A 64,780-nucleotide genomic window follows, 5' to 3' on the forward strand; every position below is an offset into this window, starting at 1 on the left:
AAGTGGATTTAAAGCAGTTTAGCATAAGGCTGTAACAACAAAATGTGAAAGATTAAAGGTTCTGAATACTTTTGCAGGGCACAGGGCCATTTTGTTATCTGTGTATATCTTACACAGTGCTGCTCAAAAGTTTACACACCACTTGAAGAATCTGTGAAAATGTGAATAATTTTAACAAAAAAGGATCATACAAAATGCATGTTATTTTTTATTTAGTACCGTTCTGAATTATCTAATTTTGTCCCTTTTTTGTCCTGAGCAGTTAAACTGCCCAAAGTTCTTCAGAAAAATCCCATGAAGACAATTGAGGGACTCAAACACAACTATTAAAAAAAAGAATCAAACATTCACTGATGCTCCAAATGGAAACATGTTGCATTAAGAGCTGGGGGGTGAAAACTTTTGAACAGGATGAAGAGGTCTAAATATTTCTTGTGAATGTTTTTAGAATCAGTCAATCTCTTTTAAATAGTTGTGTTTGAGTCCCTCAATTGTCCTCACTGTGAAAAGATGGATCTCAAAATCATACAGTCACTGCTGGAAAGGGTTCAAATATGCAAAAGATGCTGGAAAAATTAACCCTAATTTCCTGAAGGAGGGAACGGGAGACGTAGTGTCGACGTGATGATATAATTAGGATCACTTCAGAGAGCCTTATAATCTTCGATTATAGACCTTCTGTCTACAGAAGGAGCCAATGAACGTTGGTGTGCGTGAATCACGTCAAGCGCCCCGCAGCGCTGGTATAAACAGGAAGCGGGTGCACGCACAGGGGAGCCGAGATCGTGACTGCCGTAACAGCGATGGTCAGCAACGGGACATTACGTCTCCCATTCCCTCCGAGGGAACGAGGGTTATATTAATAACCCAGACGTTTTCCAGCATCTTTTGCATGTTTGAACCCTTTCCAGCAGTGACTGTATGAATTTTAGTAAACCGAGACGTTCCCTATCAGTTGCTCGCGTTCGATTTAACGTCGACGTGACAACGTAATTGGGATCCCTATGGAAAACGCCATGGTTGCTGCCACATCCAGCGCCCTATGCAAGACTCTCAGACCCCCAACTGGCTGGGGCGGAAGGCCTGGCTAGAGGGAGTTCAACTGCTGTTCCGTTATACCCCACACAGTGGAACTCTTTGGATAACACTGGGAAAGTGTGCCTTTCCAGGGGAGAGGGACGCTGCGGAAGCGATATCCTGCCCGAAAGGAGGTAACATGTGGAGAAAGACATATGGACTGGCCGGTTAGGGGCAGTGCAACATATGGAATGTCACTGGGGTGGCTCCAGCCTGAGAAGGGTGAGGCTACACTGGACAGTGACGACAGAGCGGACTCTGCCAAGGGAAAGACACAGGCTCACCACAGGGAGCTGGTCGTGGAAGAATACGCATATGGGATCGCCACAGGGATCACCACATATGGAACCCAGCCTAGCACAAGTTACACAAGCATACGAGCAGTAGGCCTGGCGTCAGACAAACAGGGTTGACTGGAGCAAAAAGTGCACGTATCCCCTCCGTGTGGAGGGGAGTGGCGCAGCAAGCCGACACTAGAAAGGGAACTTCGGTGTTACCGGCTGGTTAAAGCGAGCACACAGGAAGAAACCGGCTCGACACGTAGGCTATAAAACCTAGCGAACGTGTTTGCTGTCGCCCAGCCCGCAGCTCTACAGATGTCTGTCAGCAAGGAGCCATGTGCCAGCACCCAAGAAGAAGCGACACTTCTATTGGAGTGGGCTCTCAACCCGAGCAGGCAGGGCACGGCTTGGGCTTTGTAAGCCAAGGCGATGGCATCCACTATCCAGTGGGCCATCCTCTGCTTGGAGACAGCATTTCCCTTCTGCTGACCTCCGTAAAAGAGCTAATCTGAGGTCCTGAGGCTTAGCGTTCTGTCCACGTATAGGCGCAGAGCGCGAACGGGACAGAGAAAATCCAGGGCTGGGTCTGCCTCCTCCGAAGGCAACGCTTGCAGGTTCACCACCTGGTCCCGGAAGGGGGTGGTAGGAACCTTGGGTACGTATCCGGGCAGGGGTCTCACGATCAGAGTTAGCCGGGCCGAATTCTAGGCACGAAATGCATGCAGGTCCCCTACCCTCTTGATAAAGGCCAATGCGACCAGGAGTATTGTTTAACAGGACATCATTTTTAACTCCGCTGACTGCAAAGACTCAAAGGGTGGTCTCTGAAATGCCGAAAGGACCAGAAACAAATCCCAAGAGGGTATAGAGAGCGGGCGAGGCGGATTTATTCTCCTCGCCCCCCTCAGGAACCTGACGATCAGGTTGTGTTTTCCCAGCGACTTACCTTCAACTGTATCGTGCCTTGGACGAGAGGCGTGGATTACCCCACCAGGAGGAAGTGGACGCTGGACACAGTTGCATCGCAACGGCACGGTCCACCGGCGGGACATCCACATACCCCTTAGCCGCTCCGCCATCGAGGGTGGTGAGGGAGGAGCAACTAGGACGGCCTCTGGCACTATACGGTGTCATCCACGTCCTAGTGAGCTCCTCATGCACCTCCAGAAAGAATTGCATCGGGCGGTGCGCTGAGAACTAGCACGCCCCCCTGAGAAACCAATCATCCAACCGAGAAGGTTCGGGACGTGGTGGAGGAATTCCACACAAGCTCGACCTTCTCGGCGGCAGGGGAAAGCACAGTCGCCCATTCTGGATCGGACTCGGGCAACGCTACACTCCCTGAAGGAGGTAACGCAGCCGAATCCTCATCTCTAGAGGACTGAAGCTCCCCCTCCAATGCTGCAACCGACATATGGTCGTCAGGAGGAGCTCCAAAAGACACGACTGGTCGTCCATGAGAAGGAAGCTCTTTTGGAGGCTCCATCGGCGGCCGCGTTTGTGAGGCGCCCACGGAGATTGCCTCGGTGGGGAAGCCCGTACGTTAACCCTCAGATTACCCTGGCTATGCACCGAAGTAGGCCTATTCTGAGGTCCAGAATAAGCACCAGATCGGAGCATAGGCGAGAGGACTGCACTTCCCTTGAGGTAAGTGAGTCTCGATCTCAACACTGCCACAGTCATATTCCCGCAATGGGAACATGAACTATTTACAAAAGCTGCCTAAGTGTGCTGAATGCCCAAACACAAGAGGCAACTATTGTGGCCTTCTGCTGGTGCCAGGTTACGACCGCATCCAGAAACGCACAAGTGGAATGACATCCTGAAAAGGACGCAGGGTCACGCTTGTGTTGGTCTTTTTTGTGAAAAAACAAAAAATGCTCTCTTAGTGCCCTCTCACAGTGTTGAGGCACCCAGGGAATGGTCGCTGTGTAATAGTACACTTTAGGGAAACGCCCACCGAACCAACACAACACTTTCAGTGCTGTTATAACAGCAGTTTGTTTGAGCTTTGAGTTTGCGGCCACTCGCTGTTCGCGCCGTCACACCAACACTGGAACAGAAGAGGAGAAGAGAGATTTCTTCAATGCAAATGGAGTCTATATCTCAGAAGACCAACCGGAAACTCGGCTCCGAAGTAAAAGACAATGTGTTTGTGCGCTCGCTTACTGTTTATACCCACACTGCAGGGCGGGGCACGTGACGTGATTCACGCACGTCAACGTTCATTGGCTCATTCTGTAGACACTCGAAGATGATAAGGCTCCCTGAAGTGATCCCAATTACGTCTTCACGTCGACGTTACATTGAACGTGAGCGATGAACTGAACTGAAGAATTTTTGGGACCTGGAGAATTTTTTCTGAAGAACATTGGCCAGTTTAACTGCTCGGGACAAACAAGGGACTCAAGAACAAACATCGTGGATCATCCAGGTAAGGACACACAGTACTAAGAAACAAGGGTACAGACACTTTTGAACGGGGTCAATTGTATAAAATCAGCTATTTTTTTGTCTTGTGGACTAGATGTAAATATCTTTTATGTAAAATATCTTATCCAGGACAGTACTCAATAAATCCCTCTTTTTTTATTATTATTAACATTTTCAGATTCTGCAAGGGGTGTGGATCTATTTTGTGGGTAAATATTATATTATTTTATTATATTTAATTATTGCATGTTCTTCCCAAAATATCACAGGCAATATTAGATTTATAAAGTCGGCAAGTTTGGTAAGCTAGCTAGTAGGCTAAAAACCCAGAGGGTAAGACCATTTTTAAAACGCCAGAAAATTACTTTTGTTAGAAATGGTAGCTTGAAAGTATTTATCTCTATACACAAGATTTTAAAAAAAAATGTATTTACCAAAAATACAACAATTTTGTGCAGTTTGCTGGTTTAAATTCAGCAAAAAAAAAGTGATAAATGTGCAAGTATCCAAATACATCCATGCGCATTTGATCCTAGACACATACCATACCCATGTAGAAAAGACATTTATTTTAAGTGTAGTATATTATGTACAGACATAATGACATTGTAAAGCACCATTCAAGCCCAGTTCACTCCACCAGTGTCACACAATAAAGTGTGATTGGATTCATTTTCAATGGAGAGCTGCCAACTTCCAGCGACACGAGCAACAGTGACCATTAGCGACAGGATGTAGGCCTGCCCAGCAAAGCAAAGCTGACAAAAGTTTAACTTTATGCAAACAAGCAGAAATTTTCATGTGTCAGCAATGCGTTTCATGTGTTTCTATATCTTATATATGTAAAGATTCCATTTAAATTAGCGGGTAAAAAAATGTCAACAACATGGAACGACATCCATATGACAGTGGCTAATAGGCGTTTCCACTATTAGTTGCCCAATCACATTTAAGCCATTAACAGATTTCCATGTTGTTGAAATCTGGTTTCTTTCTCCTAGAAGACTTTCTGGAGAAAAAGAGTATTTAAATGGAATCAGTGCATAAAACGTATAATACAAGAAGAAACTATGTGTACTCTTTGCCACATGGTGCATGTATATCATCTATATGCAGCCAAAGAGCAAGTCGAGGGCTATCTGGATCCAAGACACCATTCAGGCTGGAAGACTGTCTGATGTACTCTGGAAAGAACTCAGTTTGATTACAAAAGTGAAAACAAGAGGAAAGCCATTTCTTCAACAAAAAACAGCTGGCAATTTTGTATGTGGCGAGTATCCTTGATTTAACATTAAAACAACTACATACACCAACTGATATATGATTAACTTCGAGATGTACCACGTGTCTTTACTGCCATTTGTAGTTGCTCTTGAGAATCGCTGCTTATTTACAAAGTTTCTTTTAACTTTATCACATAGCTGGGAAAAACCTACATCCTGTCAACAATGGTTTCTGTCGCTTATCACGGAAGTCAATGAAAATAAACAAGGTCATGCCACTTTACAGAGCACTGATAATTATGTGTATAATACTGTTGTTGTTGGTCAGAGTAATAAAACATGGCACAGACCATAAATATAGGTATCTAAGAGGATCTATTGAATACAATTTTCCATTCTCACATACAGACAAATAACAGACTAACATGAATTTCACAGAATATAAAAAAAGTGTAAAAGAGTCACATAACATGCAGATGTGGACAGTGGAATCTTTAAAAATATTAAACTATTTTTGTCTTCTTGTACAGATAGATTTTCAGTTCAAGTCTGTTTGTGGAACAGCTACAGTCTCTTGAACTGAATTCCTCTGTGAGCGGGATGTGATGTTAGCTAGGTGCTAGCAGTCCTCCTACAGTCTTTACCACTTGCCCCTTTTACTCCAGTCTTTAGGAGTGAAATGCAAACATTTGGAGTCAATACGGAGGTGACGCTTCTGCATGGCCCGCTCATGACCTTCCACTATGTCCTCTGATAGGGTGAGGATGTACTGACCCTGCAAGGAGATCAATCAAGCTCAACAAACCACAAAACTTAAGCAAAAATTAGAAATCCACCAATTGTAATGATATATTTACATACTACATCAAATTAGGGTTGATGGGAAATCTGAAGCACACATCCCAAGCCATCGCTTACCTTATAATAATTGATGAGGTTGAGGTATTGAAGAGTTGAGATCACATCCTCTTTCTTGACACTGGTAATCTCACTGATTTCACTGAGAGAATCACAAATAAATGTTAAAAACAAACCAACCAGCCCTACAAATTTCATTACAAGCTTTTTTAAAACTCAGAGCCATCATAATGGATGTGGTAAATCTCTGGAAGAAGTTTCTGGGTTGTATCTGACCTCCAGATCAAAGGAAAAGTAAATTATTTTGCATAAAGTTGTATTGCGCGTTGTAATACACTTTGAGAATTAAACATTAAACAAGTTTATCATTAGATTCTTATTATTGTAAGAACAATCATAGGAATCATCAGGTCAAGACTATTATTAAAATCTGCATAAACTAAAGGCAGTACAATTAATATTATCATGTACGTACACTTACAATTTAATATATCTCTGTTAAAATTAAAAATATTTTTTTTCCCCTTTCAGTAATGATAATTAGGTGGGGTGGGGTGTCCATACTGAACTTTGGTACAATATCTTGAAAAATATTAATATTTAATACCATTTTCTATCAACCGAAACTGCTGTCTGAGATTCCTCACAACATTATTATTATATTAAGACAGGAATACTGTATATTACTGTTGTAATACAACTGCACTGTAAAATTTAGTATAATATCATTACTACTTTAATTAGTAAAATTACAATACTTACAACTGCATTTCTTTACTTGCAAGAGTTAAACCCGTATTTCGACGGAAAACTGCAGGAAGTTCACAAGCTAAGTTTACATCCATTTCTCAATACAAATCTTTGCTATAAAAAAAGTTGGAAATTATGCGAAAGGTGAAAAAGCCATAACTGCAGTAAATTATGCTCCCAAATGCATGTTAAACTCAGCACTTGCAGAGTTGGAATGCGATACATTAATGTAAACCGCTCTAGGTTATTAAAACGCCATATCATAAGCTACTCGCATTTAAGAATATAGTGATTCCCTGAAACACGCAGCACAACAGACTATATATATTTCTTTAATTAAAATACACACTGCAGTGAATCTCAAATAGATGTCTGAGAGAACACTAGGGAGTACGTTAATTGCCAATAAATGATTGTCATAATGCAAAAAATATTAATATAAATTTCTTTACGGAGAAAAAGGAAAGGGTGAGATTAGGGCTGGGCGATATGGCCAAAAAATCATATCTCGGTAATTTTTGGTTAAATGGCGATATACGATATATATCTCGGTACTTTCTACGTTTTTCTATTTGGATAAAGAAAATGTATTTATTTAAAAATATATATATATTTGCCATCCTGCTCAATGATATCCAAACAATGATATTAAGGATATGGAAACAAATATTAAGGATATTAAGGATATGGAAACAGACGATACTGTTTTCGTCTGTTTGGCGCGCGTGCGCGCGGCGGACGCTCATTCACAGAAGCTTGAATTTTAGCGGAGATTCATTTGCAGAAGCTCGTCCTCTCCTGACAGTGAAATGGACATATTTGATTGATTTGTTTGAACATTTACAGATGGAGAATATACCTGTGAAATGTAAGTTAAGCACTGAGGAAAGCACCACGTCTCAAACGCATTAAACAGCGCCAGTATTTATCTTTCAGTCACTAACAGTAGGCTATCTGTCCGAGCATCTGACAGGGCAAGCTGCTTTAAACTTGTTAACTATCTTACAAGTTATTTTGAAGCGCTTAATAAGCTTGTGTCATGTTTAGGACAAATTGTACTGTTCTTTCACTGCAGGAGCTCACACTGCGTACTCCACTATTTTTCAGATGTGCTCGTATCAAACTACTGTATCGATATAAACGGTATTGCCTCATTCCATATCGTGGGGGAAAAAAATATCAATATATTGTACAAACTCGATATACCGCCCAGCCCTAGGTGAGATAAAGTAAAATTCACCCACATTCACTTTATGGTTGTGATTTTTCATAGTGAGGTTAAAGAGGAAGATCCTTACTTGATGGTGATCTGTGGCCGTTCTCCATTCTCTGATTTGAGGTTCATGAGGATCTCCAGAATTGTTTGAGACCAGTAAGAGCGATAAGAGAGCAGACCCAGATCAGACAGAGGCTTCTCTGGAGTACCCGTCCTTCCTTCCACTTTTGAGAGCTCATAACCTGATAGATGTGAACAAAAACTAAATATTATTTTTCTTTTTTTAAGGTTTGCTTATACGACCTACACATTATTCTGAGATGGCAAGCAATAACTTTCAACGCATAGTAAAAATAAAATAATAATAATCAAAAAAATCCTTTTACTATGTTCCTAAGTAAAAGGACATAACTGTAGGATTACTCACTAAACTCGATTAGTAGTTTGCCATAGCCTCTTCTCTGGTAAGGTGGTAAAGTCAAAATGCAGGCTACATTGTAGTCTTCAGTTGATTCCTTTTCCTTTAATGGGGGGGGAAAACACAGCCAATGAAAACACAATGCAAGCCTATCATACAAAAAAGGGGACTAGCCAAAATTGTAAAACACTTAGAATATCAGTGCATTGATGGAAGCAAAGCTGTATTATACCTTGGAGAAGTAGCCGACTATGTGGAAACCCTTCGAGTCATACTCTGTCATTACATAGAAGAGGAAAGGATCCGTGTCATAGTACAGGGTCTTGTGGTCCAGGAAGCATTTGGCCAATAAACACAAATTTTGGGAATATGTCTGTGCAATAGAAGAAAAAACAAACTGATTTTAACAGGGCATCAAGAAATATATTTCCATAAACATGTTCATCACAACCCTAACCCTCTAAAACAACATGTTAGTTTAACCATACTAGCTCTTTCGAAAGCATAAAGAAATAGAACAGTGAAGGAAATTCTAGGTCTAATTCAAGTTGGGAAATTAATAATTATGGGCAATTTGACTATTTCTAATTACTGGTTACGGCCCTGCAATAAAGTGCTAAATGCAATAATTTGCAGAAATTGGCCATTTCAGATTACCTAGATTTTAGCCAAAATGGCAATTGTCTCATATTCATGAATATTTTTCTATTCCCTGACATTTATGTGTTCAGTTAAAATGGTGATCTTTCCACCCATTCAAAATTGAAATACACTAAAAATCTTTCTCTCTCTCTCTCACACACACACACAGACACACACACACACACACACACACACACACACACACACACACACACACACACACACACACACACACACACACACACACAGTCACACATCTGTCACTTCTGCCTGTTAAGTCAGTTCAAAGCAAATTATAACAAATTAGAGGTTACCCACCTTGTTTTTCCTCCCATCTATTTCAAAAAATGATATAGTTCCTTTGCGATAGATCTCATTTCCTGGAGGGTGTCGAAGGTTGCATTTTGTCTGTAATATATATAGACAGGTGACAGTTATCTGTAGGCATGCTGCTTAAGCCAAGAGCACACTAAAGCTTGTTTTTTTTTTTATTGTGTCTGTGCTCAGGTGCTTTTCAACCCAAAAAAAGAAATGTAAGTGGCAAATAAAGTAAATTTTCAAAAAATTAAACTGATTATGGTAAACTGATTATATATATATATATATATATGAAATATTGGGTTTTGATTAACTGTGATTGAAATCTCATTAGACTGAATTTAATTATAATACCTGTAATGTAATCAGCTAAATATTGTAAGAACATCACCAGATGCAAGTACAGCTTGACAAATTGAACTGTAAGAATAGTTTGACCTGCACAAATAAAGTACATAAGAAATTCAAATATAGAACAGTCTATAAAACATCTGCTGTTACTGTTATATCAACATTACCTTAGAACCATTTAGTTAGACTATGCCTTGTTTTTTCCCCACGTAATGACACTCATGTGCAATATTCCTTGCATTAAACCACCAAAACAAAAATATGATGATTTTCTTTTACAAAATATATACTTCACTTCAAAAGATTTTTTAAACATTTTAATAAGTCTCTTCTCACCAAGACTGCATTTATCAAAAATATAGTTAAAAAAAATAACATTGTAAAATATTACAATTTAAAATAGCAGTTTTCTTTTTGAATACATTTTAAAATGTAATTTATTCCTGTTTTGTGAAGCTGAATTTTCAGCATCATTACTCCAGTGTCACATGATCCTACAGAAATCATTCTAATATGCTGATTTGGTGCTCAAGAAACATGTATTATTATAAATGTTGAAAACAGTGTTGCTGCTTCACTTTTTTGTGTTATTTATTCAGGATTATTTGATGAAAATAGTTTAAAATCATTTATTTGAAATAGAAATTTTTTGTAACATAAATTAATTCTTTTGATTAATTTAATTGATTAACAGTGTTCTTGCTGGATATTTTTATTTTTTTTCAAAAACCTTTGAACAGTAGTGTATGTTTTTTTGGTGCAGTTTTACTGAGAAGGAAACTGACTCCCATATGATGCTGTAAGAGGGTTTGAAATGTTATCTAAAGCAGTTTTACTACAGTCCTTAAGCTCTTACCAGATGCCTCTGGAGACACTTGAGACTCTTGAGGTACTTAAGACAAAATTCACAAAGGTAGAGGATGGGGAGGGTGGTGAGCTCCTGTGGGTATGGAGAAAAGTACCACGGCTTTAGCCTGTGGCGGCCCAGCTCAATACAGTCTATGTTCTTCATTCGCGTGACGATGTCATCGTGACTGCGGTCCGACACCAAACTACCAGTCATGCGAGGGGCAGAGGGGATACCATCAGAACTGTCCTGCGAATCCTGAGAGCAGAGAGTAGAGTTAGAGAAATGGTGGGATGGCATCTAACAGCAGTCAATGACAAAAGCAGATGTCCTGTGCATTAAAAAAAAATAACAACTCTGAACTTTATCATATCTCTAGGCAAATTTGCTATCACTGTAAATATCAGGAATTACTTATTTATAATTACCCAATTAACTAAAAAAGGAAAAGTAATACTATTATCTTCCATAGCCTAAGTACAACTGACTCTTGCATTTATGAGATCCAATGGCTTTTTAGCTAAATTTCTATAGTTTGAGTTTCATACTTTTCTCTAAAAAGCCTCTCCTAAATGCCTCCACTTTAACAGACACACAATCAAGGCAATGGGAAGTAAAGGAGCCGGACCTCTCCTGGTGGCAAATAGCCGGAAGAGCAGCGAGGGTTGTTATTCTGGAACACCTTTACCATCTAAAAGAAAAACACAAGTGGAGGCAAAGCTTTGGGACATTTTACTTGAGAGTGGAGGAAAACAGGTGATAGCAAAAAAGTTAACCAGACAATTATGAGAAGGTTAGACAAAACATTTTTTATATTTGATGCTTAGGAGACGATGGGACTTGCGGCCTCATGTTTTCATTTTCTTTTAACAGTCCAGAAATGTAGCGTTTTAAATCCCAAGTAGAAAGAAAGACATAAAAATGAACCAAAACCTCACATTCAATGTTTTTTTAGATCACTTTATATTTACTTGTAAACCTTCTTTTGAATATACACCCACCTAAATTCATGCTAACCAACAAGATATGATAACTTTATGCTAGCAACTTCTAGACAAATAACAATAAAATGTGTGATATTAGTAAGAATGTATTAAAAGTGAGTGATAATCAAAACTGGGATTCAGCCATTTTAAGATTGGATAGGGATTAAAAATAAAACATCTGTAAATCGAGTTGCCGGTACACTACCTCATCCGTTCCTCCACAACTTTTCCTTTTTCTCCCTGGCTGAGAAGGAATAAGACGACGTGCTGATCCATTCTTCAAGAAGAAAAAAGCAAAGTCAAAATGAATAAGCTCTGAACACGTTCTTTGTATTCTGATAATTAAATAGCAGCTATTTAACTCTTGTGACAGACTACCAGGGGTAGGCAAGTTCGGTCCTAGAGAGCCGCTGTCCTGCAGAGTTTAGCTCCAACCCTAATCAAACACACCTGAACAAGCTAATCAATGTTTTCATGATTACTAAGGATACAGGCAGGTAAGGTTTTTTTTTCAGGATTGGAGCTAAACTCTGCAGGACAGCGGCTCTCTAGGACCGAACTTGCCTACCCCTGGACTAAACTAACAGACACCATGATTCATTTCAACGCAAAAAAAGGTGTTACCGTGGTGAGAGAGGTGAGAGGCTCATGTTCTTCTCTGGATTTAATGCTGAAGGAGGAGTCCCTCATTGCTGGATAGACCGAGGCCTGACTCGCCTCTGCAGAGCTAGGAAGTGAAGGCACTGGAATCGCTGCTGTAACTTGTGTTGCCAAAGACACAGATTCTGCTTTTCTCTTCTGAAAGAGCAATCAGAAAGACAAATCACTTTTTCTCTGCTAAGAAAATTCTTAAAATAACATTATAATAATTAAAAAACGAAGAAGAAGGTCATTTCTATATGTTAGCTAAGAATTTCTAGATTAGTAGTTTTCAACTCTGTTCCTGGAAACCCACCACTCTGCACATTAGTAGCTCTCTCTTATCTGACACATTTATGCAGCCCTCATATCATAAATACGAGTTTCCTAGTCAGAATTTGAACATAAATGCCCTCTCAATTTAGAGTTTCCAAGTTGGCCATACATTTTAAACATAGTCGAGGTGAGAACGATTTCTGCTGTGACTGGTATTTATTCTTTATTTGTTTTTTTCCACAACAGCTACATCGCCTTGTCTTGCCGTATGCAATAATTCATATTTATATATGAATAACCATTTGAAGCATATTGTCTGTTTAATACACAGCAAAAAAAGCATGTACTTGACCGAAAATCCGGAATTGTCAGCAAGCTAAATCTCTAGATAGCACAGTCAATGTTTGGTTATGGTTATAATATGGTTGTCGTAGAATGGGATACTACATTTTATTTAATATTAAATATCTTCAATTCATTTTGGCTTTAATAAGATTTCCCCAAGAAATAGGAAATAGTCCCCCAAGATATGATTTATTTCCAACAACAAAGCACTTGAACGCGACAAGCTCACAATCACGACTTCAGAAGTGGGAAGTAGGAATTTTCCAACAGCACGTGAAGGCAGAATTATGGTGCGTTCAAAACACGTCAGAAAGGTCATATTTACAAGTTGACCACCACAAAGTCGTAAATACCAGTGGGAAGCTCTGGTTTTTCTTTAAGCCCCAATCTTTACGAGATGGAGGCGTGTCAGTGAGAAACATGCAGGAATACCACAATATTTATAGGTATTTAGCAGTGACATTGTCAGGCTGTTTGATTTACAACAAAATAAGCTAATTGCCTACACAAAATATAATAGCATTGTAAATAATATAAAAAAAATAATATGTAACAATGTTTACATTGGCTTCATAAATGAATTCAAAACATAAAAGAGCAAAACACACCTGATGCACATTATTTGTTCTTCAAGAACTTTTTCTAGAAGTAGAGCTTAAAACCCTCGCTGTATTTCTGTGTAGTTAAATGAGAGAAGGTACACCACCATCTTGCTCTGACGAAAGTGACTTAAAGGCACCTGACGTCGTAAACGACTTCCCAACTCGTAAAGATGAACATCCCAGGACTTGAACGCATCATTAGGATGGGTTCACACGATACGATTTGGCCGTCTGAGACTAATTTTGTAAATCGTTAGTCTAACTTTTTCACTAAATCAAATTCATCAAATTTTACTTCCAACAAAATTCTGTCAGCGTCAGAAGATTTGATGCACAGTCCTGTAGTGTGACGTCTCCTACGACAACAGTCAAATCAAAAACCAATAGGAGCGCCGAACCTGATATTATCTAATATTCTGGTCCCTGGATATGGCTCGGGTCTCTCCTTAGTGTAAATCTATGGGGTTTTTTTTCACCAACTGTTTTGTATAGTTAGGTTTATGGACTTGAACAAACCTTTAAACCTAAGTATGAATAACAATAATCTCAAATAACAGCTGATCTGAGTAAATTCCAGTCACTTACCTCATGTTCTAAAACAGAGATTACATGAAGTAATGCTTATGTTGGTAATGAGTGATGAGAATATATGATAAATATGGAAAATGCTTTCATATTCACTACAAGTTAAAATTTAAATTTAATTAAGTTTTTTTTACTATTGTTCAAAGAAGCATCTTATGCTCACCAAGGCTGCAAGAATTTGATCAAATGTTGTATAAACAGTAAAAGTTAAATATCATTACAATTTAAAACAACAATTTTCTTTTTAAATTTATTTTAAAATATTATTCCTGTGATGGAGAATTGAAGACTGGAGTAATGATGCTGAAAATTCAGCTTTTCAGCACCAGAATAAATTACATTTAAAAATACATTAAATTAGAAAAGTTATTTTAAATTGTAATAATGTTTCACAATATTACTAAATTTTTTACTGTATTTTTGTTTAAACAAATGCAGCCTTGGTGAGCATACGAGCCATTTTTGACCATTAGTGTACATACATTTTAGAAAACAACACTGAATAGATTTTCTTTAGGAGGGGAAAAACAACAACAACTCTACAACAGATGCTATGAACTGAAACAGATACTATATCTTACATATGGAACTGTATGGCATGGAAACTGTTTAAAATATTATCTTATTAAAATGACAGATCACCCCAAAAAGAAAATTCTGTCATCATTTACTCTCATGTTGTTCTAAACCTGTAATACTTTCATCCGAGGAAGATATTTTGAAGAAAACAAAAAAGACGACAATTTGAAGAGTTTTGTCCTTATAGAAAAAGTCAATAAGATCCAAAACAAAAATGAACATCACTGACTTCCATTGTATGGATGGACACAAACACACACAACCTACTATTGTGTTCCACAGAAGAAAATTTGGAACAACATGAGGGTAACTGATGACAGAATGTTTTGTGAACAAAATCTTTTAGTGGTAACATTATCATTACATAAAATGTTCAAGCTGCTTGATAATCGGCAAAGTAAATTGAGTCGAGGCAAAAATTGCATCCCACACACTTATATGAGCTTTTTCAAACTAAATTCAGCCCATTGATTAAAAGCTCTTGCTTGACAGTTTGAGTTTTATTAGTGTAAATGGGCGGGTTTGTCTGTACCGGTGTGGGGAGGGTTTTGCCTCTTGATGGAGCTGAAGCAGACTGAACGTTGAGATCTAGACTCTTCCTCTGAATTTGAACAGAAAGGAAGAGAGGATGGTAAAGGATTACATGGCATGTAAACAACTGCTTGTGACACAATGTTTCAAAATGAAGGACAATCACTGAGGTGGGGGGCGTGTCACATTTCATCTCAGAAATCCTAACATCGTAGGCAGATTTGAAATGACGTTCTTACCACATCTCTCTCTGGAGAACTGGGGCGAGACCCCGGCAGGCCGTTCTTCGTAGGGGTCTTTGCCTCCTTTTTGGGAAACTGGAGCTTCTTCAAGTCCAACCGGTCTGGAGTCACCCATTCATCCAGTCGCTTGTTGACTTGCCCAAAAAAAAGTTTTTTTTTGCAGTTAGCAAAAAGGCTGAACAAATCTTGCATCAAATAGAATCGTAATATGAAAATATAACTCTATTTGTAAGGCAGGTACAACTGAATTATCGAATTATCAGGTAAATGTTTGATACTCACAGTCAATATAGTGGACATAGTAGAGCTTTCTCCCAGGAATGTCTTTGACACTGAGAATTTCAGCCAACGCTTTGAAGTAATAAAAGGATAAAGGAGCATTCAAACAGCTGAAAGCTTAAATCGGATCCACTCATATCAAACAGGGAAAATTTTATTTCAGATGAATCCCGTTAGAAATTTGCTTTTCGGACTAGATGTCAACTATCTGGCCCCACCAGCTGATAGTCCAGCTAACGTTACACAAACATCTGGAGCAGCTTGAACTCATGAAACCAGCTACAACCACAGGCTGTTTTTTTTTTTTTTGCTGGATTAAGATTTTAACTTAATAATAAGGAACTAAACAATGTCATGTGTTCACATGAGCAGCAGACCACAAAAAAAACTTTGCCCTCTCTCTAACAAACGGTACTATAGCACAACAATGGTATTTTGCATGTGAATCTTGGAATATGTTAATCACCCACCATTCAGTTATATATCACATACAGTAAAGCATCAGCTAATACCATCACCACATTGCGTTTTATAATAAATGATTAACGTTCGGTAAGAACAGTTCCTCATTAAATAAACCGACAGAACAGTGTAATATGGACTGCGAGTCTTTTGTTTACATTCTGTACGGATCTGACTTACGCCACTCGTCTTCATTTTCTTGATTTTTTCGCAGCACGGGAAGACGGCACCCTTCAATGATTTCCACCTATTGGGACATAATGCCATAATAAACGACAGCGACCAATTGCAACAGAGAAACGTTTAAAAACATCACTTAAAATACATAAAACCACACTGACTGGAAGATGCTTACCGAGGAGTCCGCCATCTTATTTAATCACAGAACACCTCCGGCGCACAGAATTGTGGGTAAAAGGAGAAGGCCGGATTGATGCTCCAGGGGGCGCTTGATGGGCTTGTCCTACTGAGCTGCGTTCATATTTTACAGTCTATTATTCATATCTAGAGACATTTTTTGTCTAAACATCTGTATGCTGAAATGTATCATAGTTTAAACTTATTTGCAAAAAATACTTTAAAATGACAATAAAGTACAAAATAAATGGATCCCAGTCATCCTACAATCTTTACAAAATTATTTCCAATACGCTGATCACAAATACCTGTGATTGGTCCATTATGACCAGCGCGGAGAAAAGTAGCAAGTATCAAGTAATGGATTGTACTGTTGCTAGGAGCCCTGAATTATACATACAAACAAACATTATAGTTAACTGTGTCTCCTCATTAAATTAGATTTAATGGTAACACTTTAGTTTACGGTTTAATTTCGCTATTAACTAGTTGTTTATTAGCATTAGCATGCATATTATAAGGGTATTGGCTGTTTATTATTACTTATAAATCACATATTAATGCCTTATTCTGCATGGCCATATTCCTTAATCTTACCCTATACCCAAACTAACAACCACTTTACTAACTATTAATAACCAGTGATTAGGAGTTTAATGAGGCTAAAGTCGTTTAGTTAGTTAATAGTGAAAATTGAACCATATAAAGTTTGACCGATTTAATAATCTTCCTCAGTAAATGACAGCCGAAGCATATGTTGAAAAATAATAAGCATTTTATTTTACAAGGCATGTCAATAGTTGTGCAACCTGAACAACAAGTTCCCTTTCGAGAGGTCTCTCCTATTGCGTAAGTAACTTACGCTATGGTAAAACTCCTTTTCTCGAGAATACTGAAGTCTTTATGTAAAACGCATTGCAGCTGCACAGCTGACAGCAATGAACGAAGGAAGCTCGGTCATTGGCTGTGCTGCGGCAACTTGCTCGAACCAATGATGGGGCGACTCTGAATGCGCGACCAATGAGCACGCTTCGCGCCCGCGCGCGTCAGAGTCCGTCGAGATGGGCGTGGCCAAGAGCTATTTATTGGGCGCCCCGTCATGAGAGTTCTTTAGATTTAATCTCCTTCAGCGAACACCTTCTTCGCTGGATCCTCCGGATTATTGAAGCCTTCGCCGCCGTTGAAAAGCATACCAGCGGGATTGCTACGAGGACGTCGGCACCTTCAGCCGCCTTCGAACGCCATCCTACTGAGCCATCCGGTGTGCCACACACGCAAGTATCTTTACATCTGACACTTGTAAAAGAGCAAATTTCTGAGGCGTTGTTTCAAATGCCTTCCTGCACGTCGTGCAGAGACCTTCTCCCGGACGGGGATCGTCACATCATCTGCGCTCGCTGCCTGGGCCGGGACCACGCAGAAGCTGCTTTGACCAAGGGCGGATGCCCGGAATGTGATGACCTGGGTCTCTCCGCACTGCGGGCTCGCCTCGCCGCTTTCGCCGTGAGCGAGCCCATCGCCGCCACCCCTCTGTTTGAGCCCCGCAAAAAAAAGCGCCGCTCACAGAGGCTTCCTGAACCTGAGCTCAGTGACGTCACGCCGAGCCAGTCTCCGCGTGCTTCACCGCCGCTCTTGCCTTCCCCACCGCCGGTTCAGTTCACCCAGCCGGACCTACACCCCTCTAGCAGAGCGGTGGGCCTTGTGACTTTCGGCGCGTCCGAGGACGATGGGGGAATAGATGACAGCTTGTCCATCGATGCTGCATCGGACGACTGGCCGGGCTCCACTCTCGACCCCGCCCCGTCGACACTAGCTAGCACGAGCGGGGGCTCCACCATGGATACCGAGATTAGCCGTGTCCTCTCTAAGGCCGTGGAAGACCTCGGGCTCGATTGGTCTTCTCCCGAAGAACCAACCCGGAGCCGATTGGATGAGTGGTTTCTGCAGGGGCGCCAGCAGGCCCCTCGGCAAAGGCCTTCTCCCTTCTTCCCGGAAGTTCATGACGAACTCACCAAGTCGTGGAAAGCCCCCCACTCTGCGCGCTTAAAGCCTTCTTTTTCTTCTTCGCTCTCCTCTGTGGACGGCGCGAAGGAAAGAGGCTACGAGGGAACACCGTCCCTCGAGGAGGCCGTGGCCAATCATCTCTGCCTGCCCTCCACCACCGGATGGAAAGCCAAAGCTTCCCACCCCTCGAAGCCCTGCCGCACTACTTCTGCTCTCGCCGGTCGCGCCTACGCCGCCGCCGGCCAAGCTGCATCAGCGCTTCACTCAATGGCGGTACTTCAAGTGTTCCAATCCAAACTTCTCCGCTCTATCGACGAGTCTGGGCCTCAACCCGAAGCCTTCAGGGACCTACGCAGCGCAACTGATATAGCTCTGCGAGCCACGAAGGCCACCGCCCAGTCTATTGGCCGTGCCATGGCTAATTTGACTGTTCTCGAGCGCCACCTGAGGTTAACTCTGACGGAGATGAAGGACGCGGATAAGGCCCCATTTCTCGACGCGCCTATCTCCACCAGCGGGCTGTTTGGACCGGCGGTTAAGGGTTTCGCCGAACGCTTCACTGAGGCCCAGAACGCTTCACAAGCTATGCGCCATTTCCTGCCCAAGCGCTCCAGCTCATCGCAGAGCAGACAGAGACCGCTACAGCCGCAGCGGGCTAGAACAGCTCCCAACGCCTCTCAGCCCGCGCCTCAGGCTGACACTCGGTGCCGCTCGCGCTCTCACAACCGCAAGCCGCCATCTGAGCGACGGGGTCCTCGGCCCAAGATTGTGCTGAACCCTGAGCCTCGAAAGCCGTCCTAGCCACAGGAATGAGAAGAGAGAGTGCGTGTCTCGCAAAAGCCGGACTACTCTCTCTGCAAAAGCTCAAACATTACCCAGTCCCCTTACAGGCGGCTGGATATGTCCATACAGCAGTCAATGGGCCAGTCAAAGAGCTCGCTCACCTGCAAACAAACGGCGTTTTTACGGCGACGCACAGAAAACACAAAAAGAGTCTTTTTCTGCCTGTGTCACTAAGGGTTCACATGTCCACAAAGTGTGCATTGCCAGATACTGTCAAAACAGTGCCAAATTCATTCCCAGCTCAGGCTGCGCGCCCCATGAATGTAGATCACGTGCCTACGGTCATGTACGCACCACTACACACAAGCACTTTTCACACAGTTATAAATTCACCCCCAGTAAAAGCGGGAAACATTATAAAAGTGACGAGTGTGCCTACCACTGTTTAAGCACCCCCACTTATAAACACTGTCCTTACAGTGTCAAACACAACCCCAGCTCAGGCTGCAAGTTTTACAGACACAGCGCGCCCTGTTGTAATCACACACGCGCCCATTCACTCAGCTGCTCAGCGCGCGCCCGCGCCTCTGAGAGCCACGAGCTCAGGCGATTCGCTGGCCGGGTCCCTACGTCACAGCGGCCCGCCCCTAGCCTGTATTCAGCCCATATCTGTACACGCAGCAGCATGGGAAAACATTCCAGATATGCCGAAATGGGTATTGGATATAGTAAAGCACGGATACTCGCTCCAGTTCGCTCGCAGACCACCACGTTGTACGACTGTGGTCGAGACGAAAGTGCGAAAGGAGTGTTCACATGTTCTACGCACCGAGGTGCGCAAACTAATAGTAAAGGGCGCTGTGGAAACTGTTCCCCCCTCTATGAGCGAGGAAGGTTTTTACAGCCGCTATTTTCTCGTCCCGAAAAAGGATGGCGGTCTCCGCCCCATCCTAGATCTCAGACACCTGAACAAAGCACTAATGATTCGCTCGTTCAGAATGTTAACAACCAAGCATATCCTCGCGCAAGTACGCCCAGCAGATTGGTTTCTCTCAGTGGATCTGAAAGATGCTTACTTTCACATTCCAATAGCGCCTCATCACAGGCCGTTTCTGAGATTCGCTTTCGAGGGACAGTCTTACCAGTACACAGTACTTCCGTTCGGCCTGTCCCTGGCTCCCCGTACATTCACGAAATGTATGGATGCAGCACTTTCCCCCTTGAGACGAAGGGGAGTGCGAATACTGAATTATCTCGACGATTGGCTGGTCCTAGCACAATCAGAGAATCAGTTAATAACACACAGATCTTGGATTATCAGCCATTTAGAATGCCTGGGTCTAAGAATCAATTTTGCAAAAAGCATACTATCTCCCAGCCAGAGGATTTCTTTCCTGGGAATAGTTCTAGACTCGATTCAAATGACAGCGCGTCTCTCATCAGAGCGCGCGCTCACCATCCGGCGCCTTGCAACATCATTCAGGGAGGGCGCCCGCGCCCCCGTCAAGCGGTTTCAGAGGATGCTCGGTCTCATGGCCTCAGCATCGGCCGTACTCCGGCTAGGATTGTTGCATATGCGCCCTCTCCAACGCTGGCTCAAGAGCCGCGTCCCTACTCACGCGTGGCGTTCGGGCCACCTTTTAATCAGAGCGAACCACGGCTGTATAAAAGCCCTGACGCACTGGAAAGCCGCCGACTGGTACCAGTCAGGCGTGAGTCTGGGTGTGAACACAAGGAGAAAGATGATAACGACAGATGCCTCCAAAATAGGTTGGGGGGCCCTTTACGAGGGCAGGCCTGTCTCCGGCTTTTGGTCAAACCCGGAAAAGCGCCTACACATAAACTGTCTGGAGATGAAAGCGGTCGCTTTGGCTCTCAGAGCCCTGCTTCCACATCTAAAAAACGAACACGTCCTGGTCCGAACCGACAACATGACGGTAGTGTCGTACATAAATCGCCAGGGTGGACTCAGGTCGAGCTCCATGCATTCAATGGCCAGGAGACTCATTTTATGGTCCCAGCACAACTTGCGCTCGCTGAGAGCAGCGCATGTGCCAGGCGCCCTGAACCAGGGGGCAGACATGCTATCCAGAGACAAGATTCTCCCAGGAGAATGGGCTCTCAACCCGCTGTCGATTCAGTGGTTATGGAAAACCTTTGGCAAAGCGGAGATCGACCTCTTCGCCTCCAAGGAGAACGCGCACTGCTCTCTTTTCTTCACGAAAAGCACACACGCACTCGCCCAGAGCTGGCCGAGCCGCCCCTTATATGCCTTTCCCCCGATCGCGATGCTGCCACAGGTCATCAGTCGGGTCAGAGAGGAGCAAAACGCAGTGCTTCTGATAGCCCCACTCTGGAAGAACCAAACATGGTTTCCAGATCTGATGCAAATGCAATCTGCACCACAGCCGATTCCACTGAGGCCAGACCTCCTCAGTCAGGCTAGCGGGATGATATTTCATCCCCGCCCCGATCTGTGGGCCCTTCATGCATGGCCCCTCAACGTGTTACCAGGAACCTCACGAGCGGAGCACTAAAAACCATCGCTGAGGCGCGGGCGCCCTCCACGAGACGCTTATATGCTCAGAAATGGAAAGTTTTCAGTGACTGGTGTAATGCCAAGGGCCTGAACCCTGAAACATGCGAGATTACGAACGTACTCGCTTTTCTACAAGGGCTTCTGGAGGCGGGCCGCACCCCCTCCACGCTCAAAGTATATGTGGCGGCCATCACAGCGTCACACGACCCTGTAATGGAACGTCCATTGGGAAATAACGACCTAATTATTCGTTTCCTAAGGGGCGCTAGGAGGATGAACCCTTCACACCCCCCCTCAGTGCCGATCTGAGCCCTAGCTACTGTCCTAGACGCTCTAAAGGGGCCCCCGTTCGAACCACTCCGAACCGTGCACCTTAAACAGCTCTCGCTTAAGACTGCGCTCTTGCTGGCACTCGCCTCGGTCAAGAGAGTGGGCGACCTGCACGCGCTTTCGACAAGCGCTGCCTGCCTAGAATTCGGACCTAACGACTGCAGGGTCGTCCTTAGACCGAAACACGGGTATATTCCTAAAGTGCTCACCACTCCCTTCAGAGCACAGGTTATCTCCCTAACTGCGCTGTCGTCTCCAGCAGACGAACACGACGCTAATCTACTCTGCCCCGTTAGGGCTCTCAGAGTGTATTTGGAGCGTTCTGCCCTATACAGACCGACAGAACAACTGTTTGTATGCTTTGGCGGCCGTACGAAAGGTTCCGCCGTTTCAAAGCAGAGAATCTCTCACTGGATAGTTGAGGCTATAGCACTGGCTTATGAAACTAAGGGACTTCAATGCCCCTGGGGAGTCAAAGCACACTCCACCAGGAGTGTGGCTTCTTCCTGGGCATGGTCGAGCGGGATACCGATCGAGGATATTTGTGCGGCGGCAGGCTGGGCCTCACCGTCCACATTTATCAGGTTCTACAACCTACAGGTCCCGGCATTGCATTCCAATGTACTATCAGCATGATGCTAGTTGAACTACGAGTTCGTATCTAGATTATGTATGTGCTTGTGTCACACTGAGCGCCTTCTAGCCGCTCTGTATTTTTTGCCACATATAAAGCTCGCCTCTGCCGGCTAGTTGGATGATAACTTTGCTTTTCAGCTCAGGCACCTGCCTCTGGCTATCATAAGGCGAAGTTCAGCATGCACAGCGTTTTGCATGGTGTTCCCATAGCGTAAGCTACTTACGCAATAGGAGAGACCTCTCGAAAGGGAACGACTCGGTTACTAACGTAACCTCGGTTCCCTGAGAGGAGGGTACGAGTATTGCGTAAGCTGCCGTGCTTGTGCTTGGTTAGTTCGCTTCAGTCGTTTTAACCTAAAGAACTCTCATGACGGGGCGCCCAATAAATAGCTCTTGGCCACGCCCATCTCGACGGGCTCTGATACGCGTGGGCGTGAAGCGCATTCAGAGGTCGCGCATTCAGAGTCGCCCCGTCATTGGTTCGAGCAAGTTGCCGCAGCACAGCCAATGACCGAGCTTCCTTCGTTCATTGCTGTCAGCTGTGCAGCTGCAATCCGTTTTACATAAAGACTTCAGTATTCTCGAGAAAAGGAGTTTTCCCATAGCGTAAGCTACTTACGCAATACTCGTTCCCTCCTCTCAGGGAACCGAGGTTACGTTAGTAACCGAGTCGTTCAACAAAGCCCTTTATAATGCACGATTTAAAAACATATAGGTTGTGTAGCAAATATGTTAATTTGTTATATCTCCTGAATAGTTGGTGGCACTGTGCAGAAACTTCAAGTACCCTCAAGTCATGATTGTGATTTTTGGACAGGTACCGAATTTCGTCACAAAATGGCAGTGTTGTCGAATTTGCTGATGTGCTATACGAGTATGGTTTGGTCAATTGGACAACTTCTTGCCAGCATGGTCTGAAAATGATCAAAGCCAATTTTGGACTAAATGTTTAGTGCAAGTGCGAAAAAGTAGGGTTTTCAGAAAGCGGAGCGGAGGAATTAGAAAAAAAAATGGTTTCCAGCCCTTATGGTTCAAAATGTATAACTTATTAGCATTAACATAGGTGCAAATTTGAGTTGGTGGCACTGTGGGTTTAAATTAGAGACTCTTTTTTAAATTTCTTTTGAGAATTTGCTGTAGATGAGACAATCTCCTAGCTGTGTGCCACATTTCATTATTTTTCCACAAGGTGTTCTATGGGCTGCAAAGACTATGATAATGATATAAAATAACACTGATTTTACCGCATTAATATGCATTATTAACTATTGACTATTATTTTAAACATTACAATTCATAACTGTAAAAAAAAAACATTTTATTCTAAATCGCTGAACAAACTAGAAAACAAATAGCCTATATAAAACATGACAATTAAAAAAAAATCAATTGTATAATTACCAATAGAGTGCACTAGAATACTTTATAAAGTAGTGTTAAAACACCTCTCCATCTGGACAGCCATGACATTTCTAGTTGTTGTTTTGTAACGTGGGTGAAAATTTAATTTTATTTAAAAATATTTGCATGTTACAACTTACCCTTTGCCACAAGTAGAAGGCGACAACTAATGGAAACAGTGTCTTGCACCTTGCTTGGCCCCTAATAATAACAATAATAATAATAAAACAAAAAAGAACACTAACTATTGTAACTTGTATGCTTGTTTAGATTGTGTTTAGGTTCTGTTTTCCCTGTGCCTGTCATCTGACCCAGGCTGTGTTCGAAATCGACCCCTTTTCCCTGAAATAGGGCACTATTTGAGGGGACAGCCATTTGTAGTGGTGTCTGAAAACATAGTGGACGTTACTGTGTGCACTCATTCAATCCCACAATGCACCGTTATAACGAGTGTATAACTGTTACCCTCTGATTCCACAACAGCTCCCTCGGAGGTGGATAGTATAGCCGGCATGCGCGCCTGGTCAGACTCGCGCATCAAAGATTAAAGATGACATTTGATTATAAAAGACTGTTAATCTGATTCTCCTTCAGCAACTATCCTTGACACTTATAATGTAATTTTCTATCATGAAAATGTAAAAAAAAAAAATCATGCTTTAAAAAATATGCATACAGCTTTTTTGAAATGAGTCCAATGTCCACGAATCTCACCTCGTTTTATGTTTTTCAACTATTCTTCTGTGTGCCTTTTGATGTTGTCACAGAGTGTCGAATTTCTCTGATTGCGTCCCAAATCGTATACTCCCTTGAGTAGGTACTTATTTTGAATAAGTACTCTGCGACCGCTAAAAAAGTATGTACTATATAGTATGGATGTTTATATGAATGTAATCTGGACATAATAGCTACATTCCTCTAGGGCTGGTGACGCGTCATTGCTTGTCACGTGACACAGCGCAACCACAACACAGCGCTGAATGAATGATGATCTGCTTTTATGTAATTTTTCCTTTTTTATTAAAAATCAACACAAATGTATTAGCTATAACATGAAACACTGATATTCCGATTGTCAAATATGTGCAAGTGGATGTGTTTTGTTGTTTAAACACCTTTATAACGATCGCGTTAGTTTAGCTGTATGCCTGATGGGCGGCGCCATGTTAGTTTGTTTCACAGTTCCGAGAAACGGATCTGTTGGATTTACACTTCTCACGAAATACATGAAAGTAAGTGGCCGGTGAACTGGGAGATGAATAGGGTCAAATGTAAAGCTACTTACACAATGTGTATCTGATATGAACAAAAGTGTCGTCTTGTTCACACCGGACGCGAATAGCGCGTCAAATTCGCGTCTACCGCGTCTAGTTTGACGCTTGACCACTTTGTGTTAATTCGCGTGTCAAGAGTGAAACTGACGCGCGTAAAAACAAAAGTTTGACATGATTTTTTTTAACATTGAAATCACTCGCGCCTGACGCGCTATTCGCGTCCGGTGTGAACGCACCATGACGCGCGTAAAAACAAAAGTTTGAAGCGAAATTTACGCGCGTCACGCGCGTCAGAATCGAAACCCGTTGACGGCCATCTTTTTTATGCTGATCGAGCATTCATCGGAGAGTCACCCCTCTGTATTTGCTCTGGAGAGCAGAACGGCGGCGTAGGGGTAATCGTCGCCGTATTTGTGTCCATCAGACCTTTCGTAGGCGAACCCAGTGTGGCAAGTTTCACCATTGTCTCGCTCCAGGAGCTGCGCCTGGATGACGGCGGCTTTCAGCGGTACTTCCGCCTGTCCCGTGCGCAGCTTGATGACCTGTTGTCCCGCATCGGAGCGAGGATCACCCTTGCCCTCATCCACCTAATCTGTCATTTATTTTTGTTTTGATGATAAATGGAGCCAGCCTCCAAAAGTGATTAATCTGTCCTGTGATTTTTCTCTCTCTCTCGAACAACACTGTCCAGACACGAACTTATGCAGTATGTTGGTTGTCTTTACATTATAATAATATTTCATATATCTAGATATGGAATAAATAGCATTCAATATAAAATGAATATGTCTCATATATTGAAATCAAGTTTTATGTGATAAAATATTTGCTTTGTTGTGCATTAAAACCAGTCATCCAGATACTTCACCACGTGACAGCAGCATGCAGCTAGGCTCCTGATTGGTTAACGCGGCGCGAATTGACGCAGAAGTTCAGATTTTTCAACTCGGGCGGCAGACGCGAATTCACGTCAAACGCGTGAATGCACACATAGCACTAACTAAATCATTCGCGCTTAACGCGCCAGACGCTTAATTCGCGCCATTCGCGCGAACTTGACGCGCGAATGAGGCGAATTCGCGTCTACCGCGCCGCGCTCTACGCCTCATTCGCGCCGCAGGAATTTTTTACGCGCGTAACGCGTCTTTGCATTGACTTAACATTGAAATCACTCGCGCCTGACGCGCTATTCGCGTCCGGTGTGAACGCACCATAATGGAAAGGATTATTATTGCCGCTTCCATTGACATCAGTGTGTATTTTACCAACTCAAAATCATTGTTTTGCTAGTACTTATGTGTATTTAAATGTCTGAAACCCAAAATAAACATTATGTGGTTGAAAACACTCAATAGTTGTGATATATGACAGCACTGAGTGCGTGCGTCTCTGGGTCAGCGCCAGCCAACGCGCGAAACCACGTTTGAATTTAGCAGTTGATCACGTGATGCACTGACCGTTCTAATCACACCGGTGTGATCTTGCTCCAGGGACCAGCCAAGACTGATCACACCGGTGTGATCGTACTGCGAAAGGGTTGGAATCACAATATATATATATATATATATATATATATATATATATATATATATATATATATATATATATATATATTATTTTTAAACAGAAATCCCCATTCCCCCATGATTTTAAACAGACAAATAAACAAAATAACATGTTATTTACCAGAGGTTCTCACAAAATGTTGATTGCAGCTCAGTAGTTAATCCTGTAGCTCAAATGGTATAGCATTGGCGCTTACGATGCCAAGGTCATGGGTTCGTTTCCCAGGGAAAGCAAGAACTGATAAGAATGTAAATGTGTCCCTTGTAATGAAATGTTAGTCGCTTTGGATAAAAGTGTCTGTCAAATGCACAAATGTAATTGCTGCAGTCTACTTAAGATGTTTAATTAATTGGATTTTTTTATTTTTTATAAATCAGATTGAATGATTCAATGACTCAGTCATACTTAGATATACTCATTACTGGATGAATCAGCATTTTTAAACAAATCTCTTAACTGAATGATTCAAAGACAAATACATTACTAAAAGTAACTAGTAATGATGTAATCAATACAATCGTTATTTGAAGCGCCGAGTTTCTTTCAAAAGGTGATTTGCTACTGACATCAGTGTTTATATCTAAGGCCCTGTTTACACGAGAACGATTCTGGGTGAAAACGTAAAAATATTTTATCGGATGTGCCTTTCGTTTACACGGCGACGGCGTTTTGGAGGCTTAAAAACGCAAAAAAGTGAAACCACCCTCCAGAGTGGAAATCTTAAAAACGATCCACCGTCCCGTTCCCATCTAAACAGTAAAAACGCAAATCTGCTCACTGTGGCTCTCGTCGCGTACGTGTTTACGTCACAGGCATGCGCCTTTACAGGAAAATAACCCCAATATGTCGGATTATTTCCATACGTCGGACCTTCAAGTTGCCATTGAAGCTCTGATAAACGTACAATAGTCTTTTCAGCAGTTGTACAAAATATTCTCAGATATTGATGTTGTTGTGTCGCAGTGCTTCACATTGCCACCTAGCCGCCTGGAGTGCATACTACATCGAATTTCACACACTTTTGCGTCATCGTATCCACGCAGATTTCCCCCCGATAACGCTCGTCTAAACGCAGAATAAAAAGTGATAACGCAACGCCACTTTTGCGTTTTCTCTTCAGATCGTTTCCGTGTAAACATAGCCTAAATTATAAACTTCTATCGCAGTACTTTTGTGACAATTTGAATATCTGAAACACAGAAATAATGATAGTGTGTGGTTGAAAAGACTCTCTCTGGGTCAAAGACGAGACATGACAGCCGCACGTTTACTATTACATCTTTAAATAAACAAAATACCAAAAAATTTAAAATATATATTTGTTTTCTTGGCATGTTCAAATAAGTGTTGGCCCCACTTATTAAAATTACTATGTCTTACTGTTTTTGTTAAGTACTGAAATAACCTGAGGACTTTTGACGCAAATGTAGTTTTTAAGAGGTCATTCAGTGTAACAGCATCAAGAAGCCATTTTGAAATCATGTTTTTTTTAAAACTGACATGCTGCATCCAAAATCGCATACTTCCGTACTATATAGGCAAAAATCAGTATGTGAAAAGTTTGTCCGAATTCACAGTACTTATAAAAGAGTAGGCAAAAAGTACACTGATGACCTACTTCTTCTTCAGATTCTGAAGTGTGCATACGATGGACACTTTACTATCCCATGAGGCCACAGGAGAGGACTTGTGAATGGCAGTGAAGCGACACAAATGATGCTCGTTGGTAACATCATATTGAAAACGTGGCGAATGTAGTACATCCAGATTACATTTATACCAAAGACATTCGTACTATATAGAACATACTTTTTTAACACTCACAAAGTAAGTACACATTTAAAATAATTTTAGTCGTAGCCTTGTCTTCTCCCATCACTACTGGGATGTTTGTGGAAATGCAGTGTGTGTAGAGTCCATTACCTCTCCAGTTCTCTCTAAACCTTTGAAAACAGCACTACCATGAAATCTTTGGTTGTAATTCAATTTTATTTAATTCATTTAATCGTGTTTAAATGCTAAATTCTTAATGCAGAACGAGGCAATTCTTTGCCCATAATTCTGATGAAAGACGTAACAAATAAAAATCAGTAAGTGGTGTATATTATAAAATATATTAAACATAGAAAATGAAGATTTTTTTAAATATTTGTATATTTTACTTATACACAATATAATATTAGTATAATATATTTACCATTTTAGAATAATATCCATGTACAATTGTAATTCAAGTCTCCATCCTTTAAGCGTACTTGATTCTAAATTCATTTTAGTGCACAGGATGCTCTTTTTCATCATCTTCTGTATGCAATGCTTGTGAAACTTGCATTGTGGTTTCCTGCGCCAAATTATGTCACCACAATGTATCCTTTTTAAAGCTTGAGCTGCAAAGTTGATCACTGTATCCTAGCCTGGCAACGCTGAACACCATGGTATTTCATTGATACTTAAAACAAGAACCCAAAAGCTTGTGCTCTGAAGTTGACCCATTGATATACTCACACTCTCTCTCTTTCTACTATAAAAATACAATAAAAAGACAACAATAAGAATCAGATGCATTAGAAACTAAACTTTAAAAAATTAAAGTAAATACCTGACAAGGTTTGACATTGAAATTTAATAACTACAAGATATGGTGTTGTCATTGAAAAAAACATACCATAAGAATGATCAAAGCCAAATAAGACAAAAACAGAGAAATCCAACATTGCAAAATGTCACAAAATGAAACACCTCAGGTCTCACAAATGTGTGAAGACACAATAGTGTTTTTTTTTTCAGGTAACTACTCATGAATGGCCATATCTGTGTGTGTATTTACGCGTTTGGGGTTATTAATAAACATTTCTCAGATTTTAGTTTGTCTTCATATTTTGGCGGTCCATTGGTGCACAGACTTTTTTTCCCCCTCATAGAGCTTCATGGCCGCCTGTCAGTTTGTGAAACAGCTCCTCATTCAGGGTGTCACTCTGCTCTCGACCTCGTGTAGACATGAAGATGTAGCCGCCGATGTACTCATGGACAATCTTACAATCTGCAGTTACACAGCTAAATGCGATGTTCACATTGCCATCAAACTCAATGGCAACCTGGTACAGATAGGGAAGGGATTTATTATTTGACAGTGATATTTGATATCATTCCGAGAGCTTGGAAGAAGCTTTTGCACTACAAAAATCTCATAATATACATAAAGACAGAGTACCTGTTTGATGTCCCAGTTGACATTCCATTGCCTCATGGTGTTGTATCTCCAGGTTTTCACAACATCTCCAACACTCAGGTCAATACGAATTAAACGATTATTGGCAATGCCGAGCACCTCATCCTTGCGGCAACCCTTAAACCTGCATTTATGTGGACAGATATTGTACATGCTGTTTCTGATGTCACTTACAATCTGATTGTAATTGATTATTTTGCTTAGATTCTTTTAGTCAGCAATATCGTTATTATTATTAATAACATTTACTTAGTAATATGTAATCTTTTGTCATGCAATAATTCAAATGATATCAAAATGTATATTGTTTTCTAAATAGTTAAAGGTAAAGTGTTACATCAAACAGAGAAGAGCACAGTTGGGTTTAGGTTTCTTTCATTTTCTTAAAAGGAGAAATTAAATTTTAAAGGGCTATTTCACCCAAAAATGTAAATTCTGTCATTAATTGCTCTCCTTCATATCGTTCCAAACCCGTACGACTTTCATTCATCTTTCGAACACAAATGAAGATCTTTCAAATGAAATCTGAGAGATTTCTGTCCCTCGATTGACAGCTACGCAACTACCACTTTCAAGCCCCAGAAAGGTAGTAAAGACATTAAAGTAATCCATGTGACTCCAGTGGTGACACCTTAATTTTATGAAGCGTCGCAAGTGCTTTGTTTGCGCAAAAAACACAATTTACCACTTTATTTACACAATATTAATCTCCAACGCGCGTTCACGAGAGCACCACGACACGTGTTTTGTGTTGTGTTGTGTTGAAGCGAGAGCAGACGTTGTTGCGTGAATGTGCATTGGCTTGAAAGCGGTAGTTGTGTAGCTGTCAATTGAGGGACAGAAAATCTCTCAGATTTAATTTCAAAAGCTCTTCATTAGTGTTCCGAAGATGAACGAAAGTCTTACGGGTTGGAACGACATGAAGGTGAGGAATTAATGACATAATTTTTGGGTGAACTAACCCTTTAAATCTTTCAAGATAGACCTATTTTAAGGTTATAAAATGATGGCCCACATTTCTGTTGAAGCCATTAATCAGCGGAAATATAAATGTCATATTATTTGTGTTAGGGTCCTAACCCGGCCTATAAAATGACACCATTAGACTACCACGATTCACAGTCTTAAAAAGAAGTGGTGCATGACAGGCTCTGCCAACAAACAAGTTTTACTAAACTCACCTGACTACAATATAAGACAGGCCAAAGTCAGGCAGAGCCTGCCAGATCTGAAGGAACTTCTGAATGGCATCTGTTAATGAGATCTGAGCTACATTCTGATAGGCCTCCAGGATTCTCGGCGTGAGCTGAACAAGAGAGTAAGGGAGAGAGAGATAAAGTTTAAGAGGAACAAAAAAGCAGGGATGAAATGCCACACTAAAGACTAATAATGCAGTAATTAACCATTTCCAAAAGTGCATTCCAGTGACCAAGAAACATGGTACCTGTTTGGGTTTGTACTTCTTCTGGTAGCGTGGAGAGACGAGGCTGTGTGTATTAATACTTTCATCTGTCTGAGCTGTGTTATTACTGGGTTTGGTTTTCTGCATGGCCAAGAATGACTGGATGCTCTGCACCTCACTAGAGAAGGAGCTGTCAGCCAAAGTCTTGCCTTTCGAGGCCAAACGACATGCTGCCATCCATCGGCTGTACTGTTGCTCCTACGAACAAGACAGAGTCCGAGTTTTATTGCTTTTTTAAAACCAAAACCAAAAAAAGAGGATATCTTCTGATGGGATTTGGTAGAGACTGGATCCAATATTCCTGGCATGTCAGAAGGATCTAATATTTTTAAGCTCTACAATCTAATCAGGCTCACAATGCTTTTAGGAAACACAGCCCTGGACAGTTTCTACTGTATGTAAACCCACAGAACTGCGGCTCACAGGACTTTTTTATTTGAGTTTTTTTATACACAATTCTTTGTAAACTCTAGAATGCTGTATGTGAAAACCAGCACAATTGTGTTTAATTGTACACGACTGATTAAAGGGATAGTTCGGCCAAAAATTATACTTAACCCATGATTTACTCACCCTCAAGCCGTTCGAGATGCATATGTCAATCTTGTTTCAGAACGGGGTCCACCTCCTTCAAGTCCCAAAATGTGCATACATCCTTCACAAAATGAATCCATCCGGCTCCAGGGGGATAAACGAAGGCCTTCTGAGGGTAATCTGTGCGGTTTTGTCGTAAAAATAAACATATTTAAAATTTTATAAATGAAAATATCTGACTTCCGGCAACGATCGACGCGCGTTCACGTGTGATGGAAGTCGGCGTACGAGGTATGACGTAGTTTTGTTTTACTCTGCTCTCTGGCTGCGCTGGCGCGTTCGTTCTACATCACGACGGTTCCTACGCTACGTCATACCTCGTACGCCGACTTCTATCACCCGTGAACGCGCGTCGATCGTTGCCGGAAGTCAGATATTTTCATTTATAAAGTTTTAAATATGTATATTTTTACGACAAAACCGCACAGATTACCCTCAGAAGGCCTTCGTTTATCCCCCTGGAGCCGGATGGATTACTTTTGTGAAGGATGTATGCACATTTTGGGACTTGAAGGAGGTGGACCCCATTGCTTCACATTATATCCACTGAAGGCTCTAAGACATTTTCTAAAATAACTGAAAATGTGTTCGTCTGAAACAAGATTGACATATGCATCTCGAACGGCTTGAGGGTGAGTAATGCATGGGTTAAATATCCTTTTTGGCCGAACTATCCCTTTAAGGGTACACAAAGCCCAGCTTGGGGAACATATTTCACTGCGAAACTAAGCAATTTAACATTTACATTTAAAACATTGTACATTTGATACATTTATATAATGAATATTTTTATTTGGGATTTACACTTAATTTGAAGATTTACATAGAATTTATATTTTACAATTAGATTTAAATTGAAGATTTAGATTTAAGGCCAGATACTAGTATAGTGTTTCATCGCCGTCTAATGGCCTGGCAGCAAAACAAAGCGCTTTCAGTCGTTTTCATGGATCCGTGAGAATGGGGATCGTTTTGAGAATGGTGTCGTCTGTACGCGGAAAACTCAAAGGAAAAACTTTTTTAAGCATATAGTTGTTGTGTAAGCGTACCCTAATATACACATTGTGATGAACTAAATGACGAACAGCTGTGATGAGGATTGGCATCCATGGAAAACTCAAACAAAGGAATACATGTGATGAATGAAAACAAACTAAAAGTCCATGAAAACGAAACTAACAAACACAACTGATATATAGTGACAATTGTGTCACTCCCTGAAAAGTAAATAATTACTTAGTTACTTTTATGGAAAGTTATGTGTTACATTACTTTTGCATTACTTATTCTCACCTGGGCTGGGCTTGCTTGTTTTTTATAACAACAAAAAAGTTATATTTTAGGCAAATGTTTAGGGTCTTTTCCCACCAAAAGTGAAGTGAATAAGCCTGAGACTGAAGGAAATGCAAATTCACACCTGTAGAGAAGAGGGCGCAGCTCAAACAAACCTCTCAGCTGTGCTGCCATTCTGGATTGCAAAAGATTAGGGCAAAACAATACAAATGTGATGTTTAACTAAAGTAATTTTTGCTTATTATTATGGTTGAATTGGATAATCGAAGGTCAGCAACAAAGTCATTATTAATAAATTAAGATTAAAAACAAAGTATATTTGTGTAATTTAACATTTTTAATTATTGCAGGTAAGCATAATATTCTAAGTTTGTATTTTATTTTATTTTATTTTGAGGAATACTAAATCTGTTTTTGTGCAAGTGAGATGAGTAAATGCATGCTCACATTTAGTCTAGAACTAACCATCATGTTCACACAGCGCACACAACACCTCAGCTGTCACGATGCCGCTTGTGGCAAATACAAAAGAGTTCACAAAGACAGCGGTTTATTCCAGAAGACGAAGAGTACAGGCGCACACAAGGGTGATACAAACAATACCGGACAACAGGCAGAGCACAAGCAGGAACTTAAATACACAGAGATGATTAACAAACGACAGACAGCTGTGATGAAGGTGATTAGTGTGATGAAGACAGATCAGTGGCAGTGACATGTGAGGAATGAAACTGTGACATCAACATGGGAACAGGATATGTAAATCAATAAATGGGAAAACAAAGTAACTTGTGTTATTTAGTTGAAAAGTCATTCCGATATTTTCTTGTAAATTTAAAAGTAAGGCATTACTTTACTGGTTAGTTTCTAAAAAAGTAATCTGATTACGTAACTCGCATATTGTAATGCACTAACCCCAACACTGCTAGTCAATTTTGAGATTTTGCTTCCATAACTTCTTAATGACTTCTTCATCTTTCAGAATAGTGGTAAGAAAAAATTCACACTTCAGTGTTTGTTTATTACACTATGTCTATGATGTTTTCGGTTATAATACATATAATGACAGTTTTATAAAAAAAATAATAATAATAATTCTCCTTCACCGAGCCAGAAATCTTCACTTCAGTACATACACTTTTAGAAAAGGTTTCAGTTGGGTTCTAGAAGCCTAGGATTCTTAACTTCATTTTAAAGAACACTTTATGAGAATGTTTCAAGTTTAAAGATTTCAATTTCTTCTAGTGTTAAAGTACGTTTACAAGCTGCTTAATTCATAAAAAAATGTAAACACAATTAATTAAATAAAACTAAACCCATAAAACCATCCCATAATGGGAACCCCTAAACGATTCTATATATGAAGCGATAGACAGAATCCTTTAGGGTTCTATATAACCTTTACACTTTATGTGATGAGTCGCTGTCATGTGGTTGGCTCATTAGACGTTTGCATTAACAATCAGGACTAAATTGGCCAGTCCCTAGCTGTTCCAGCTATTGAAGAAAAAACTAAATTGGCTGACCAACACATATGAGTATACATACTGATATCATAACTGAGCTGTTGTACACAGATAATCATTGACTTACATGCTCACAGCGCAAGTAGACCTCATTCATGCCCTCTGGCCCGGGTATCAGCAACCTGATACAAAACTTCTGCCCAGCGACACTTACATCAGGAGCCACCTCGCAACCTGTGTTAATGAAAGACTTGTTGTGCGTCTGTGTGACAAGTACATACATGTTTTAATAGATGAGTGTGTGATCACCTTTAAGGTTCATCTGTTGTATTGGTTCTTTACAGCTTTCCTCTTTACTCTTGTAGTAGGAGATGGTCGTATCCTTAAATGTAAACCAGTATTGTTTATATCCTTTCAGTGTCAGCCTCTTCGGTCTGAGAGAAAGTGAAAAAGTGTTACATATTATATAAGTCGTAAAAAGTGAGGGTTATTTTTATAGCACTTTTTTCACAATACACATTGTATAGCAGTTTTCACAATAGTGAATACACACTGTGGCAAGGAAGGAAAAACATCCTTGGATGCAGGAGGACAACAAAAATTTTCCCTGGCTACACAGTTTAAACATAATATCAAAATTATCTAGCTATGTTACTACATTGTCAGACCTGAATATGTGTCTGCATTGAGTTTCCCACAAAAACAGATGTGTGTCTTACCTGAATATTTTCAAGTAGTCATGTAGTTCTGGCGCTGTCATTGTTTCCTGTATAGACATTTTAGATATTAGAGACGCCAACAGTCATTTCAGATGACCCATGCATGTAAGTGACTTTGTGACTATCACCAAAATAGTGATTTTGGGATGGTTTGAAACATCCAATTATCCAATATCATCATATTTTATGATAATATGTCTCGAGTAAACACAAAAATAAATAAAACCACACTGGTGAAGCAAGTCAACCATAAAATGAATGGATGTTTTTACTCAGGGTTGAACTGAGAAAAGATAACAAGACAACTTTTCACATCTATTTTATGTTATTTAATACAGCTCATTCATTTCCTGACAAAACAATTGGTCTTTTTCCCAATTTTCATAGATGGCTTTGTTTGTATTGCTTAAATAATGCTAAAAGGTCATCTAAAAATTGATAAATGATGAGACTTGGGTTGGATTACTGTCCTCTCTGCCTTTTCTTTTCTTAGCTTAGCTTTGTTTTTGTTTCCTTTCTCCACGTGGTGGCAGAACACGGCTGATTATCATCAGCAGTCAGTGCAGCCATTGGTTTCTGACCTGTTTTTGCTTCTCTTATTGTTACTTGTTCTATATCTATGTGTTTCATGAACTTCCCTGGTGTTTATCCTGATCCTGTAGGCCTGTCTGTCCGCTCTTTCTGTCATATGCAATCGGTTTGATGTAGTCTTGTCCTTGCATTTGTTTTTTGTGAGTATGTAAATATGTGCCTGTCCTCATTTGTTGAAGGCGTGTGTGTATGCCATGAAACTGACCAGCATGTCATCTGCACTGCTCTCTCCTTCCATTTTCACCTCCAGGCACTGTAGAGCTGAATCTAGATCATCCATAGCCGGACTGGATGCCACAAACTGCTCTGTTAGAGACACTTTCCCAATGTGGTACTGATGTGATCACACACACACACACACACACACACACACACACACACACACACACACACACACACACACACACACACACACACACACACACACACACACACACACACACACGCAAACACACACACACAAACACAAACACACACAAAGATCAGAAAAATATAACTTTCCTCTAAGCTTCAGTTGTGTTTATAGATCATTGTTCATTAGTATGATGAATTGGTATCTGCTCTCCATCACCTATACCTGTAAGGCAGCAAAGACCATCATCTCTTCTTCAGTGCATTCAATTTCCTCCAGCAGGATGGCCCACCTCGCCTGCTCATACAGCTGTGTCAGGCGCACCACATCAGTCTGACAGGCGCATATTAGGTTCAAATGTTTCAGCGTTTTTATGGGGGAGAAGAGGACAAAAGAAACATTAATTAGATTTTACTGTTTATAAAAAGTTTTTGTTAAAAATTAAGTATTGCTGTTTTTACTGTCTGTAAGATTATGCATTTTATAATAATAATACATTTTATTTATAGGTGCCTTTCATTTCAGGACACCTTACAAAAAGTAATCACATTAAACAATAAAACCAGTACAGCAACAAACATTAAATCACATAAAAGCCTGCCTAAACAGATTCGTTTTAAGACGAGATTTAAAGACCGAAAGACTAGAACTGTTGCGAACTTCTACAGGAAGTGAGTTCCATAAATGGGGAGCCAGCATTATGAAATATACTATTTAAAAACTGTTCATATTTGAGGTAGTGACATCATCAATGTCTGACCTCTTTAAGTACAAACATAATTAAGTTTCTGTAACTATATTTTCAGTGTTTTATTAAGTTTTTCTTATATTTACATTGTTAAATTCTGTTGTTGGCTACAAATCTGAGTTATCGCTGTTTTACAGATTATTGGACAAAAATATTTAACCTAAATAATGTGATATGTTGTAATGATATTTACTGGTTAAAGGTGTTATTTGCTCACTTTGCACATATTTGACGCTTATTTGGCCAAACACTATTAGACTAAACAATAAATACAAATACAGTTTGTCAAGGAAAACACAAATCTGTTTTCTAATTGAAAAACACTTTGACCGATGGCGTCATGCCTACCTGTGGTGTGATGTCGTGAAAGCTGTAGTATTTGAAACGCAGTTGGAGTTGATCATTTTCTTTGACTCCCTGTTGTAGGAGAGAACGGGACGAATCCAACCACCTGAGCAGAGATATTATCATTATAGCATATTCTAAATGATTTTTTTTTTTTTTACAAAGCGCATTGTATGCAACTGTAGCTGGGGTCATGTATCTACTGATAAAATCCTAAATGTGCAGGTACTGTGTGATGGTATCAGATTGGTATCACACTGATGGTATCACACTGATTAATAGCCTGAATGAATACCATATTCATGTACCATGGTATTAACATGTTACCAATAATACCTAAAAAAGTACTGCCATTGTCAATGTCCAAAAAATATTAAATTACCATTGGATCATTATTGCTTATAGTTAAATGATGAGCAGTTCAAGTTTAGAGAAAGCACAGTGGATTCAGAAAGTATTCAGACCGCTTAATATTTTCACTATTTGTCATGTTGTAGCCTAATGCTGAAATGTTTTCCGAGACTGGGACTGGTCAGGGTAAAAGGAAATCTGAATGCAGCAAAACACAAATATATCCTTATTGAAAGCCTGGTCTAGAGCACTCAGGACCTCATACTGGCATTGGTTCAACTTCACACGACCCTAAGCACACAGCCAAGACAATGCAAGAGTGACTAAGAGGCAACTCTGTGAATGTCATGTATTGGTCCAAACAAAGCCTGGACCTGAACCCAATCAAACATCTCTGGAGAAACCTGGAAATGTGGAGCCGACCTCCAACCTGACAGAACTCAAGGGATCTGTGGAGAAGAATGGCAGAAAATCCACAAAGCCAGGTATGCAAAGCTTCATCATACACTCTTAAAAATAAAGGTTGTTTGTTCAGTGAAGTACCTGCAGCTCTTTCGATTCCACTAAACGTTCTTTATAGTCGGGAAAAGATTTTATGATTATTAATGTTCTTCACAACAAGAACTGTTCACTGAAAGGTTCTTTGGGGAGCCAAAAATGGTTCTTCTATGTGGCATCACTGTGAAAAAAACCCTTCTGGAACCTTTAGACTGTAATCACTGCCAAAGGTGTTACAAAAGTGTGTATCTTTTAAATAAATTCGCAAAGATATCACAAATCTGTTTTTGATTTGTGGAATATGGTGTTTTGGCATAAGGCTGCACAAAGCAAAATGTGAAAAATGTACGGGTTCTGACTACTTTCTGAGAGCACCGTATAGAACATTTTCACACACGCAATATTCTGTATTACATTACATTTAGTGGCCCTGTATACTGCATGTTGCCTTTAGCGTATTACTCTACCTGCTGTTAATTTGTGCTTTCTCCATTACATTAGTTGTCCGGTACATTTTAGCAATGGTCTCTGGGGCCGGGGCCGGCTGACTGACCGCCAGCATCTTGTACACAGCCTCAGTTTCAGGAGATTCAGCATAGAAAGCAGGCATGCCATTGGCAAGCTTCAGGATGGTGCCTGCAATTACACAAATTAGCAAATATATTTAAAATAATAATAATAACCAAATATACAAATTTGCCTAAAAATATACAAACAATTTTAGAGCAATTTACATGAACTCTACTTGAGTTAATAAATAAATTGTGCAGGCATTACAATGATGAAAGGTGTTTGTACTGTGATTCAAGTGAATTATTTGTATTATCTGCGTCATTTTTCACTGCAAGCTCCAAGGCAAAATCCTTGTGTGTGTCTAGCAACAGTTAAGTATGCTAAATAAGTCCTAGCACATTGGGTCTTACGTTATGTGAATTGGTTTGGAAGTGATATTTTCTGTATATGTATTGCTCACTTGAAGGAAGTGGTGAGCACGTGATGTCGTACACCTCTGCCTCAACATCTTTATCTTTCTTTTTCTTTTTCCCTTCTACTGGCCAAAGTAGGGATAGTTCCTCTGGGTGGCGAATGTCTAAAAGAGAGAAAACACATGTAAAGTTAAGCTGTCGTGCAGTAGTTTTCAATCAGAAATGTTGAAGCATCATTAAAACGTTTGGTTTGTAACTGATGTAAAGCTTGCATCTATTGTAGACACTGATCAATCCTAGTACCCAGCAAGCAATAGCCGTCATTTCACTTTCTAGGTTAACTATAGACCCGATATAGTCTGGCTAGAGTAACCCACTTCTAGACAAAATAACCTTGAATTTGGTTACAGGTCGTTTTTGACTAAATAACTTGCGAGATGATATTCCATCACGTAAGCAAAGTAAACAGTGATTACAAGGTGTTTGGTTTCATTTCTTCACTCACTTCATTTCTGTGTTATCTAATTGATGACTAGTCTATAATTGGGCTATGGTTTAGACTCCTATTAAATTTTCAATTGACAGCCCAAATTTCGCCAAAATTTGTTTTAGCCTAGACGTCTGGGCTGTGTTTGGATGGCTATTAGATGTCTTTTAAACGCAAAATTGCTTGCTGGGTAGCTGCCTCAGCTGTGTTTTACCTGTTTCACCTGAAACCGGCCTCGCAACCGAAGGGGTCTCCGTCCGGAAATTAACGGGGAATTAGGGCAAAAATGCCACCCAAAAAAACTAGATTAATGGGGCAAAATGGAGTTCTTGTTTTTAATATTTATAACAGGATAAACAGTGCTGTTTTCCCGGATATCAGCACGACTGCAAATCTGATAGCCTATTGATGTTATACAACAGTTACTGTTAGGTGACTTTCACTTAAGACTTAGAACCTTGTCTGTTTTTTCTCATTTCACATTGCCATTGCGAATGAGTCAGTCCGCGTTCTGAAGGAATTGTTTGACTCCTAATGGCAGTTTTAGTTTCATTGCAGTTTTTCCATTGTTTTTCTGTTTATATCTCGCACCTGCAGCTGATAAATCATAACTTTAGTCCATCATGCAGCAAGAAATACTGTCCACACTTGCCCAGATGTCAATTGAAAAAAACATCATGCAGCACTTCGTAATGAGAAAGTCAAGCTTTAAACATCAAACTGTTTGTTAGAAATGGGCCTCTGAATTGCAAAAGCCTTCTCTGATCAATCCTGAAACGACTGGTCATAAATTAAATGAATGCATATTTTTTTGTGTGTCATCAACACACTTTCTTAAGCTTTTTCCGCCACAGAATAAAACATTTTAAAAGATAATTGCGACTTTTTCTCACACAATTACGAGTAGGCTATACTTGTCTTTATTTCTCAGAATTCCAATATATATAAAGTCAGAATTCCGAGATATAGCCTAAATTCGCAATTCTGAATTATTTTCTCGCAATTGCGAGTTTATATCTCGTAATAATTCTGACTTTATAACACGCAGTTGTGAGTTTATATCTCGAAAGACTGACTCTTTTCCTCAGAATTGCGAGTTTATATCTCACAATTCTGACTTTATAATACGCAATTGCGACTTTATATCAATCAATTCTGATTTTATAACTCGTAATTGCGACTTTATATCACGCAAATCTGATATAATGTACAATATAAACTGGCAATTGTCAGAGAAAAAAAGTCAGAATTGTGAGATAAAAAGTCTGTCTTTTTTATTTTTTATTCTGTGGCGGAAACAAGCTTCCATACTTTCTCCATGTACCCAGCTAACAAAAAACATATTCCAAGAACGTTTTGCTAATGTTCCCATTAAGTCATGAAAACATTATTTCAAAAGGTTCCCTAAATGTCCAGTTTTTTTTTTGTTTTAAAAAAAAAATCTTAATTATATAAAAATGACAAGGGATCTTTCCATTTAATAATTTTTCAAACATTACGTGAATGTTACATTTGAATGTCCTCTGACATTCTAAAACATAAAAAAGCATTAAACGAACGTCCAACTAAAATGTTTCAGAAAAAACCCTCCATGAATAATGTATAACTAATGGTTTTGTGCTAACATTTTGAGATCAAGATAACCTTGAATAAGCACAGGTTTGTTCATAGCGTTGACTGTTCTGAGAAAGTTCCCTGTTAGCTGGGTAGATGATCTCAAAGCCAGAAGCTAGAAGAGCTGAAACCACTCTCAACTCATCACTCACTCAGGAGTTTGCAAATGCCCATGATGGTGCGGAACACAGGGCTGGAGAAGCAGACTCTCAGGCGGACGCTGATGGCATTGGGCATTAGCAGCCGCAGGGGCTTGTGTTGGGGCGTGAGGCAGAGTCGGGCGTCTGCATGAATCCCACATTTATCCAGCGTCCAGGACGGCTTCAGCAACCACTGCTGCTTCTGTTCCCACCACAGAGCATGATCGGACCAATCCCTCTTTATTTCTACAGAAGAGAAGAAAATTCTGTCATCATCTAACTCTCGTTTCAAACATATATGGTTTTATTTCTTTTGGGAAACACAAAAGAGGATGAAGAATGTCCCAAAAAAATATATAGAGCATTTGAAGATGTCAAAATTTGTGATGTTTGAATATGTGCTAATATTAATGGTTTGGGAAATGGCAGAGATTTTCAAAAATATATATTATTTACTCATCTTCATGTTCATATGTACCACTTTTAAGATACTTTTTTGTTCGTTTAGTTGAGTGTTCCAATCCAGCTGCTGTTCATTGTCTGCTTTCATTGAACAGGGTATAGTGAAAATTGACTTTGTTTGGAAAGACTTGAGACTTGACTTAAGCCCTGTGCACACAGTACAATTTATAATTGAATCCTTTACGACTGTTGCTTGTCAGACTGTATGAACTTGATCCCCGCTGTAAGCCGTGTCACACTGTAGGATCTCAGTTGTTATTAATGACAGACTGTACGGCAGTCAAGAAGCGTTAAAAACGGACGTATGCAAGAAGACTCATCTGGACTACATCCTTTGTGCCTTTGTGACAGGTCCGATGACTGTGAGCTGCATTACATGCAGGATTTGTAGCACTTTATTTTGATGGTCCCTTTCGAACATTCTGTTGACTATAACTGCAACTACATGTCAACTAACTCTCATTAGAGTATTAGTAGACTCTCTGCTTAATATCTGATAACTCTTTATTGTGATGGTCCTCCAACAGACATTCTACTGACTATAAGTAACTTTGCATGTACATGTCAACTTATTCCAACCCTAACCCTACCAGTCTACTAATACTCTAGTAATACATTTTTAACGCTTCTTGACTGCCGTACAGTCTGTCATTAATAACAAAAGCAGTAGTGTAGAGAAACAAAAGTGTGTAGAGAAAGTGGTGGTTTGTTGCTGTCTTACTAATTGAGTCATCAGACTTGGCGCTCCTATTGGTTTATTTAGTATAATTATTAGTATAGAAGAATAAAACATCATCAGCATGTGCTAAAGGTTAACAAATAGAGGAAGATGAATCGCAATTGTGGTTTTTATGTGCGCTGAAAAAAAGAGGATGAAGGGAAAGAGGAGAATATGGCTAGAGAAAAGCGGCCAACTTGGCATGCCAGTTTTGCAAATGGAGCTTGTGGTAAGTAGTTTTAAGTTTAGCGCCATATCCCGTTGATCAATACGCCATTTCATGTTGCATATCTATTGGCTAGTCAGTGGGCGTAGGTCATAGTAGCAAACACACTGTGACATCATCATTCTAAATTTCTGACACGGTCAGAAAATGATCGCAGGCTATCTTTTGGTTGTAGGAGCCACGACCACAGACATCGCGACGATTGGTCATCTGTCGTCTGGGACAGCCCAAAATCATACAATATAAGACTCTGTGTCAGAGACTTGTTTCTGAAATCAACAATCCTATAATGCTCTTAGCAATCGCATAAACATCTTATAATAAATCAGAGATCAAAAACTCACGTGACTTTTCCACAACTTTAAGGATGACTCCACCAATATGTAGGTCCGAGTTGACACTGATTTTAAGAGGTGGTGCCTCCGATCCCAGTTCCTCTACACTGACGGACAGGTCCCATGCTGCCATTCTGGTTTGAAAAGAAATGCCATTAGATATTATCCTTCCACAATCTCAGCTATTTCCCTTTTCTATAGTTTTGCTATAGCTTTCAGTTTAGGCTAGCTTTACTCAGCACAATTACATACAATTGGGTGGTTGACAAATAACAAGTTCATGATTTATTTTTTTGACCAAGAATTTATTTCAATAAACATTTTAAATTTCAGTTTAAAAGTTAAAAGTTAAAAAAAAGTTTAAAAAAAAAGTTATATATATATATATATATATATATATATATATATATATATATATATTATACACACACACACACACACACACACATAGTTTATACATATAATAGTTTATATATAACTATTTAAATCAAATTTCAGTTTTGACTTGTGTAAGAGTAATTTGCATAAACACTTTTTTTTAACCTTTAGCACTCTTGTTCTTCTCTAAAATTTGCTTAATAGATGTATGTGTTAAGTGTGCAAAAAAGTCAATTTTGCATCAGATACAGTTTTCAAAAACATTAATTAGTGAAAAAGAGAAATGAAATAAACATGCTTTGTGGATTTAATGTGATCAGTGAACTTTCCTATTCCATTCAATACACACACACAAGATCTACAAAAAATAAAACCTTGGTTAATTAACTTTGGTTAGTGCATCAGGGTCCACCACTTGACACTTAGATATTTAAAAAAACAAAACAAAACAACAAAAAAAACTTAAGAAATCCTAATGCCAAAACAAAGTTAGCATGCCTACGGAACCCATCTAGGCCTGAAGGCCCATGCGTGCCCACCCCTCTCTTCATTTCTAACTCTCACAACACCCGTCAAACAAAACATCCCAGCCTTCCTTTCTGTTCCGTTTCATTTTTTTCCTCTGTTTCTTACCTTGTATAGTTGCTGCTCCAAAAATGTTAAGTGATGGTACAGGCTACGCCCTTGGCCTCTTGCACTCTCTATCTCTCTGTCTCTCAAGAACTTGTGAGACATGTGCTGTCACTTCCTCCCTCTTCTCTTTCTGTCTTTTTCTGCTGAGTTTTCACCCCGTCTGTGCGAGTGAATAGCTGTTCTCTTTTTTAGACTGATTTCTTAAGGGTTCAGTTGACAATAAATAGGTTTCTCTTCCTCTTCCTGTGATGGAGACTGGAGATGCTGTTCTAAAATGAAACAAAGCCAATTATTAGTCTCCTTTCTGCACTCATATTTATATTATTATAGCTGTAACACTTTACACTAAGGTTTCATTTGTTAACTACATTAGTTAACATGACCTAACAACAAACACTTTTACAGCATTTATTATTCTTAGTTAATGCTAATCTTAACATATACCAATACATTTTTAATATCAAAAGTTGTGTTGACAATAGTTAATGCACTGTGAATTCTTATCAACACACATTAGCAAAGAATGCTGCAAACATATATTTGTTAGTTCATGTTAGTTAATACATTAAAGTTAACAAATGAGGCCTTATAGTAAAGTGTTACAGATATAACTATAGATTCTCTGTTGAGCTCATTACATGGAAGGGATCTTGAAAACGTCTGCTCCCTCATAGTTTAATAAATTGTACCTTTTTCTTAAGATTAATGGATTTATATTATACATTAGTTCTAGTAACTATATAGTGCCCTCTGCTGGATAGATTTTGAAGCACTACAACAAAAATAGATGACCAGATTAATGTTGGCTTCACTTTGAATGTGCAGTGCACTATTTTTTTTTTCTATTTCAAAGGAGACGTTGCTGTTTTGCAATTTGAGTTAATAAAAATGAATGCAGCCATGTCAATAGTTATAAAAGTCATCACTATTGTTGCATGAATATTTTGAAGACAAATAAGACCGAGCAAAATAAATAAATACTGTAGGATAGGCATACTTTTAAAGCTACAATAGCTTTTGGACTTCTGTCGGTTAAAAAATGTAAAACTGCATGCGTTTTGAAAACGAACATTTCTTAGATTGTGGTTCCTTTGTGCGATGGTTCGAGGCGCCGACATACAGCCTGGACAACTTCACAGCGGATGGAGAAATAAATAACGTATTTTTGGTTTTGGTTTTCACTCCCGGTGATTCCCTGGAGGTTTGCCGTGACTGAATGATTCGTTTTCTCAGTAGTTATGACAATAAACCTTTTTTTCTCTTTGTAGCTACTGATATTTGACGCACAGGCGGCTGATATGGCCTAGCATGTTCCCGCGAAATCCGTCCCCGCGGCAGCTGTAAAATGTAAATTATCACAGCCAATGTATCAAGGAAATGGCAGTTGGTTATTGCTTCTTGTTCAGTTGGTTCACATTGAACACATATTGTGGGACATGACACTCCAAACATTGTGTTCTGATACTGTATTGTTTCACAGGTCATCCTGGCATTCCCTACATACACTGATAACGAGCCAAAACACTATGGCCAGGCACCGGTAAGAGGAATGTTGATCATCTTCTAACAAGGCCACATATTAAGGTCTGCGTAGATTAGATGATGAGAAAACAACCGGTTCTCGTAATCAACGTGGTGGAAGCTGGAGGAATGGGCAGGAATAAAGATCAAATATGAAATTATGTCAAGGTGACTGAAACGGCAAGGCTTGTGGTTTTGCTTCCAGTCAGCAGTGGTGAGATTTTACCAACTGCAAACTGGCGATAGGGTGTTGGGCAACCAAGGCTCATCAATGCACGAGGGCAACCTATTCCGTCTGGTCCAAGCCAACAGAAGGTCTACTGGTGCACAAATCATACAAAATTTTAAATATGCATGGGGAGGAAGGTGTCAACACATAGTGTAGCGCACTACTGCGTAGCCACAAAACTATCAAGAGTGCCTATGATGACCCCAGTCCACAATTAAAAACGGCTACAATGGGCATGTGAGCGTCGGAACTGGAGCAGTGGAAGATGGTCACCGAGTCCCGTTTTCATTCCCATTTTCCTACATCACATGGACGGATAGTCATGTACGTGCGCGCCATTTATCTGGGGAATATGGCACCAGGATGTATTGTGGGACGACGACAAGACTGTGGAGGAAGTGTGATGCTCTGGGCAATGTTCTGCTGGGAAACCTGGGTCTATTTATGTGGACGTAAATTTGACTTGTGCGACCTACCTACACATTGTTGCAGATCAGGTACACCCTCGTCTTGAAAATGGTGTTCCCTGGTGGAAGTGGCCTCATTTTTGAGGAATGGTTTGAGGAAGAGCTAAAGGTGTTGCCCTGGCTCCAAAATTCCCAGAATCTCCAAATTACCCAATCTAAATCCATTTTAACATCTGTGGGATGTTCCAACAACTTCAATCCACGGCAGCTCCACCTCGCAACTTACAGGACTTGAAGGATCTTCTGCTAACGTCTTGGTGCCAGACACCACAGAACACCTTCAAGGGTCTTGTAGAGTCCATGCCTCTGCGGGTCAGCGCTGTTTTGGAGGACCAACAGCATATTACGCAGGTGGCCATAATGTTTTGGCTGATGTGTATACTTTGTTCAAATACTACACACAATATGCATACTACAAAAATAGTGCAAGTAGTATGGTAGTGTACCATTCCAAATAAACACATAAAATGCATGTTGAGTTACACAAACATCACACAACTTCATGGATCCAGAACTTTATTAAACTGATGTTGCATTTCAATATGGGGATGCTGAAATCACAGTCAGTTAATCGATCGCAAAGTATGAACTGAAGCGAAACAGGTGGGAGGTGATTTAGCTTGAACAAGCCCTCTGAGCTGTGAACCTCTCCCCCACAAATAGAAGTGCATTATATAGTATAATAATAACAAAGGATTCAGATTCAGAGACAGACAGATTTCTAACAGGCCTACTGTGTGAAAATGAATCACTGATGGCAAGCTAATGTCATATTGCTCCCCTCCCCTCTTCTCCTCCAAAGCAGGGGGAAAAAACATAAAGAGGACAGATTCAGAATAACATATCTGCATTTAAGCATTATGAAATTATACAAAACAAAAACAATGGCAAATATTGATGTAAAAAAAAATGCTTTTAATATGAAGGCTCAAAACCACTCTTAACACTCTGGCTAGATCTTTTCTTTCTGTAACACTGTAATGCCTGAAAAACACTGACACTAGTGAATTTAGTGCAGAGGAAAGACCGTTGCATTTTCAATCCAATTAAGGCTTTAAAAAAAATACATTCCTATTGGGACGATTGGGAGGAGAAGGGTAAGGGTGCCTGTTAAATTTGATGAAGTAAATAATTTGGAATGCCGCCATCCTTCGTATTCTTCTGTTGTTCTGTAGATGAAAAATGTCCTGGTTTTCTTCTGGTTTCCTTGGATCACCGAATAGCTATTAGCCCAACATCTATCAGTTTCTGAATTTTCTGAGCGATGACGGGGTTCTTTAGGTGACTGGATGGACAGAAGAAATAGGATTTAAAAAGTTTGTAAAAAATGCAAATTCCACAAATTCAAGAACATTTTTGTACCATTACGATTTTTTGCATTTGAAATTCTCATAACAATTAAGTTTCCCCCTAATTCTCAAGAGGAATGCTGGATTACTTTTCATGTTGTATACTAAATAATTGCAAATTATGGTGGTATTGTTACAGTTCTACATTTAAATTGACAGCCCCCCCATCCCCCACCCCCCCAAAAAAAATCTAAATCAGTAACAAGCAAAGTTTCCTAGATTGAAGATATAAAATATTTCCTTTTCTTACTCGCTGAGGGCCTGTGGGTCTTTCTGCATCTGCTCTAAGATCATGCGCATGGCAGGATCACTCATGATCTGCTGCACCTCTGGGTCGGACATGGCCCTCCGCTTCACATCCTCTGGACTGTCGTTACGTGTTGCATGGCTCATCATACAGCGTTGCAGACCCTCTGTGGCCTCCTGTAGTGACAGAGAAATATGATGTTGGTGTAGGGCCATCTTCACCAGCACAATACTCCTAAAAATCTCAGAGATCCATTAGTTTTGCCATACCTTTGAGTTGGAATCGAGATCTAGAGCTTTCTGGTAGACATCCATTGCTTTAGAGAAGTCCTTCATAGCCTCCAGTGCTGCTCCCTTGCGTGTGTAACCCTTAACTAAATAAAGTGAAAGTGGATAGTGTAAAGTTTTTTGCAGAAAACAATAACTTTGTCACAGGGAAGTTTAGCAAACAAAATGTACAGCACTTACTGAAGTTAGGGTCCAGTTTGATGCACTCCTCACAGTCCTGATAAACAGACCAAGAGTTGATGGTTAACAGAGACAAGACAGAATGGTAAACTAGTAAACAACTAGTCAAAGATCTCATCTAGAAAACTAAACATTAAATTGCTCATTTTTATTTATTTATTTTAAACGGTGGTTTACTGAACAAATTGTCTCTGTCTTTGTAATAAATTAAGTTTCTTAAGGATCAAGACATCAATAACAGGTTAAGTAAAATATAATTAATATATATGGCTAATATAGTGCAAATATTTAGCGAAAGCTGTCTCCAGCTGTCTAACAAGCTGTGGACACTGAATGACTTGCCTGAGGTAATGCTATGTGGGATATTATTTACAAGCTGTTTAACTGATGTCTTTCCACCGTTGAAACACTGATTGAACGATTACACGAGATAGATCACGTTTGACTTAGTTGTACTGTATCTTTCAACATAACTGCAGATGTTAATCCATGTTTATTAGGAAGAGATGATTACGTTCACTCGAGCTGCTGCTTAAACTGAGGCGCCTATACAGCGATCTGTCACGCGACATTAAAGGGATAGTTCACCCAAAAATTAAAATTAGCCAATTAGAGCAATTAGCCAAGCTAATTAAATTTTTTGGGTGAACTATCCCTTTAGAGAGCATCAAAACAACATGTTTTGTTTGAATTTCATGATAAAATGGACAGTTTGAAAAATGACACTGTGTCTTATCGAAAGTAACGCAGGGCTTATTGCAATTATTGGTGGTGATTAATGGTGGTTAGGCTACAACGCTGTATTTGTCTTGTACACAAGACACACAAAGATTCGCAGGACAAATACGTGTACCGTTACACCCCTACTTACTATTTGATCAAATAGTAAGGAAGAAAAATTAGTTTTGCAGCACAAGGTAAAGTGAGGTCACCCTCAACAATGGGCTATGGCTGGGCGTGTTCGGTTCACCATGAGAGTATCTTTCAGTTCAAATATCGTTACACCCCTGCTTTCTACCATCGTAATGAGGTGCAATGCGTGGTAATGATCTACAAATTTATGAGACCAATGGTTAATTTTAATAAGAGTAGAGTTCCAACTTATACAGTCTGAATATTAAATTTGACTTTATAAAAATTTGGTTTTTACATTTTTTATAGAGGTTACCATTTTCGTTAATGAAAATAAATGTATATCCGTATTCCAACTAGCTCCAGGTACAGTCAATTCAAGCTACTCTCAAATGTGTATTTCTAAAAGACAGAACATTAAAAAAATGTATATTATATGTGCAGTGCAACTAAATCAGGTGCTGGTGCCACCATCTGTAGATGTTAGTGGCACTGGGGCCAGTGCTCCTAAATGTTAGCCTGGAGCCCTGAGGTGTGATTGTACCTTAAGGGCCAGCTGGAACTCCAGTAGTTTGGTGTAGCAGGCAGCTCTGTTGCTGAAGAGTTTTGCATCATAAGGGTTTCTCTTGATGGCCTCGGAGTAATGTTTCATGGCTAAAGGATAGTCACCTTCAAAATACACACAAACAGAACAATTCGAATCGCACTCTTAACAATTACTATACACATCTCATTTTCAAAATCAGAATCTTCTGTGTGAGGTTACAGCAATGTGGATTTGGTTCATATACACACCTTTCTGGAAGGCATCATTGCCCTGGTTTTTCTCTTCCAGAGCCAAATCTGTATTAATGTAGGCCTGCTTCTCCTGATCCTTCAAAAACTTCTCCGCCTGCAAGATTTCATCGCTTTAATTTTGAGGTGAATTATGACCAGGACACCAGTCTAACAGGAAAGATATATAAGCATATCTGGATTTTTCAACAAATCTCAATGACCTGTTGGCATTTCTTGAGGACGTCAGGTGTGCGATGCTCTGTCAGACTCTTGTTAAAGAACTGGACCGCCTCTTTGTACTTCTCCTGCTTAAAATAGGAGTTACCAATCCTGGCATATGCCCTGCAAAAGGACAGGAAGAAAGAGATTTTGTACATACTGTAAAGCAACCAAAGGTGAAAATGTAAAAGTTGACCTGTAAAACGTTTACACTTCTAATGGAAATCAACTACAACATTCGACTATATCGACATTTAAATTAACATTTATTTTTCAGTTTTGTTCTAGTACAGAAAACGAACTTACTTGGCAACCTGTCTGTAGTCTTCTCGGTTCTCTCTGCCCACATCAATGGCCTTCTCACAAAGCTCTCTGCACTTATCAAAATCCCCCTTTTCAAAATGTACAGCTGAGAGAGTGAAAACAAATCATTTGAATCAGAAGCATCCAGCAGTTGTGTGATTGTGAAGAGTAGTTAAGGTGGCTTCATCCCATTTAAGACTTTTAAAAAATAAACTCACCACCAAACCATTAATTCGCACACTTGAACCAAAGCTAAGTGGAAGGGCAAGAGCTAACAAACACAATAATGAGCATTTACAAAAAGGATGCATTCTTTTTTTGATGCTATGCATCTCACTGTTGTTTTTAAGTGGTTAAATGGTTATTAGAATGAATATATATATATTATTTTTCTGAGATCACTGTGTTTTCATGGGAAACGGCAGATATATCGATACCCGAAACCACGAGCAGCAATGCGGCGATTGGCTGACGGCAAGACAGCAACGTAATGACATATTAAAAACAGAGCATAACACACCGAAAAACTTCTGGACTATTATAAGGAAACAGGCAAGCGACCAAAACGAATATTTCCATTATTTCACTAAAGTACAGAAAATGTAAAAATTTTATTGCATTTAAATTTAGTTTCATTTAAAAATATTTTGACGTCTGCCAAAAAGAATATTTGTCCCGCCAAAGATTTGCTTGATCATTTAAAGTGATCCAAAGCTAGCTTGCTATTGCTAGCCTCTACTGAACTGCACACCCTAGCTTTAACCACTGCACCACATATCTAATATGTATAATTCTTACCTGCTTGGTTTGACAGATAGGTCATGTTGGTGGGATCGTGCTTTAAAGCTTCTTCATAGTGCTTCAGTGCAGTATCAAAGTCTTTCTTCTTATATGCAGCGTTTCCCAGTTCCTTCTCCTTCACAGCCTGGTCAGGGTTGAGGTCAGACACAAGCATTAAGCCACTTCAGTCAGAGCACTACATGTACAGTGATGCTACACCAAACCATGTGCTTTGGCAAAGAGTACCATTCTCTTGTTCTCTGGCAGGTCTTCCTCTTTAGGAGGGGGCGGAGCTGTCTCTTTGGGTTTAGGAGGAGGGTGCGGAGACGGTTCATCATCTTCATCCATGCCAGACAGATCCAGCCCCAGCAGCACTGAGAGAGTGGTCATCACGCGAGGGTCCTGCAGTTTACTACAGTTTAAAAAAAAAAAAAAAAAAAAAAAAAAAAAAAAGGAAACAACTAGAGATTACAACAAATTCTTAGAATATACTAGACAAGGCATGCTAATCACATTTATTGGAAAATATGGCATGTATAGAGTATAACAATTTACTATATACCCAGAGATAGCCTAATATTTGTTGAATATTTACGATCAGAAATCCTGATGTGTGGGGGGAACCCTGAGGACAAACATGCACCTACTCTGTTGATTGTCAGGTGGAAAGAAACAATACCCAATCAGAAAGCGAGATGTGTGAAAGGGATATGGACATCAGAGATGGAGGACCGGCTTGTCGATTTGTGGCAATGTTCAGTCAAAAGCATTCCAAACACTATCATAGCATTTCTTCCTGCCTATCGTCCGAAATGTTTATTCTGATGTCTCGAGAGATTTGAGATTTCTCATTTTCACAGTCGGGAAAATCTGTTCATGTGTGCTGTGGTCTTCTTCACATCGCACACTCTTGAGGCAAAACTGTTAAATCTAGTATTATTTGTCCTCATGTTTGTGGTCTCACACATTTTGAAAATCATATAAGATTTTAAATATCTTTTGGTGTGCCCCCAACATAACTGTACATTCTGCTAAGACAGACGCAGAGAAAGCGAGCAGCGGAAAGGTACAGAGAGCACCTACGTGCCAAGCTCTGAGGGCTTGTTCCTGAGCTGCTCCAGCAACTCCTTGTAGCTGGGGTCCGACAGCAGCGCTCGGGTTCGAGAGTCACCCTCCAGCTTTTCATATAAGTTGGGAATGGAAAATGGGTTCATCATCTTCCTCTCTGAAAAGTACATGACAACATTAGTCACCACAGTAAATCTGAGGATTTATCTATCCGTTTCTTCCCATGCTGCACCACACACACTACAAATAACCATTTATTTTTAGAAAAAAAAGGTACTAAAAAAGAACAAGTGGAATCCTACTAAGCTTCTTTTCTTTGTTTTACCCAAAGAGGCTTGAGAGGGCTTACAGTACACCAGTTTCAAAGGTATATGTGCTTTAAGGCTTATTCAGACTGAGAGTGAATATTTTGACTTGCACAAGGGGAAAAAAAAAATCAGTTGGTAGGGCATTGAATCTGTGGGTAGACAGCGAATTGATTCGATTCACAGGTTTTCAATTTGATTCGATTCACAGGTTTTCGATTTGATTCGACGCGATTAAACTTAAAATTCGATGCGATTCGTATCTGGATGTTTTATATGCATTCATAGGATTATTTAAATGCTTCCCCCAATGTGTCTTAGTCAGGGTGTGAATATCACAGCGGCCTTCCTTCAGGGGGTCAGAGAGTGGTGGGGGGGTGGGGGGGGGGGGTTGGACTTCATTGGTGGGCGATATGATCAAGTCTTATTTTACAATAAGAGTTATATTAAATATTAGTGAAATTTCACAATTATCGATACATCAGCAAAAACTAGTACTAGGTTAACAAATGTAAGAAAAGGGTCCTAAAATAATTAACATAAGACAAGTAAACAGCCAGCAATACAATAAAGCTAATTATGAATAAAATAAAGTGTTTTAAGTTTTTCAGGAAGTTGTACTAACAGTGGTATTCAGATAAGTAATAGCCTTCAACAAAAAAATGTAGTAATCAAATGTAAAACAACGCTGCATAATCTTACTGTGCACTTTAAATATAGATTAATCCTCATTAAATCTACTTAAGTTATTCAGTCAAGATCAGCGAGTGTTATTCTTTTGCCAATTGTTGTTTGACTATCGTTAATGAGAGACTACAGCTTTTATATTAGGCTGCTGTCACTTTAAATGTACAGATCCAATATACTGTTTAAATGCGTTTTTATTAAACTGTGCACGTTTACTTAAAGGAAAAGTTCACTTAAAAATGAAAATACTGTCATCTTTTATTCACCCAATGCTCTTTTAAATAACATCGTTTAATATCAAACACGTCCCGCAGTTCAGCAACGGTAGACTGCCTTTTACAACACGTTTACAATACTTTTAGGGAGGAACGAAAGCGCACTGCTGTGAAGGAAAGGAAAGTGCGCTGGAAGGAATGAGGCAGCAGCACAATAATCGATTTGACTTGATTATCTTGTTTTCATAATCATTGTAAGCCAAAAACGAAAATAAATAGCGATTAATCGCACTGCCCTAGGTACCTGTACTGCAGAACGTCAGGCAACGTCACATTAAATGTTCAAATAAATCTTGGTTAGCATAAAAAAAAATATTTCCAAAGCAGGAAAAACCCTGGCTTTGTGGTAGTTCTTCAAAAACTATGGCAAAAGGATGAAAACATTCTTTACCTGCTAACCGTGCTTCCATGTTCTGAAGTCCCTCCTTGAGTTGCTGATTGGACGGCTCTTGACGTAACCCCTCCTGATAGGTCGTTTTGGCATCCTCTAGTCGCCCAAGAAACTCCAAAGCAGCAGCTTTTCTCGAGTAACCCTTAAAAAAAGACAGAATACAACATATGGAAAATGAAGAATGGCTCTGGAAGAAGAAGAGAGCTGGGCTGTCACGTTTCCTCAATTAAAGTAGAGTACTCGATTTAAAAAAATCCTCTATTGCGATTTATCCATGTCGAGTAACCGGCAAAATAACGGAAGTGACGCCTTCTACGGACGTGAATCCATGAACCGCATTATTACACCGTTTTCTAAGACTACGCAATATATTAAAAACCATTTACAATCATAATATTGCATAGTGCTATTGTGAAATAACAAAGGCTGAGACTCTGTGGCTTTGTTTACACGGAAACGATCTGAAGAGAAAACGCAAAAGTGGCGTTGCGTTATCACTTTTTATTCTGCGTTTAGACGAGTGTTATAGGGGGGAAATCTGCGTGCATATGGTGACGCAATAGTGTGTGAAATTCGATGTAGTATGCACTCCATGCGGCTAGGTGGCAATGTGAAGCACTGCCACACAACAACACTAAGTCCGTTGGCCTGCGTACAACCTTCCTTCTACTTTTCTCCTTAGTAGCGCGAAATCAAAACATGGCGAAGCGAACAGCAAAAAGACTCTTGTACGTTTATCAGAGCTGCTAGGGCAACTTGAAGGTCGACGTATGGAAATAATCCGACATGTTGGTTGTTATTTTCCTGTACCTGCGCATTGCCTGTGACGTAAATGCGCACACGACGAGAGCCACCGTGAGCAGATTTGCGTTTTTACCCTTTAGATGGGAACACGACGGTGGATCGTTTTAAAGATTTCCACTCTGGAGGGTGGTTTCACTTTTTTGCATTTTTAAGCCCCAAAAACGCCGTCGCAGTGTAAACGAAAGGCACATCTGATAAAATATTTTTACGTTTTCACCCGCGAGCATTCTTGTGTAAACAGGGCCTGAGAATATATGGATTTTTTTCCCCAAAGAGAAGCACAACGCTTTAATTATTTACATGCGTGCAGATAAATAAAATACCTCAGCTCCGTTGACAGTAAACTCTGCTCCACGTAAACTCAAACGTGTTCTCTGCCTGTGCTTTTTGTTTAGATTTCCAATAACGTAAGGCTGTTGTTCATTTGGATCCATTTTTATTACCACAACTTTTATCTGATTACTCGATTAATCGATGAAATAATCGGTAGAATACTTGATTAATAAAATAATCGATAGCTGCAGCCCTAAAAATGGTAATCTATCAGGGCGGAATTTTTTTTATTTTTATTTTTTTTATTTTTTATTAACAACTCACCTTGCCCCAGTCCGGTTTGATCTTTATTGTTTGGCAGGCATCTTTCAGGGCATTGTCATAATCTCCCTTCTTGGCATAGGCGGCAGAGCGGTTGCTGAAGAGGACGTGATTGGAAGGGTCTAACGCCAGGGCCTCTGTGTAGCACTTAACCGCCTCCTCAACATTTCCTGCGCTCAGCGCTTTGTTACCTTGATCTTTCAGTTGCGATACCTAGAGACAAGGACAGATAAAAAAACATTTACATCATAAAACGTCAGGATAAGAACAGCAACAACATTTAGCACTTAATTTAACTAGAAACATGCCAGCTGCACCAGCAGTGCTTAAGTTGCAACGTACGCGATACTAAATATTTTGCACCATTATACTTAGTTGAAATGTCACACTAAAGCCGTGTGTCCCCAAAGCGTTTTTAGCTGGCTGAAAACGCTAGACGCTCTGCTGAAAACGCCTAGCTGTGGGCGCTTGAGAGCGGTTTGGCAGCGCTGCATTTTTTCAGTTGAGACGATTTACAGGTTGACTGAATTGCATCAATAAGCACTTATTTCAACTGCCAAAATTAATTTTTTTTAGAAACATGATAATCTTAACATTTACTTGTTTAGAGAGCATTGTGAATAAATTACTTTATATTTTTTTTACATTCACACTTAAAATGTAAATCAATATCACTTTTTTTGTACTAATCCTTGTTAACTTCAAGTACAGTTTGTGAATGTTATTTACATATAGGCTAATACTTTAGTATCGTATTTCAAAGGAAAACTGTTAGATATGCAAGGCAAAAGTATCAAGGATAAACTGATGTTAGGCGACTATGCATTAGTTTACGGAGAGCTCACGACCTGCTAGCTATGTTCTGTCTTAAAGCCAGCATGAAACAGAAGTAGCCCCGCCCCTTTTCAGCACTGCACTGGTTGTGTTCAGTCTTCGGTTTGTATTTCCACAGCATGAATGTAAAATTTTACATATTTATGAATGAACCGCTCGATTTAAAATCTTCCCAGTCTACTGACATTTATGACATCCGCATTCAAACATTACAATGCTCATGATAACTTTTTTAAAACTCTTCAATAAGTAAACCTACTTCAACAGCTATTTACTCTTCGACAGCAATGCCACAGAAATATATAGAGATACCACAAAAACGGAAGTTCAAAGACAAAGCTCTAAAGACAGCGGCACTCTTCCATCGGGAATGGATTGGATTGTTGGAATTTGCTATTGGTCGAACTCATGTGAGTGACAGGTAAATAGTGCTACATTTCATAAAATAAATAAGAATTGTCAAGTATGATTTTATGGTGACTAAAAACAAATGGTGCAACCAAATAAAATACAAAAACTAGCTAGAAGTTACTAAGACGAACTGTCTAGTGTGAACTGGTTAACGGCTGGAGCAACCCTACCTAGGAGTGTGTTGGTTTTTAAATGACCTAAACTATATTCTTTTAAATGGAAGCTCTTAGAAACAGTGAACTGTGTGAGATGACACATTCATTGTGTTCAGGTGGGCAGCATCTGTTGTTGAGATTTGATAAAACGTCACAGCTGATGTCCCGGAGTAACAACTTACATTCAGGCAATTCTCCCACTTTGCAACACTTCTCTCTTTTTAGCATTAAATTATATAATAAGGACAAATAAGAATTGTATAATACCAAGTGAATGAAAAAAGACCCTATGGGATCAACTTTTTCTCTTTTTTTTTACAACACTTAAAGGGATAGTTAACCTCAAAATTGTTCAGCAAATAAATCATACAGGTTTGGAACAACTTGAGGGTGAGTAAATGATAACAGAATTTTCATTTTGAGGTGAACTATCCTTATAAGCATAACGTTAATAAAAAAATAAATGATGTGGTAGAGTCCTATTAGAAATGTCCCATTTTTGTAACGGTAACCGAATTATGGAGACTTCACAATGCTATACATATTTCTAACTTTGATTGGAATGTCATGTAATATCATTTGAAAGAAAAGATAAGAAACGCCATCAGTTTAGTCTTAGCACGAGTAACGTTAACTGAATGAAATGACGTTCCGCCCTTCACACACACACACACACACACACACACACACACACACACACACAGAGACGTCTCTAGATCTGACATGAGCTTATGCTAACTTGCTAACTGATGGAGAAGATCGACCAGATGAATAAACCTGCATAATTTACACAGAACAGATCTATATTTATATTATTTTTAAGCTAACCATTGCAGATAAATGGTTCGCACAGGTCGGAGGTTAAAGCACAGCGTGACATATCCAGCTGCTAACGCGTTGTTAGCCAGCTAGCCATTACTATCATTGATGCGGTGTATATTGAGCTACACTGAATACGTCTTTAAAACAAGCAAAACACTTATAACATTTGTAACAGTTTATTTTGCACAATGATTTAAAAAGTCACCATCTTCGTCATAATATATAATACAGGCTTTTCTAAGTTATACAAGTTACTTACTTTCTCCATAGTGGGCATGAGGTTCCAGAATCTACCAAGACACTAGCGTCGCTCCGCCTCTCTGCCTATTATCAATGTAGCCGGGAGATGGGTTGCCAGGTATTGTAGTTTAACCCCATCAGTTTTATAGGTTTTATGTAATGTCACGATGATGTACATAATTGAAAGTAAATTACATTATACAAACTATTCGTAGGCACACATTCTACCACATTCATACTTATTGTAATTTGTGCATTAATTCATATTTATATCACATAAAAGATGACATTTGTAATTATGAAGCAAAATCAGTCTCCAGAAAATTCTAGCACAAATGTACGAATCGATGCGGAATGCTTGGCAACCGAATGAAAGAAACATTTGAGAAGTAGAAATTAAGAATGTTACTTTTCTAACCGTAGAAGCAGCGCTGCCGTCTCTGATTGGATTAACGGTTGATTATTGAAGAAACGAGCACTAAAGTTGGTGAGAAAAGTAATGCTGAATGTTCTGAGGTGTTCTAGAATTCTCTTCGTTTCTATATCCTCCTGAGACCCAGAAAAAAGTTTTTTTTCATTAAGTATTTTTTCATTTGTTTCATGAGTTTTTCATACATTGTTTAGAGCATAAGAAACAAATAGAGAATTATAAAAAAAATTTTTATATGTTTTATTCATATGTTATCCTATGTCCTCTGTAGTGGACAAAGTTATAAAAAGAGATGAGATGACATGTATTGGCAAAAACAATGGGATTTTGTCCCCATTCAACACTAATTTTTTAGGTTTTAGGTTTAAAAAAAACAAAAAAAAACTTTGTATAACGGAATTAAATGATATACAATTTTACTTTATGCCTCATGTGGGTAAAATGGAAATAAATGTGTAGTTCTATTCAATACAATGCATCAATCTGTACACTGTTTCAAATTTGCATATTAATGTGTTCTTGGGGCAATGTGTAATGAAAAAAATGTAATAATGGGAGGCAACATTTTCATAATAATATTTAATATTTCATAGGAATATTGATAGATAATTACGATCAATGACGATTTCTAGAGACCGTGGTGTTTAGCGTCACGTATGCATTACCTGAACACCGTACACACACATGTTGGGTTTTCATGTTTTAAATGGACCTTCTATAGACATAATGATTTTTTATACTGTATACTGTGTATTCTATACCCTAATCCTAAACCTACCCCTAAACAACCCTCACAGAAAAAAATTCTGCACTTTTACATTGTCAAAAATCATCATATAATATGATTATAAGCAGTTTTCCTCATGGGAACCAAAAAATGTGGGGACATTTTGTCCCAGTAACATAAGGAATCTGTCTACATTATAATCAGTATCTGTCTACACTATACTCAGTATCTGTCAACACTATGCTCAGTATCTATCTACACTATACTCAGTATCTGTCTACACTATACTCAGTATCTGTCAACACTATACTCAGTATCTGTCTACACTACTCAGTATCTGTCTACACTACTCAGTATCTGTCAACACTATGCTCAGTATCTGTCTACACTATACTCAGTATCTGTCTACACTACTCAGTATCTGTCTACACTATACTCAGTATCTGTCTACACTGCTCAGTATCTGTCTACACTATACTCAGTATCTGTCTACACTATACTCAGTATCTGTCTACACTATACTCATATACTCAGTATCTGTCTACACTATACTCAGTATCTGTCTACATTATTCTCAGTATCTGTCTACACTACTCAGTATCTGTCAACACTATACTCAGTATCTGTCTACATTATACTCAGTATCTGTCAACACTATACTCAGTATCTGTCTACACTACTCAGTATCTGTCAACACTATACTCAGTATCTGTCTACATTATACTCAGTATCTGTCTACACTACTCAGTATCTGTCTACACTGCTCTGTATCTGTCTACACTATACTCAGTATCTGTCTACACTATACTCAGTATCTGTCAACACTATACTCAGTATCTGTCTACACTACTCAGTATCTGTCAACAGTATACTCAGTATCTGTCTACACTATACTCAGTATCTGTCTACACTATACTCAGTATCTGTCTACACTATACTCAGTATCTGTCTACATTATACTCAGTATCTGTCTACATTATACTCAGTATCTGTCTACACTATGCCATTTTGAAGTGCGGTCCACTTCGTGAAGGGGACGAGGGAAGTTTATATGGACAGACCCTCGTTCCCTCGATTTTGACCGGGGGAGCGAGTCTACTTCATATGTACACTTCAGGCAGTTCCATATACCAAAATGCAACACGATTGTGACATCACCGCAGATCTCGTCTAATCACCACCACTAAAAACAACTCTATGATATATTAATTACTAATTAGAATTTTTTAATATAAAACAACCCAAACACACTTATATACATTTGGATGCTGCATTTAACAAATTCTTAAAGGGAAAACATTTGTAAATAATGAATCCAAATGATTAAGGGCTTAGAACGTTCCAGTTCAGCCCATTGCATTTTCCGCCAGTAGTGGGCACTCGTGCAACGTAAGCAATGACGCACATCCGAGTGAACGAGACGGAGGGAAGTTAGCGAGTGAAGGGCATGTCAATTTTGGACTGGAACGCAGCCTAGTTGCTTAACTTTACAAAATGAGCCTACAATAGCAGACATAAGCCCTTTTAATTATGGTCCATGTTTTGTAAAAAATGTTCTCGAAACTAAATGAAAACGTTTAGTGAAATTAGAAAATATGTAAGTTATCGTTAATTTAGTTGTATATTCTCAGATTCATTTATTTTGTTCTAATGTAACACAAGTAGCCAGATAATCTCAAGGTTTATTGCTTTACACGATGTAGTGTGGTTTTGGGAAGTGTACTAAAATACACATTCTGTGTAGGCTACTTCTTCTCACCGCTGATTCATGATGGTTTAGAGGGCAATTACTCCAAGTCGCTTCATGTCGTTTCAAAGAATAGTACAACGGCGAGCGCGTCCAGTACGCCTCATCCGTTTGCTGTTTGCCTCGTCCCAATACTGTAAAACTCAACGTACATTCACATCACATGTTAATGCAGCGGTAGAGTTACACTTACAGGACACTGCACTTATTCGCAATCACAAAAGTTAATTATTTGCTCGTACTTTAAAGCTTTGCCGGGTAAACATTTAATTGGCCTTCTGTTCTGACATGATGCACTTTTTCTGAGCGCGTACGCCCGAAGTCTGTCAAACAGCGCCAAACTGAACTTTATCTTTCGCGTCTGATTTTTGTTGGGTCAGACCCAACTGCTAGCGATGGGGGGCAGAGACTGAGAGAGCTAAAATGGACATTTATGCACCAAACAAGCCACTTTGAAATGTTGCTGTTTTCATGAATACAAAGGTTGAGTGACCCTCCCCCTTGACTAAAAAAAGTTAGATGACCCTCCCCTCAACAAAGAATAAAAAGACATGACCCTTCCCTATTTTCCTCCGGTGGTCCATTCCATAAATACCGAATGGTCCCTAACACTTTTGCGCCCACTTCAGGCGTATTTGTTTTGCAAAGTACGCATAAAACCATGGCGAGGTATGTACGAACGCACCGAGATGAAAGCGCACCTGCCTGTCGCGGGAACTGAAAATGCCAAAATGCGCTTTTGGTGTCATGCATATGCATTCATGGTATGGTCAAGGGGAAAGTGGTAGTGTCACATAAAGAGATGGGAGGGGAATCGTAAACTGCACCTAATTATTCCGCGCTATGTACAGAAAAAGCCGCTGAAAATTCTCTGCCTCTTAAAAGCAGGTGTAGCGGGTTTCCTGAGACACAGCTCTCTGTAGGCAAGGGCGTGGTTAGCTGGTACCACAACTACCAATAGGAAAATTCAACTGCAGTAGCCACCGTTCAACCTGAAGAGGGCAACACTCAGACGTTTTTACCATAGACAGTACAAAAAATGGACACAGAGACCCCATTGATTTCAACGGAGAAGACTGAAGCCTGATTATTGCACTTCCTTTCTGATGACTGAGCGTACTGCGCAGGCTCAAACTGAGCTTGACAACAGTCTGACAGTTGTAAATCTTCTAGTAGCTGTGCCAAGACAAATCTGAATCACCGAATTCCTCAAAAACGTTGTTGAAATATTTTGTCCCGTTACTTTTATGGACTCTCTATCTATGGGCTTCTCACTTGACTTTATTTCTCCATGTCCCCTCAATTGCCTCATAGACAGTAAAAGATTGCCTGCGAGCTTCTCCTCCTGTCTATACGGTAATTTCTCTATTGTGCGACAGAAAGCCGCGTGGTTATGACGCAATAGTTAGCCTATTTTTACAAAAACGGCTTCTACGGGGCCATAATGTAAGATAGAAAGTAATGGAGCCTTTTATTCATTGTCGTGTTTCTTTAGAAAGAAATAATGGACAAATGAAGTATTTGGACGCCTCAGATGTAAAGTTATTCGCTGTCAAAGTGACGCCAAAATGAATGGGAGTCAATGGAATGCTAACAGCAGGTGAAGTTCTGCTACAATGGCGGCTCCCGAGAGGCTTCAGTTTCCGGCTGATGGACTACCCCCTTGATTTTTACACCATATATTGTAGAATTAAAACACTTTAAACCCAAATGTCAAAAATGTACTCGAATCAATGACCAGCATTTATGAAGCTCCATTCTTACAGATCATTAACTAAAAAAAGTTTTGTTTAGTTACCCTTTAAATGCAACATTTTCTTTTGTACGGCGTTTAAGGTCCTGTCACCTCTTTTTTACCTCTTCCACCTGTCTGCGGGTGTGGAATTCCGGCCTTGTATGATGTTTACATTTTCTGTTACCTCATGAACAAGCAGATCAACCTCGTTATCACTAATTTTTTTCCATGATGGAAAGAGAGGAGGAGGCCCATTCAAACGCGCAATTTACGGTACCGTGGGTGGGAACAGGCGCTGATTACCTGATGAACTGCAGGTTTGGTACATAACACGCACACTGCGTTTTCACATCAAGCGCTTTCTGCATCTTGGCCTCGGCGCTATTAACCCTGCGTTCGCAAATGTTCGTACATCTGGCCCTTAGTGTCTGTCCACACTACTCAGTGTCTGTGTACACTATACTCAGTGTCTGTGTACACTATACTCAGTGTCTGTGTCCACATACTCAGTGTGTCAACACATTTTGTCTGTCTGACCTCCTGCCTGTCTGTCTCCCATGAGCTTGGATTTCTTGGATTCTGACTTCAAGATTACCCACCAGAAGCTCTGGAGTTGACTTTGGTTGACAATCTCTCTTTCACAAAGAAACTTGGGTGCAGTAAGCCAATTTGATCTAATCAGCTATATGACACATTGAGGCTTCTGGAATCTTGTAGGCCTACCACTGTACAGTGTCAGTAACTTCTTTGATGCTTTGATATTCGCCATGAAAATGTGAAACCAATGGCCTCATTGTTAGTACTATTACATATGTCAGCATTACACTTGTGTAAAAGAAAGGATTTTTCTTAGACTAAACATTTTCCTAATCCCTTGTTTGTAATATACGCTGCATCTATAATGCTGGGCACTGAAGATAAATCTAAACTAGTTTGCTATTTGCTATTATTTAAATGCTATTTAAATAATAGCTTCAGTATTTATAATATTAGTAAGAATTTAAAATTGAACATGTTTGCAAAAATGTTTTAAACGATGCCGGTTGCAAAAACTTCTTAGACTAGTCTTAAAAGTTAGCCATCTAAATGTTTTCCTTTAGTCTGGTTATAACGTTTTTAAATAATTTACATAAAATGTTAAATCTGTTTCATTCGAATTGGAAAAGTAAGATTGCCCTTTGGTTAACTGATACTTAGTCAAACTAGTTCTTGCTACTATGCAACTATGACAGAATTTTTTTCTTTCTTTCTTTCTTTCTTTCTTTCTTTCTTTCTTTCTTTCTTTCTTTCTTTCTTTCTTTCTTTCTTTCTTGCTTTCTTTCTTGCTTTTTTGATTTCTACCACACTCATCATCACCCATTATTTTCATAAATGGACAATTATCATTTCATATAGCCATATCTGCAGCTCCATGTAACTGTAGTTACAAGTATCTTACAGCAGATGGCAATCACAGCATTTATAAATAATAATAATAATAATACCATAATAATAAAAAAAATGCAGGTTTGGATTTTCCCCAGTTCCACTATTTATATGGTTGCATCTGTATGCGTGTGTGCGCATGTGTACACATAGGACTGTATTTAAATAATTAAAGTTATAATTAATTATATAATTTTCACCATGTGTATACACACACAAATTATGCACAAATTAGCCAAGACACAAACAAAATTATAACAGGCTACTACTGAGTGCTTTGGAAGAGTTTTTTTTTTTTTTTTTTTTTTTTTACATTTTACAGTCATTTGTAAATTCAATGATATGTGAATAGCAATCACTAAGCACCATGGTACTGCCATCTGATATCATTGTTCCATTGTTTTCTACATTGGAATAACATGAATGGAAATTCAAAGGCCATTGTGGATTTATTTATTTTTTAACTTCATTTCTTTGTTCCTACACTGATAACAACAGATGAAGTCTTGGGATTGTATTTTG

At 39.6% G+C, this 64,780-nt stretch overlaps 3 protein-coding genes across 3 annotated transcripts; all 3 read right to left on the reverse strand.

Moving 5' to 3' along the window:
• Positions 1–4,343: 4,343 nt before the first annotated feature.
• kat5b (K(lysine) acetyltransferase 5b) lies at positions 4,344–29,111 on the reverse strand. Its single transcript, XM_077206629.1, has 17 exons — positions 29,028–29,111; positions 24,131–24,191; positions 16,296–16,411; positions 16,121–16,187; positions 15,482–15,550; positions 15,197–15,333; positions 14,959–15,027; positions 12,025–12,198; positions 11,606–11,677; positions 11,043–11,105; positions 10,424–10,672; positions 9,217–9,306; positions 8,489–8,629; positions 8,266–8,359; positions 7,921–8,080; positions 5,933–6,014; positions 4,344–5,789 (listed from the first exon to the last, which is right to left on the reverse strand). The coding sequence occupies exons 3-17, from the start codon at positions 16,308–16,310 to the stop codon at positions 5,655–5,657; spliced, it is 1,617 nt and encodes a 538-aa protein (XP_077062744.1). The 5' UTR covers positions 16,311–16,411; positions 24,131–24,191; positions 29,028–29,111; the 3' UTR covers positions 4,344–5,654.
• Positions 29,112–29,434: 323 nt separating this feature from the next.
• fermt3a (FERM domain containing kindlin 3a) lies at positions 29,435–44,592 on the reverse strand. The gene is made up of 15 exons (XM_077206628.1): positions 44,398–44,592; positions 43,396–43,520; positions 41,658–41,891; positions 39,452–39,568; positions 38,946–39,114; positions 37,633–37,735; positions 36,762–36,869; positions 36,390–36,518; positions 35,594–35,640; positions 35,184–35,308; positions 35,002–35,108; positions 31,504–31,719; positions 31,241–31,365; positions 30,042–30,183; positions 29,435–29,925 (listed from the first exon to the last, which is right to left on the reverse strand). The coding sequence occupies exons 2-15, from the start codon at positions 43,517–43,519 to the stop codon at positions 29,746–29,748; spliced, it is 1,926 nt and encodes a 641-aa protein (XP_077062743.1). The 5' UTR covers position 43,520; positions 44,398–44,592; the 3' UTR covers positions 29,435–29,745.
• Positions 44,593–47,113: 2,521 nt separating this feature from the next.
• On the reverse strand, positions 47,114–58,322 carry stip1 (stress-induced phosphoprotein 1). Its single transcript, XM_077206648.1, has 14 exons — positions 58,214–58,322; positions 55,736–55,945; positions 54,335–54,476; positions 52,692–52,833; positions 51,855–52,020; positions 51,627–51,753; positions 50,832–50,934; positions 50,528–50,648; positions 50,325–50,421; positions 50,074–50,198; positions 48,678–48,714; positions 48,480–48,583; positions 48,214–48,386; positions 47,114–47,899 (listed from the first exon to the last, which is right to left on the reverse strand). Exons 1-14 carry the CDS (start codon positions 58,229–58,231, stop codon positions 47,827–47,829), a joined length of 1,638 nt encoding a protein of 545 aa, XP_077062763.1. The 5' UTR covers positions 58,232–58,322; the 3' UTR covers positions 47,114–47,826.
• Between the last annotated feature and the right edge of the window lie 6,458 nt (positions 58,323–64,780).

Source organism: Siphateles boraxobius, unplaced genomic scaffold (assembly GCF_051911475.1).
Source record: "Siphateles boraxobius isolate OS27281-9 unplaced genomic scaffold, OSU_SipBor_1 56, whole genome shotgun sequence".
Classification (NCBI taxonomy): domain Eukaryota; kingdom Metazoa; phylum Chordata; class Actinopteri; order Cypriniformes; family Leuciscidae; genus Siphateles; species Siphateles boraxobius.

Coding starts and splice junctions, on each gene's coding strand:
- kat5b (XM_077206629.1), bottom strand. Junction 11,678..12,024: donor CTCTCACCTCTCTCACCACG/GTAACACCTTTT, acceptor TTCTTCTTGAAG/AATGGATCAGCACGTCGTCT. Junction 6,015..7,920: donor CGGCCACAGATCACCATCAA/GTAAGGATCTTC, acceptor TGATTCTCTCAG/TGAAATCAGTGAGATTACCA.
- fermt3a (XM_077206628.1), bottom strand. CDS start 43,519: ATGGCAGCATGGGACCTGTCCGTCAGTGTAGAGGAACTGGGATCGGAG. Junction 36,519..36,761: donor TGGTCTTTGCTGCCTTACAG/GTATAGGTGATG, acceptor TGATCACATCAG/TACCACATTGGGAAAGTGTC. Junction 31,720..35,001: donor TCTACTTGCGCTGTGAGCAT/GTAAGTCAATGA, acceptor TCTTGTTCGTAG/GAGCAACAGTACAGCCGATG.
- stip1 (XM_077206648.1), bottom strand. Junction 52,021..52,691: donor AAGCCCTCAGAGCTTGGCAC/GTAGGTGCTCTC, acceptor TTTAAACTGTAG/TAAACTGCAGGACCCTCGCG. Junction 51,754..51,854: donor TGCCAGAGAACAAGAGAATG/GTACTCTTTGCC, acceptor AACCCTGACCAG/GCTGTGAAGGAGAAGGAACT.